At 41.4% G+C, this 72,089-nt stretch overlaps 1 pseudogene; it reads left to right on the forward strand.

Annotated features, from left to right (window-relative positions):
• Nucleotides 1–31,613: 31,613 nt before the first annotated feature.
• LOC133825421 (regulatory-associated protein of TOR 1-like) lies at nt 31,614–58,358 on the forward strand (annotated as a pseudogene).
• Nucleotides 58,359–72,089: the final 13,731 nt, after the last annotated feature.

A 72,089-nucleotide genomic window follows, 5' to 3' on the forward strand; every position in this document is an offset into this window, starting at 1 on the left:
GCTGCGGACTTGCTCGCCCAGGTGGGGACTACCTTGTCCACCCTTCAGCTCAAGCGTTATGCCACATTGGCTAACAGGTATGCACTCTTTATCTCCCAAGCCATCTGTCATCAAGCCACTGCGGTAATTCATACGTCTGTCTTGGTTTCTTTTCTTTATCACCATTATTTTTTATGTTATTTCTAATTTTGCTTTGTTCCAGGATGCGTTGTTGGCTCACAGGAATGCAGAGTTGGTGGCCAAGATGGTGGTGAAGCTGGAAACGACCCAAATAGAGCTGGAGGGGGTTGTCAATTAGTGGGAGACTACCAGGGAGGCCTTCGCCAAGGAGGCCGCCCGGGTTCAAACAGAACATGAGGAGGATCTATCCAAGAAGGATGTCGAGCACATGAAATTGGTGGAGACCGTGGAGGCTGAGCTATCTCATGCTCGTGACTCGGAGGTTTCTATCAAGGCACTCTTGGAGGTAGCCGATGTCCAACTTTGCCAAAAGTGGGAAAAGGTTGCATCTCTCAGGACGCAGATCCAAGCTTTGGAGGCCATGACCCAATTGGAAATGAAGCGAAGCGAGGAGGCTCGCAAGGAGAAGGAGCATGCTGATAAATTGCGGGAGGCCACTTTTGACGAGTCTGTTTACATGGCCTGGCTTCAAGATAAAAATATGAATCTTCTCCTCTACCCGGATCCAGCGGTGAAGAGGGCCGAATTTGAAGCTAAGGAAAGAAAGGACGCAACGCTTCTTGTTGGGGATCAGCAAGGTGAGATTGCTCCAGACGTCCCTGATCAAAATGAAGCCCAGGCCTGAGCCTTTGTATTTTACTTTAGGATTCTATAGCGACCCAAATTTGTTAATAAGGCTTAGGGCCTTGATTAGCGTGTCTGGAGGGCAATAATTGTTATATTATATTAATATGTGAATTTAATGAATATGTGATTAGAAGTGCATGTTTAGGTGATTAAATATGCATGTGGGCTCCATTTGGCTGTTAGGGGCATATTTGCGATTTTAGCTCGTTGGGGGCATAAATGTTATATTTTAAGTGTATTGTGAGTGATACCACGTGTGGGTGGTGATATAATTGCGGTGCACGATCCGAGACGGTCCTAGGGAGCTGTTTAGCTAGAAAGTCACAACGGGGTCAAATACCCGGCTCGGGAGGAGCTTAGGGGTATTTTGGGTATGTTATAAAGTGTTTTGGGAATTATTGAGTAGCGGTTAGTGATAGTAATAGTTTAGACATGTTGGGATTAAAACGAGGATTTTTAGGCATACCCAAGGATTTAGCAGGATGTGTTAAATGGCTAAATCGCCCTTGGGGGCATATGAGGACTTAGGATAACTTAAGGGGAAATTGGGTCATTTTGGCAGCTGGTTATAACTAGTTAAGGGCTGGGAAATACTAGAACATTTTAACAAAGGCAGAGGAAAGGAAAAGAACAGAATCTCTCAGCTCTCCCTCTCTCACATTCAGTTCCCTCTTTCCCTCTCCTTGACAGTTGAGAGCTTGTTGAGTCTTGAGGATTTTGTACTAGAGAATTGAAGGATTTTGGTTGCTGTGGTTAGGGGAGTTAGCTTAAGGGTGTGTTAAGCTCAGAGGTAAGGAATTCATCCCTGTTTTCTTTAGGTTTCCAAGCTTGTTTTTGAGAGTTTGAGAATGGAAGTTGAAAGCTGGATTTGTTGCTTGTTGTTGTGAGAATTCAGCTTGGGAATCAAAGGGGTTTATTTTAGAGTTGGAATTGGAGGAAGCTCAAGGTTGAATTCTTGTTTGAGGTAAGAATTCCATGTATTTCTGAGGTTATGCTCTGTAATGGTTTAAGTTTTATGAAGTTTTAAACTAATTTGTGAATCATGGGTTTGAATGTGTGTTTGGGCTTGTTATTGATGTTTTTCGAGTTGCCATATGGTCTATTTGGGGTTTTGGAATGAATTTAGGACTTAGGTATCTCTTGGTATTGATTTGGAAGTGTTTTGGCTCGGGAAAATGTTGGGGAAAAACCCAGTTTTCTGGGTTTGCGTATGGGAACTGCAACCCTGTTCTTCTGTGCTGCGGCGCTAGGATGCATCAGGAGAAGGGCACCATTCTGGGCGCCGTGGCCCCTATAGGGTGGTGCCGCAGCGCTAGGCCAAATTCTGGGCAGGGGAAAAAAATGTGATTTTGGGGTTTTGGCTCAGGGGGCTCGGGGGATGCTTCCGCTACCTTGTGGGGGGAAACGGGAGGTCCCGAGAGCACGGGATTGGTTCCGGGAGATGATTATAAATTGGTTAGTAATGATAGTGCTATGTATGTGTTGTGACTAGGTTTTCAGCGAGGCTCGGGTTGGAGGACCGTGCTCGAGGTTTCAGTGCTTTAGAAGCTCGGGACACAGGTAAGAAAACCGCTGTACCCATGGAGCAGGGCGAGGCCCCATAATTGTGTTGCAGGGCACAGCCCTATATGTTTATATGCAAGGCATAGCCCATTGATTATGTTGCTACATGTTTATGTGTTTGAGTAATTATGATATGTATGCAAATATGTAAATGATCAGCAAGAGCCGGGAACGGTGAAAGCCGAGAACGACAAAGGTCGGGAACGGTAAAGGCCGAGAACGGCAAGGGGCCGAATGCAGCGTTTAGCACGCAGGGTGCGAGTTGCCAGGGTAAGACCCTAAGGGATACCTGGGATATCCTTACGGTGTAGACCGCGTACCTAGGGCTTGGTAAGCGCCTGGGACGGCACGGCCGTATGTGTTTAGCCTGTTGGCGGGTTTGTTTTGTGCTGAGTATTTGATATGCGTATGTTATCTATTTGTGTGGAGTTTTCTTGCTGGGCTTTGGCTCACGAGTTCTCTGTGGTGCAGGTAAGGGCAAGGGGAAGATCGGCCAACCATGAGTACGGAGAGCGTGAGGCGACGCGTACATGTCTGGTTTGCCTGGCTGCCACGGCCAGAGGTATTTTTGGGAGATGCTTGTACTGAATTCTATTTTGTCATTTAGTCAACTTAAAACATATTTTGAGTTGTAAATATTTATAAACAATATTTTTGGGATCCCTAATATAAAACATTTATACTTTTCAATGAATGTTTACATTTTCAAATTATGTGATTTTAATACAATTTAGTTACACTTTTGAGTTAAATGCTTGGTTAGCTAGTTAAGTGCACATTTTAAACTCACTTAGTAACGACTCTAAGGAAGCAGGGCGTTACAACTTGGTATCAGAGCGAGCCGAGGTTTATGGTTCCTGTAGATTGACCGAACATGTACGCTCGTTGTCAGTGACAAGCTTGACTCACGGTTGGTTGGTAATGAGTGACTTATATGTTTAGTATGTGTTTATATGTCTGTTTGCCTGCTTATTTCATATAGAGCATGCTGAATGAGTTAACATATGCATGATGCCAGGGCATGGCCCATTGAGTGTTATATGCTATTGGTATGTTATGTGGATTGTTGTTTGTGGTTGACTGATGTTATTGGGAGGTGGTTTTTGAAGTTGTTATCATTCTTGATGAGCAGCGTCATTGATTACAGGCATATTTGTTGAGATGCCTCGACAATCATTGAGACTCCGCGGCAGTCGGGCCGAGGATGACAACCAGGGCCAGGACCCTCCACCTGCCCCACAGAATTGGCAACAGATGTATGTCGAAATGGAAGCAAGATTGCAACAAACAGAAGAAGAACTCCGACAGTTGAGGCAACAGGCCCCTCCACAGGTCACTGGGTTGCCAGTTCAGCAGGTTGTGGTGCCAGTGCCGATTCAGCCTGTGATGGAGAACAGGTGGGAACCTTTGTATGAAAGGTTTAGGAAGCAGCATCCTCCCACCTTTGAGGGTGGACCAGACCCACTGCTGGTAGAGCAGTGGATTAATATGGTTTCCTCTATCCTGGATTTCATGAGGGTTGAGGGGAACGAGAGGGTAGCTTGTGCCAGCTACATGTTTAGAGAAGATGCCTGCATCTGGTGGGATGCAGTGGTTCAGAGAAGGAATGTGGTAGTTATGACTTGGGAAGAATTCAGGAACATCTTCAATGAGAAGTATTACAGTGTTGCAGTATAAGTTGCGAAGGTTGACGAGTTCATCAACCTAACTCGGAATCGATTGACTGTGATAGAGTATGCCCTGAAATTTGATCGATTGGCGAAGTTTGCGCCGGATTTAATGCCGACAAATGTGGCAAGAAGAGACAGGTTTGTACGGGGATTCAATGTTATGATCGCCCGTGATGTGAAGATCACTTTGGATCCAGAGACTACTACCTATGCTCAGGTTGTGGACAAGGCCCTTACAACTGAGAGGGCCAAGGACCAGATTTGGAGAGAGAGCGCTGTTAGGCGCGATGCTAGGAGGACAGTACCACCTTTTATTGGGTCCAGTCCGGGTAGTGACTCCAGTGAGTAGAAGAGGAAAGCCCCAGATTCCTTTGTTCCTCCCAATTCGGATAGGAGGGCATGAGGTGCTTTTAGTGGCCGTCAGGGCGGAGGTGACAACTGGAGGAGCTTTCCAGTGTGTCCTCGATGCAGATGATGACACCAGGGTGAGTGCAGGATTAGGGCCTATTTTGTCTTTGGGAGTGCTAATCATTTGAAGAAGGACTGCCCATAAGCCAGGAAGGAGGAGCCGAAGCAGGGTGACAGTCTCACTCCTGCTAGAGTGTTTACTTTGACTCAGACTGAGGCGGAGGCTAGCCCCTCAGTTGTGATAGGTCAGATTTCTAGTGATGGTTCTTTGTATACTGCATTGATTGATTCGGGAGCTACCCATTCATTTGTGTCTGCTAGAGTGATAGATCAGCTGTGTAGACCTAGTGCTTTGTATGCTAAGGGTTTTCAGACTTTGTTGCCAATTGGGGAACTGGTAGTCTCTAGGAGATGGATTAGAGCTTTACCAGTAGAGATAGACGGTAGGGAATTGTCTGTTGATATGATTGAGCTTGTGATGGATGACTTTGATATGATCCTAGGGATGGATTGGTTATCGAAGTATGGGGCGAAGATTGATTGCAAGCGTAGGATGGTGACTTTTGAACCAGAAGGGGAGGTACCCTTTGTATTTGTGGGAACAGCTAGTGGACCGCGAGTACCTATGATTTCAGCACTGAAGGCTAGAGACCTGATGCAGGAAGGTTGCATAGGATTCCTAGAGAATGTTGTGGATACCTCCAGGGTTGTGTCGATTGGACCGGGGGAGACCAGATTGCTATGTGAGTTTCTAGATTTGTTTCCAGCGGATCTGCCAGGGTTGCTGCCGCAGCGGGAAATTATTTTGTTATAGAATTGGTGCCAGGGGCCGAGCCAGTATCTAGGACACCTTATAGAATGGCTCCAGCCGAGCTGAAGGAGTTGAAGATTCAGTTACAGGAGTTACTGGATTTGGGGTTTATCAGACCGAGTTTTTCGCCATGGGTGCTCCAGTGTTGTTAGTCAAGAAGAAGGATGGATCCCTTAGGATGTGTATTGACTACAGGGAACTGAATAAGTTGACTATCAAAAACAAGTATCCACTGCCTAGGATCGACGATTTATTTGACCAGTTACAGGGAAGTATAGTGTTTTCTAGGATTGATCTTCAGTCAGGTTATCATATGTTAAGGATCAAAGAAGAGGACATACCAAAGACCGCTTTCCGCACGAGGTATGGACACTATGAATTCCTGGTCATGTCCTTTGGATTAACCAATGCCCCAGCAACTTTTATGGATATGATGAATAGGGTTTTCAAGGACTATTTGGACAAGTTTGTGATTGTCTTCATCGACGACATTCTGGTATATTCTCAGTCAGAGGCAGAGCATGAACATCATCTATGTCTAGTATTGCAGCGGTTAAAGGAGCATAGGTTATATGCTAAGTTCAGAAAGTGCAAGTTCTAGTTATCGCAAGTTATGTTTCTGGGCCATATTGTCAGTAAGGAGGGGATTCTAGTTGATCCAAATAAGAATGAGGCAGTGAGAGATTGGCCTAGACCGAGCAACGTTCCGGAAGTTAGAAGTTTTCTGGGATTGGCAGGATATTATCGGCGGTTTGTTGAGGGGTTCTCCAGGATAGCTACACCGTTGACATAATTGAAGAAGAAGAAGAAGACAAAGTATGTTTGGATGGACAGATGTGAGAATAGTTTTACAGAGTTGAAGCGGCGACTGATCACCGAGCCAGTGTTGAGTTTGCCGACAGATAATGAGAAATTTGTGGTTTACTGTGATGCTTCCAGACAGGGTTTAGGGTGTGTGCTGATGCAAACTGGTAAGGTGATAGCCTATGCATTGAGACAGTTAAAGGAGTATGAGCAGAGATATCCCACGCATGAGCTGGAGTTGGCAGCGGTGGTATTCGCACTTAAGATTTGGAGACATTATTTATATGGTGAGAAGTGCGAGATATACACCGACCATAAAAGTTTGAAGTACTTCTTTACTCAAAATGATATGAACATGCGCTAGAGACGGTGGCTAGAGTTGGTTAAGGATTATGATTGTGATATCCTATACCATCCTGGGAAGGCTGATGCATTGAGTCGCAAAGGCCCAGGACAGTTGTTCAGTTCGAGACAGATATCTGATAAGCTAGCTGAGGAGATGACAAGAGTGGGTATAGAATTGGTGGTTGGTTGTTTAGCCAACATCACTCTTCAGTCCACGATTCTTGAGAGGATCAAGGAGGCACATGGGAAAGATTCATAGTTGAGAGGTCATTGGGAGAACCTCTTAGTCGGGGCAGCTAAGGACTTTTCTATCTCAAAGATGGGATTACTGAAGTACAAGGTTCGGATCTGTGTTCCGATGGATTCTGATATCTGGCGGGAGATCTTGGATGAATTGCATACAACTCCCTATTCCTTACATCCAAGTACGACGAAGATGTACCAAGATATGAGAGCTTTGTATTGGTGGTCGGGCATGAAGAGGGATGTGGTGGATTATGTGGCCATGTGATTAACGTGTTAGCAGGTTAAGGCTGAACATCAGAGGCCAGCTGGGTTGCTGCAGCCTCTTGGAATTCCAGAGTGGAAGTGGGAGGATATTTCCATGGACTTCGTGGTTGGCTTACGGAAAATTGTGGGACAGCATGACTTGGTGTGGGTGATTGTGGATAGGTATACCAAGTCCACCCACTTTTTACCAGTTAGGACGACTTATACTGTGGAGTAGTATGCCGAGTTATATGTGAAGGAAATTTTTCGAATTCATGGGGCTCTGAGGTTGATAGTATCTGACAGAGACCCCACCTTCACCTCCAAGTTTTGGGAAAGTCTACAGAAGGCTATGGGCATGCAGTTACGGTTTAGTATCGTTTATCATCCCCATACAGATGGACAGTCTGAGAGGACGATTCAGATACTGGAGGACATGCTACGAGTTTGTGTGCTAGATTTTGGGGGATCTTGGAGCAAGTATCTCCCTTTGATTGAATTTACGAGAATAACAGTTATCAAGTGACTATCAGAGTGGCTCCATATGAGATGCTTTATGGGAGGAAGTGCAGGTCACCTATCCATTGGGATGAGATGGGAGAGAGGAGTTATTTGGGTCCTGAGATGGTTCAGAGGACCAATGAGGCAATTGAAAAGATTAGAGCTCGAATGCTCACCTCCCAGAGTCGCCAGAAGGGTTACTCAGACCTAAAACGCAGGAGCGTAGAATTTCGGGTCGGTGACCATGTGCTCCTTAGGGCTTCACCTTTGAGAGGAGTGAAACGATTTGGTGTTTGGGGCATGCTGAGCTCTAGGTTTGTGGGCCCCTTCGAGGTTCTGGAGCGGGTTGGGGAGGTAGCTTACAGATTGGCAATGCCTCCAGCCTTATCAGGGGTTCATGATGTATTTCATGTATCCATGCTCTGGAAGTATGTATCAGATTCTTCGCATGTGTTGAGTTATGAGAATTTGGAGCTGGACCAAGATTTGTCATATGAGGAGAAGTCGGTTCAGATTCTTGACTGGAAGGATAAAGTTTTGCGGAGCAAGACCATCGCCTTGGTGAAAATGCTGTGGAGGAACAACAAAGTTGAGGAGGCGACATGGGAACTTGAATCAGATATGCGGGAGCGCTATCCCGAGTTGTTCAGGTAATTTTGAGGACGAAATTTCTGTAAGGAGGGGATAGTTGTAGCGATCCAAATTTGCTAATAAGGCTTAGGGTCTTGATTAGCGTGCCTGAAGGGCAATAATTATTATATTGTATTAATATGTGAATTTAATGAATATGTGATTAGAGGTGCATGTTTAGGTGATTAAATATGCCTGTGGGCCCCATTTGGCTGTTAGGGGCATATTTGCGATTTTAGCCCGTTGGGGGTATAAATGTTATATTTTATGTGTATTGTGATTGATACCACGTGTGGGTGGTGATATAATCGCGGTGCACGATCCGAGACGGTCCTAGGGAGCTGTTTAGCTAGAAAGTCACAACGGGGTCAAATACCCAGCTCGAGAGGAGCTTAGGGGTATTTTGGATATATTATAAAGTGTTTTGGGAATTATTGAGTGGCGGTTAGTGATAGTAATAGTTTAGACATGTCGGGATTAAAACATGGATTTTTAGGCATACCCGAGGATTTAGCGGGATGTGTTAAATGACTAAATCACAATTGGTGGCATATGAGGACTTAGGTTAACTTAAGGGGCAATTGGGTCATTTTGGCAGCTAGTTATAACTAGTTAAGGGCTGGGAAATACTAGAACATTTTAGCAAAGGCAGAGGAAAGGAAAAGAATAGAATCTCTCAGCTCCCCCTCTTTCACATTCGGTTTCCTCTTTCCCTCTCCTTGACAGTTGAGAGCTTGTTGAGTCTTGAGGATTTTGGACTAGAGAATTGAAGGATTTTGATTGCTGTGGCTAGGGGACAAGGGTTTGTTAAGCTCAAAGGTAAGGAATTCATCCCTATTTTCTTTAAGTTTCTAAGCTTGTTTTTGAGAGTTTGAGAATGGAAGTTGAAAGTTGGATTTGTGGCTTGTTGTTGTGAGAAATCAGCTTGGGAATCAAAGGGGTTTAGCTTGCCGTTGGAATTGGAGGAAGCTCAAGGTTGAATTCTTGTTTGAGGTAAGAATTCCATGCATTTATGAGGTTATGCTCTGTAATGGTTTAAGTTTTATTAAGTTTTAAACCAATTTGTGAATCATGGGTTTGAATGTGTGTTTGGGCTTGTTATTGATGTTTTTCAAGTTGCCATATGGTCTATTTGGGGTTTTGGAATGAATTTGGGACTTAAGTATGTCTTGGTATTGATTTGGAAGTGTTTTAGCTCGGTAAAATGTTGGGGAAAAACCCAGTTTTCTGGGTTCGCGTATGGGCACCGCGGCCCTGTTCTTCTGTGCCGCGGGGCTAGGATGCATCAGAAGAAGGGCACCATTCTAGGCCCCTATAGGGTGCTGCTGTGGCACTAGGCCAAATTATGGGCACGGGAAAAATGTGATTTTGGGGTTTTGGCTCAGAGGGCTCAGGCGATGCTTCCGCTACCTTGTGGGGGGAAACGGGATGTCCCGAGAGCACAGGATTGGTTCCGGGAGATGATTATAAATTGGTTAGTAATGAGAGTGCTATGTATGTGTTGTGACTAGGTTTTTAGCGAGGCTCGGGTTGGAGGACCGTGCTTGAGGTTTCAGTGCTCTAGAAGCTCGGGACACAGGTAAGAAAACCACTGTACCCATTGAGCAGGGCGAAGCCCCATAATTGTGTTGCAGGGCACGACCCTATATGTTTATATGCAGGGCATAGCCCATTGATTATGTTGCTACATGTTTATGTGTTTGAGTAATTATGCTATGTATGCAAATATGTAAATGATTGGCAAGAGCCGGGAATGGTGAAGGTCGAGAACGGCAAGGGCCGGGAACGGCGAAGGCCGGGAACGGCGAAGGCCGAGAACGGCAAGGGATCGGATGCAGTGTTTAGCACGCGGGGTGCGAGTTGCCAGGGTAAGACCCTAAGGGATACCTAGGATATCCTTACATTGTAGACCGCGTACCCAGGGCCTGGTAAGCGCCTACGATGGCACGGCCGTATGTGTTTAGCCTGTTGGTGGGTTTGTTTTGTGCTGAGTATTTGATATGCGTATATTATCTATTTGTGTGGAGTTTTCTTACTGGGCTTCGGCTCACGGGTGCTTTGTGGTGCAGGTAAGGGCAAGGGGAAGATCGGCCAACCATGAGTACGGAGAGCGTGAGGCGACGCGTACATGTCTGGTCTGCTTGGCTGCCACGGCCAGGGGTATTTTTGGGAGATGCTTGTACTGAATTCTATTTTGTCGTTTAATCGACTTAAAACTTATTTTGAGTTGTAAATATTATAAACAGTATTTTCGGGATCCCCAATGTAAAACATTTATACTTTTCAATGAATGTTTACATTTTCAAATTATTCAATTTTAATGCAGTTTAGTTACACTTTTGAGTTGAATGCTTGGTTAGCTAGTAAAGTGCACATTTTAAACTCACTTAGTAACGGATCTAAGGAAGTAGGGCGTTACAGATTCCCTCTCTTCTTACCTTTATCTTTGTAAGCATACATATTTTTCTTAAATGGCGTGAATGCGTCTGAGACAATTTCTTATATCTCTATCCTGTTGTTATATTGGTTTTTGTCATTACACAATGATTCCTGCTTTTAATTTATTTATTTTTTTCTCAAAAATTCACTAAGTGTTTTACCATTTTACATGAATTAGGGCTAAATGTGGAGTCCTGGTTGCTATGGCCAGGACCATTAAGGGAAATATTGTAGAAGGTAACTACTTTGTCCTGAGACCAAAGTTTAGGTTTCGACGACCTGGACCGTCTTGGACTTTACCGAATATAACTTAATTGATTTATCCTGAATCTATGGTTAAGGTTCCAACGAATTGGATCGTTATGGAATTCTCAAATATGACTTAGTTCGTTAACTTATTCCAGACCCAAGGTTTAGGTTCCAACAACTTGGATCGCTAAGAAGCTATCAACTGTCGTCTGATTGATCTGTCCTGACTATGATGTTCTGGTTTCAACGGCCTAGACCATTAAAAATATTATTTAGGAAGAATTTAGTTGATTTACTTATCTCGAACCTGAGGTTCAGGTTCCAATGGCCTGGACCGTTTACAAGACCAAATTTAATCAATCTAATCTTGCGATTTAAGTTCCAACGGTTCTAGACTGTTATTGGGAAAACATGAATATGGATTGGACTGTCCTGATTGTAGAAGGTAACTACTGTCCTACTACTTTGTCCTGAGACCAAAGTTTAGGTTTTGACGGCCTAGACCGTCTTGGACTTTACCAAATATAACTTAATTGATTTATCTTGACTCTATGGTTCAGGTTCCAACGACCTGGACCGTTATGAAATTCTCATATATGACTTAGATAATTAACTTGTTCCGGACCCATGGTTCAGGCTCCAACGTCCTGGATTGTTAAGGAGTTATCAACTGTCGTCTGATTGATCTTTTCTGACTCTGATGTTCAAGTTTCAACGGCCTAGACCATTAAAAATGTGATTTAGGTAGAATTTAGCTAAATAACTTATCTCGAACCTAAGGTTCAGGTTCCAACGACCTGGACCGTTTACAAGATCAAATTTAATCAATATAATCCTATGATTCAAGTTCCAACGGTTCTGGACCGTTATTAGGAAAACATGAATAGGGATTGGATTGTCCCGAACCATGTTACGTTTGGACCAATCTTTTGGGAGTTATGTTTTGAACCCCCCTTGACAATATGGATCCGAGTTAGGACTGGGCTTTCATCCTTGCATCCTTTTTTAGGAGTTGGGTTTTGAACCTTCCAGACAATATGGGTCCAAGCTAGGATTGGGATTTGAGCCTTGCGTCCCTTTTTTGGTTGAACCCCCCAGACCACACGAATTCAGGTTAGGATTGGGCTTTGAGCCTTGCATCCTTTTTTGTTGGGAGATGGGTTTTGAACCCTCAGTCTATACGAGTCCAGATTAGGACTAAGATCTAAGCTTTGCATCCTTTTTTGTTTTTAATCTTGGACTTGTACAGATGGTCTTACCCCCCAAGTGACTAAAGAGTGTAGTCTTAGTTCACTTGTTCATGTAAAAATTAAAGATGGACGTGAACCTTTTCTTTTCTTACAACATTTCTTATGGTGTTTTTTCCACACCATTTTTATTAAAAAAGAAATGGCCCCGGGGCATACATTACTTGAAATAAAAAATTTTAGAAAGAGTAGAATTAGATCCTCCTAACTACTTATAGTACTGGCGGAGGTGTTCTGTGTTCCAGGTTCTTGGGACCAATGTTCCATCTAGCTGCTTTAAGCGACATGTTCTCGGACATACTTTGTTTTGGATCTCACATGGTCCTTCCTAGTTAGGTCCTATAACCCCCACTCCAGGATATTGAGATGTAGGGAAGACTCTTCATAGTACTAGATCACCAGTTTTGAACCCTCGCCTCTTAACTTTTTAGTTGAAGTGTCTTGCGTTCTTTCCCTGATACATCTTCAGCTGCACTTGTGATTCTTCCCAGATCTCTTTGATGATATCCAGGGATTCTTGCAGTAAGGCGTGGTTCTGGGTAGGATCATACGTATCTCGTATGTGTGATGAGACCACTGCTTCTACTGGGATGACTATTTCGCATCTGTACACCATTGAATAGGGAGTATGTCTGGTAGATGTTCTTTCTGTGGTCCGATACACCCATAGAACTCAGGGCAACTCTTTTGGCCCCTTGCTCTTGCAGGCTTGTAGCTTTTTCTTTAATGTCCCCTTCAAAATCTTGTTCACGACCTCTGTTTGCCCATTTGCTTGAGGCCTTGCAACTGCGGAGAAGCTTTTGATGATGCCATGTCTTTCATAGAAGTTGGTGAAATGGACGCTACCAAATCACTTCCCATTATCAAACATGATTTTGTGAGGGAGGCCATATCGACATACAATGTTGTTGATGATGAAGTCCAGGGCCTTTTTGGAGGTGTTGGTGCTCATTGGTTCTGCCTTGACCCACTTGGTGTAATAGTCGATGGCTACGATGGCGTATTTTACTCCCCCCTTCCCATTTGGGAGGGATCCTACGAAATCAATTCCCCAAACTGCAAAAGGCCAAAGACTGGTCATCAGGGTTATCTCCATTGGAGGGGCTTGCGGGATCTTCGGGTACCTTTGGCATTGTTCACACTTGCGAACGTAATCTACACAATCCTTCTTCATTGTTGGTCAGAAATATCCTTGCTTGAGAATCTTCTTGGACAAGCTAAGTCCGGCTGTGTAATCTCCGCAAAAGCCTTCGTGCACTTCATGCATGATTGCACTCATTTTGGTCCCAGATACGCATCTGGGATAGGGCATGGATAACCCCTGCAAATGAGTCAGTTTTCCATCATAGTGTATCTGGGAGCCTGGTACTGAAGCTTTTGGATGGCGACCCTGTCCGTGGGTAATTCCCCAGCGGTTAGATACTGGAGGAAAAAGCCCATCCAGGATGTAGTGTAATCAATGGTGTTGACGATTGCAGGAGCTTGAATACTAGGCTCGGGTAGATAGTTGATGGGGACTACCCCAGAGAGTTATGCTTCAACATCTGTGGCCAACTTTGACAGCGTGTTTAAAAACACGTTTTGTTCCCTGGAGATCTGACAGATGAGGTATCTTTTGAAAGATTGGAGTAACTCCCAGATTCATGCCACATAGGCGGCCATCTTTTCTTCTTTTGTTTGGTATTATCCCAAAATCTGACTAACCACCAGCTGGGAGTCACTGTGGAGTTCAATGTTCTCTGCCCCTACCTCCCGGGCTAAGTGTATTCCAGCTAACATGGCCTCGTGCTCAACCTCGTTGTTCGACGCATCGAACTGAAGCGTAGGGTGCTTTGCAGTTGGTGACCTTGAGGGGATATTAGGATGATCTCGACCCTGGCCCCATTCTTGTTGGATGCACGATCTATAAAGATCTTCCAAAAAGGCAGTACAGGGTCGACAGGTTCTTCGTCCTCGGTTATCCTGATGCATTCTAGGATGAAGCCTGTTGACCCACGATTTGGCCAACTGACACGGAGTCAGAATATGCTTGATATGAATGAAAGTAATGAGAAGAACGTAATGACAAAAGTAAATAAGACACAATATTTTATAGTGGTTCGACCTCAGGATCTGGTAATGACCTACGTCCACTTAGGTTGATATTGATATAAAAATCAGATGAGTGATCAAAGAACTAGGGTTCAATGAGTTTCACTAATCTCTGAAGAACAATACAATATTACTAGGAGAATTACTATAGTCTCAAATGATTCAAAAGCCAAAAAGTCCCTTCCTTGAGCTATCTCTTGCTATTTATAGGCTCAAGGGGGATTACAAACGATTGTTACAGATATTCTTTCCTGAATAATCGGACACTCAGGAGATTGTGTGAGATAAATTCGGGATTCACAAAGATCTTCCCATTAATGTTGCCTTGTATGCGGAACTATCGACCAGACTGGTCGCAGGTAAGACAGGTTCGCACTGCTTCTAATGTGTCTTCTGGTTGATACTCTAGCAGAACATTTCCAGGTGTCAGCCACGTGTCCAGGAATCACTTGCCACATCACCAATGCTAATTTTTTGGATAAAAAAGCCGGCAAGGGACTATCCCTTGATGGAGATCCTGGAGACATAAGAAATATCGAACTGCCTCAACTCCATGGCCCACTTCAAAAGTCTTCCTGATAACTCAAATTTTTGTAATACTTGTCGTAGGGGATGGTTCAGTAGTACTTTGATGGCATGGGCTTGAAAGTAAGGTCTTAACTTCCTGGAAGCAGTAAGTAAGAAAATTTTCCATTTTTCGATCAAAGGGTATCTGGACTCCGCGCCCAACAACCTTTTGCTTACGTAATAGACCAGGAATTGGACATTTCCTTCTTCTCGCACTAATGCGGCATGATGGTGTGTTTTGACATTGCCAAATATAGGTACAGTGGTTCCCCATCCACTGGTTTTGACAAGATTAGCGCTTGGGCCAGATGTTCCTTCAACTTTTGGAAGGCCTCTTCACATTTGGCTGCCCATTTGAACCTCTGGTTTCCACGAAGTATGTTGAAGAATAGGATGCACTTGTCAGTGTACTTTGACACAAAGCGGCTCAAAGCTGTTATTCTTCCCATCAGGCTTTGAATGTCTTTGTGTTTTCGTGGTGATGGCATGTCGATCAGGCCTTTAATATTCTCCGCGTAGGCTTCTATCCCTCTTGAGCTTACTATGAAGCCCGAAAACTTCCTGGATGCCACATCAAAAGTGCACTTCTTGGGATTTAGCTTCATCCCATACTTCCAGATAATGGAAAATGTTTCTGCTAGGTCGTCCGCGTGTTGGGTCGATGTCTTAGACTTAACCAACATGTCATCTATATAGACCTCCATGTTCTCCCCCAGTTGGTTTCTATTCATTCTCTTGACTAGTCTTTGATAGGTGGCCCCAACATTCTTGAGCCTGTTGAGTCTAGTTTTTGTCATGTTTAGGTGATGTTTTTAGTAGTCTTTTATTTCATTTTTCTTTCATTTAGTGCGGGTTTATGCTTTGTTTGTTTGTCTTTGTGAATATCAGGAAGAATTGAGCACTTGAAAAAAATGTCAACGAAAGGGAAGAAATAACCAAGTTTTTCTACATATTTTGAGAAACAATGGATCTCAACATAATTTGGAAGTGTTGGTGAATTTTTGAGATTAAAAACTTGAAAAATTGAGAAATCCCTTAAGAGCCACGACATGAGCAAAGTGGAGCCGCGGCTAGGTGGTGAAACAGAACCACTGTATTGAAGGAGATCCTCGGGCCGCGGCATGGCTAGAGAAGGCCGCGGCATAGATGGGCATCAACCCAGAATTCTTTGACACGGGCCGCGGCATGGCTGACTAATGCCACGGCATGGAAAGAGCATTTTGCCCAGAAATTTTGACACGGGCCGCGGCATGGTGCATGTAGAGCCGTGACCCGCCTCTTTTAAAAATTCAATCCTAGGTTTTTATAAGGTGAAAAAAGAGAAGAGAAAGACGTACGGACTGGGAGAGGAGTTCTGGTTTTGAAGGCTGAAGGCTTAGAGTATTTTTACATGTTTTTCTTCTTCTTCCTGATGTTATCTTTAATTTCTGTTGTGATTAGCATTATGATTATGAACTAATTTTCTGTTTAGGATGTTTAATTGAATCGCTTGAACCCCTATTATGAACTAATGCAATTTCAATTTTCTTCTTATTCAATTCCATATAACATGTTCTTATAGACTGATTATTGATTGGCCATCTATAGTAAGACATACATGTATTTAAGTCAAAATCTGAGAAGTGAGATTTAAATCTGCTGTGGTTATATTGGACATAATTCTAATTTAGAACGAAAGTATCTGAGTTAATTGTGTAACTGTTTATTAAGTTGTCAAGATTAATGCTACCTTTGTGGTTCAATTTACCATAGAAAAATAGGGAATTGTCACTTAGGTTGAGTTTATAATTCATAGTATGATTATAGGCTGCTGTTTCAACTTGTTAATTGACTTAGGTGAAAAGAAGAAGAACTCTTACTTTGCATTAGGAAATAGTAGGGAGGATAGTTGATGAGATTAAATATCCTAATTGTTTCTTCAGTGGTTAATTATCAAAGATTTTACTATTAGTTGTTATTCCATTTAATTTTCAATTATTGTTTCTGCACTTTATAGTTTCTATTGCTGTGTTTACAAAAATCAACAAATTTTAATTGATCAAATAGAAAGAGAAATTAATTGACTGGTAATTGATAAATCAGTCCTTGAGGATGATACTTGGTTTTTACCATTTTATTACAATTTGCGACTGTGTGCACTTGCATAGCAAAAATATCGCAACAGAGCCCGAAAGGCACGATGATGTAGCAGTATGCACTCTTTTCCATTTGGAAGCTGGTGTGTTCTTGGTCTGCTACATTCATCGAGATCTGGTTTTAGCCAGAGTAAGCATCCATGAAGCTTAACAACTCATACCCAGATGTAACATCCACCATCTGGTCAATTCGAGGCAGAGGGAAGCAATCATTTGGGCATGCCTTGTTGAGGTCCGTGAAGTCAATGCAAGTCCTCCATGTTCTGTTTGGCTTTGGCACCAACACTGGATTTGCTAGCCAAACGGGATACAAGGCCTCCCGGATGAAGTTGATTGAGGACAACTTCTTGACTTCTAGCTTGAGGGCCTCTGTCCTTTTCGCACCTAGGGGCCTTCACTTCTGGAGGATGAGATTCACATTCTTGTCAATTTTCAGGGCAAGACATATGATGTTGCAGTCAATCCTGGTCATATTCGAGCGGGACTAGGCTAGAACGTCCTGATTTTCTTTTACGTGGGAAATTATGGCAGCCCTAACTTTCGAGTTCAAGTTCCTCCCTACCCAGATCACTTTGGTTGGGTCGATGTCACTGATGCACACCTCCTTAACTTCTTCCATAGGCTCTAATGCCCTATCTGCCTCTATTTGCAGATCCAATTCATCATCCTCCCAGACCACCCTCTGTGCTAGTTGTGGTGGTGGGATTGGATTAGTGTTTTCCTCTTCGAGAGGCTCTTCACGGACCATGAAGATTGGTCAGGCAGAAACTTGATAACATTTATGGGCGCTCTTCTGATCTCCCCGTACAGTTCCCACTCCATCGTTATCACACAAGAACTTCATGCATAGATAGCAGATGGAGGTTATGGCACTGAAGCCAACTAGAGAAGGGCCCCCAAAGATCACGTTGTCCAAAGATCATGTTGTACGCAGTGGGGCAATCCACCACCTTGAAGGTGCAGTACTTGAACGGGCCCTAAACCTCATTTCCTAGCGTCACGGGGAGCTGATTCTTGCCCATCGGGAGCAAAGAATCCCCATCGAAGTTGTAAATATGTGTAGGGTAGGAGGCTAGGTCTGCCTCCGTTGGGCCAATCGCAGTGAAGGTTGGCTTGAATAGGACATTGGCAAAGTTCTCGTCATCCACCAACACTCGGGATACTCGTTTGTTGGCGATTTTGGCATCAATGACCAAGGGGTCGTGATGCAGGAAGTGAACGTTCCAGGCGTCTTCCTCCGTGAAAGTTATGGGTACGTTCATCAGCTTTGGACGCTGGGCCAGAGTTTGGACCAATATGCACACCTCCTGTTCGTGATCGAGCTCACTGAGGTATCTTTTCTGAGCATTTCAGGACGGTCCTCCTAGGTGCAGGCCTCCTAATATGGTGGCCACATGGCCATCTACCCGAGGAGGCACGGTTCTGGGAGGATACGACATTCCGGGCCCAGGAGCCATAAGGCCTCCAGGTGATTGCGCTATTGGGGCCCCCTGAGGGGCCTGTGCTCCAATCCAGGAGCGTACTCTCCTTGAGGAATTTGGTACAACACTTGTGCGACTGGGGCCAAAGGTTGTCCAGGAGCTGCGGGCAGTCCCGGAACTCCCGTTGGCATCCTAACCCATTGGTGGAGATGTCCAAGTTTGATCAAATTCTCGATATCGTGCTTAAGCTGACGATATTCTTCGGTCATGTGGCCCACGTCCTTGTGGTAGGCACACCTTTTCCTAGTGTCCCTCGAATTATTTCCCCCATTAAACATGGGGCCTGGTTTTAGGTAATGGACTACATTCACCATTGCAAGCTAGATGTTTTCCCGGGTGTCCACCAAGTTTGTATACTTTGTGTATTGGGGCTCGTACCCACTCTTTCCTTTCTTCATGGGCTCAGATCTCATCTGACTTTTGCCCGATCTCTTTCTCCGAGAGGGGTTTATGCTCGCCTCAGCTGCTTCAACATGGGACGGTTGGGCACCGCTGGGAGTGGCACTATACCAAGTTGGTGCCACTCCGTACTCGGAGAATGGGGCAGATGGAGCCGGAGCATATCTTGAATAAGTGGTCCCATAGACAGTTGGGATCATGAATGGCATCCCAAGGGTTCCAGCGGATCCGAACACCGCTGGAGGTGCGAGATAGAGATTCCCCGAATACTATGCTCCGTATTCTGGAAAGGTTTATGCTGTCGACTGGGGTGATGGCTGCCACCCAAAGACTTGGATTGGAGCCTTCTCCCAGTTGATGAAACCTTGTTCCCTCCTTATAAATTCTTCAAGAGTCATTGCCTTGCTGCATTGCATGTTGTCCCAGAGAGGGAATCCAACTCTGATTCCAAACTAGAGAGCTACTAGGCGATGTCCATCATCCACCTTAGTCTTTGATGCTTCCGTGAACCGTTGGATGTAATCCCTAAGGGTCTCTGTAGGATGTTGTTTAATGTTGGACAATGCACTGAATTCCATGTACAGCTTTATGGTGGCCACGAATTGTTTACGGAAAGCTGATTGCAATCTGAACCAAGACTGGATTGATCCCGTCCTGAGTTTTTTCCACCACTCTTCTGCGAGTCTAGCCAAAGTGATTGAGAAACACAGGAATTTTTCTTTGTCATAGGCGTGAGCTACAGTCAGCAGGCGATTGTAGCAGGACAAATGATCTTTGGGGTTAGTGTTCCCGGTATAGGTGGGTAAGTCCGGCATCTTGAATCCTTTAAGAAAAGTACAGGATGTGCTTGGCGCATGGCTCCTTTTCCTCATCTTCGAAATCAGAACCTCCGCTTTCTTATTTCCGAAGCAAGTGACCTGTGGCCTTTTTGAGAGTGGCCAGTTGTTCCATGAACTGCCTGGCCATTTTATCGTCCAGGGGGACTTTTTCGTTCCTCTTGTTGTTGAGGTTATTCCTCAAGTCACCTCCTCGAGGGCAGATCTTTTCTTTTTGGGCCTGTTCTCTCCGTGGTCCTTGTTCATGGATGTGCTGGGATAAAAGTGCCTTCCCTGCTCATCCTATTTGGGGACATTCTAGGGCTTTGTACCCTACGGGCACTTCCCCTAGGGAATTGCCCTGGGTCGTCCCTGGTTTTTGGAGCGAGAGGAGCTCTCTTTTGGGGGTTTGCTTTTTAGACGGGATCGGTCATCTTGGCTTTCCCTTTGTCTTGAGTAGGATTTGATGGACTGGCTCTGGGATGTGGGGATTGTCCCGGAGGAGGAGTAGGGGCAGCCTTGTTGAGCACGCCAAACCTTATAGGTGGGACAGGTAGCTGCGTTCCTTGGGGAAGAACGACTGAAGGATTGGATATTCATGCTTGGGCAGCAATAAAAGCTAGAAGAGACAAGAGGGACTCTTGCTTTTGGCGGGTGGCCTCCTGTTGTTCAACCATCCTGGCTTCTTGATCCAGCACTTGTTTTTTAAGACAGACAACCTTTAGATCCTCCTATTTAGGATCCACATCCTTCTCGTCAGGCTCAACAGGGTTCTCGGCCTCGTGATATGCATACTCCCATACATCTTCCTCATACTCACTCCCTTCCCCAAAGTTCTGGGAGTCGTCTGGCAGGGGCCCATGATAAAGCATGTCCTCTGGTTGGTCTTGGGGAAGTGATTGATTGGACAATTGTTCTCCATTGTCTTATTGTTTCTGGTGAGCAGGATCAAACATGGTATGCCTGGTTTTCACCATTTTCGCAGATGATCAAGGTTGATTCAAGCTTTCTTCAGCTCTCAATGAAAGCACCAAAATGTTTATCGAGTTTTTCAGAAACTATAAATATATTATAAAACAAGAGCTAGAAAAAAAGGATAAGAGATGAACAATCACAATTTTTACGTGGTTGGGGCGTTAATGAGCCTTAGTCCATGAGTCACTAGTATTAGGCTTTAAGATTTTTGACAATGGAGGTTTTCTGTAAGTTCAATAACGTTTTGCTTAGAAGAGAAATTCAGGGATCCTTGCTACAGTGCACAACTGACCTTATTTATAGGCAATCAAGTAGCTTGGGCCGGACTAATCCAAGCCCAATAATGATGTAATTACAATTTTCTTGCTAACTGAGCCACAATACAAAGAATGTAACATACTTAGATGTTGTTAATCTGGGCCCATTGGGCCAGCTTAGGCATGGTCGAGCCTTACAACTGCCCTTTGTACGTTAGCACAGACTGAACCGTGTGGGCTACTAAGGAGATCCTAGAGACAGAATTTGTTGGAGTAGTGGCAGTATTGTTTCCTAGGAAAAGTGTACATTCTGTGCGTACCCCATTCTTTGGTTAGTTAGGGAGACCAACCTGCAGATTTCTCAGGGACACATTAGCATCAGGGAAGACTACGTTTGTACTATCTGACTTTATGGTCTGGGTTCATTTACCAATATCCGGGATCGTTTACATAAGTCCTTGTTTGTTTACCATGACTCAGGTTCATTTATCAAGGAAGATATCTTGATGACGACGTCTTCTCCTGGATTCCACTTGATGGGATCCGTCTCCTGGAGTGAATTTTCCACCATTACAATTTCATCACGAAGGATGTCGATTGAGAGTGGTCAGGGAGATGATGCGAGCCTGCACCTTAGTTCTGGCCCCCTCTCTATGCTTCCGCTACTTGCTCGTCATCAGACTTAGTATGGTCTGGGCCATCAAGGTTTCCTTATTCATTGTTCACTAGGCCCAGGTTGGGCCCGGACCTCTTTTGAGGGCCCATGGACCCGTTCGGCCTTGCCACGTGTCATAGGTGGAAAATATGTATAAAACTTAGGTTAGGATGATGATAGTTAGGTTAATTTATTAAAATTATGTATTTACTAACAATTAATTAATTAAAGTGGTGTAAATAGAAAAAAATAGGTGCTATATTATTTTTATTTTGTTAAAATGTCATTTTACCCTTAACTTTTGGAGACTTATGTGAGCCAAAAAGTAATGGTTGGGGATCTAATTGCTACAAAAAAAATGGAGGGCCTAAGTCATACACTTAATAAAGTTTGGGGAACGCAAATACTATTTGCCCAATATTATTTGAAGTAAACGCAATAAAAGTCAATAATACTAAATTATACGTCTGTTGACGCAGTTTTTCGCCCACAGTGAATTAAGAAAAGGATTCTCAAGAATTCTCGAAAGGAAGTCCCCAAGAAAACTCGTCTTTTTTACGTGGTTCAGTGGTTAAAATCCACCTAGTCCACGAGTCTATGTTATTACCATTTTTCTCTCTGAATTTTGACAGAGTTTTGTATTACAGAAACAAAAATCCCTTCTCCCTCTATCTAAGATCTCAATATTTATAGAGAAAATCCCTTGACAGGTCTTGGGGTCATCACGTGACTTAACACCTATTTTTATCTGAATTACACTTATTATAAATATTCCAATTTATCTTAAGGTATGGCCTGATCAGGAAATAAAACTGTTCCTAGATCCTTAGGGACATGCAGACATGCCCTGCTTGACCATGCACAATTATATTACGTGTCTGGATTTTCAGGGATCTGCAGACATGCCATGTTTGGCCACGCACGATTATATAACGTGTCTGAGTTTTTAGGGATCCAAGCACACGCCAGGTCTTTAGCGTACCCCGAGCTGAGTACACCATGAGCTCGTGCCATTGATGATATGCCTTATACATATTATAAGCTCGTGCCATCACCTTGGGGACCGTGCTGTCTTCGCGGAGAATACACGGATTCATTGTCCATTTTTTCGCCCTTTACTTTCCAATTGTACACGAGCTGAATAAAGGATTCGTGATAAAATTAGGATGCACATTTGCCTCCCAAGTCCCTGCTCGTGTTTTATGATGTCATCTTCTGACCTACACAGTAGGGACTTTTAGACTTCCATTGCAATTACCCATGTTTTCCCACTACTCGAGTACTGGACACATGGAACATTACAATTGGCATCTATTGGGGTTACGACGACTGCATTAATTGTATTGTCAACTTTTTAATGTCGTTTCGTCTTTCAAACCGTAACCCTCAGATTTTGCACTGGCCAAATCAGGTGGCTCACGTTGATTTATGCCATTCACGTATAAAAGGTATAGACAATTCCTACAGTTCATCACCTTTTATTCGAATATTTTCTATCTTCCATCTTCTGCATCTTCAAACCTCCTTCTTTCTCAGAGAAAAGAAAACCCCAAAACTCTTTGTTGCGAGATCTTCTCAACATCAAGTCATACAACTACTTAGGAGTGAGCACTCCCATTCTTGTGGAATACACTTCTCTCACCGACGTCCACACTGTAAGTTTTATGGTTTCACCTAAACTCCCTTTTTTTATCGACTTCTGAGTACTATTTGCCATGTCCACTTATGCTTCTCCGTAGTCACTATTAGGGTGTTTCCTTGATCTTTTTGGCATATAGGCTCCAACCTTAGGCTTATAGAGAAGGTTTAGAACCCCTCCCACAATAATGATATCACAAAACTGGGAATTTTCTGGGTAGATTTAGGTAGTTCATGGTAAGTTTTTTAGGAAATACCCATTTGAGATGTAGAAGATGAAAGGTTAGGGTTCAAAAATTAGATTGCTTAGGGAACATGCTCCTTGGGTGGTCTTTTCTCTAAATCGCCTCCCAAGGTCAGTAGCGACCGGATACTCTGACACACGGATCCCGAAATATCAGGGGTTTGTTGGGAAACAGAGGTGTGTAGCATAGGGTAGCACGTGTGATCACGCAACGGGCTGAGACCAACTCAACTCATATGTCGTGGATACCCTTCTTCCCCACTCATTTGTGTCATAATCTTTATAAAATATTAGGTCGCCTACTAAGTGATTCATCCTTCTTGTTCGTTGGGCGATCTAAGGGCGCCCAAGAAAAGTGCAACAAAGAAGAACGTACCAAAGAAAGACGCTTTTGGTCCGTCTGGCCAGCAAATTAGCAAGGGGAAGGAGATCGCCTTTGAGTCTCCCCTTCCCCACTTCGGCCCCGTGGTGGAGAGGGAGATCGTGGTGGATCCCAATGCTTTCTACGAGGCAGAAACGATCGTCTCCAAGATCATGACCCAAGGAAGGGTCAATAAGAAAATGTTGTCCCACAACATCAAGGTCGGGTTCGGGAGCCTCATCGTCCAACCATCATATGAAGGGGAAAGGAGTTGCATGCCTCCCAAGGATGACTTCGTGGCCTGGAGCGACGAGCACTTGAAGGCGTGAGCCTTCCTTCCACTTGAAGGCGGGGGCCTTCCTTCCTCTCGCCCACTTCCTCAACTATGTGAAGTTGGTGCCGTTCAAGCTCTCCCCGAACTCATACCGACTGTTGGCAGGGTTGAAGTATCTTTTTATAAAGCACGAGTGGGAGGTCCCTACTCCGGTAGGCATCCTTTATTTTTTCAGCCTCAAGGCCAGCCCAGAGCAACGAGGGTGAGGTGATAGGTTCTATTACTTGACTTGATTCTCGAACTCGCCCTCGGTCATCGAGCTCCCCAGCCACCCTAACGACTATAAAGATCAATTCTTTATGTCAAATGGGTTCCGCAAATGCGAACATCGATACTTCAACTATCCTCGTAAGTCTTCTTTCCTTTCTTAGCTCGTGAAGTCATCCTCTTTGTATCTGGACCTACTCCTCGTGTATATACGAATTGAGTATTATTTTTGTCCAGCCATATTCGCGAGGACGGACAAATCTGTGACCCTCGGGGGTCAATACAATACGCTGTCTAGGCTTCTGCCTAGTGAGAAGGACTATTGCTAGCTCATGACCGACGACACGATGCTGACATGTAAGTTAATTGCTAAAGGTTAGACTCTAACCTTGAGAAGAACATGGGCTACTCTACCAGTGGCCCGTGAACTCCTGCCTACCCATGAAGGGGACGCTGAGGCCGTTGAAGGCGAGTATCAAGAAGAAGATGAAGTGCCTATCGTGCAGAAGAGGCAGGCTCCTGAGGCTGCTCGGGACCTTGAGTTATAGCGAGATTCATCGGGGGCAGCAGCCGGCCCCTTCGGCCAAGGTAACCCATACCCCTATAGGAATTAGATAGGGCTACCGCTAACCTTAGGTTAGTTAGGTTTAATCCAACCCAGCTCGTCCATCGGCATCCTAACGATCCAGACTGTAATATAACCCTGCTCCAGTGCTTGGACCACTTAGTGTTACGCCATGACATGGGCCATCCTAAGGGTATCATTGTCATAGATAATACCTTTCCTTTAGGTCGGTCTTTTCTGAAGAGTATGGGACCAATCTTAGGTCGTGGCCCTCGCTGCTCCAGGGTACCCTTGCCCTTGGACTTAGGCGGTACGTAGAGGAATCCAGCCCCGAAATAGAACCTGAGCATGAACCTCCCAGGATTCAGGAAATTGTAGACTTAGGTTTCCCATCTCCCCAAGTAGTCCTGAGGCCCGAGGTCGTGATAATAGACTCCTCCCCCAGCCCGGATGGTAAGACTTTTTATTATATTGTATATATATTTTTAAAATTTCTGACTTTATCCATGTTCTAACTCCTTTCTTATTCTTTCTAAACGAAGAAATGGAGTGATCTGGGGCTCCCGATCTCCGCACCACTTTCCAGAGTGGGAAGTCTAGCTCAGGTCCTGTCGTAAAATGGCCCCGATATACGAAGAAAACGCCTCCTGCGGCAGGAACCACAACCAAGTCCCCTGCTAAGGGGAAAGGTATGAGCTCAAAAGCTTTGGCCTCCACCGTGATGAAGAAAAGGATTCCCCCTCCTCCTTCTCCTCCTCGGTTTTCACCTGCTCGGGATCAAGTCATACAAGCCGATCCCCTAGCTCCTGCTGCCACCGTTCATATTCCTGTGGATCCCCACAACCTGGAGAAAATCCCCGACACCTTCAGGGGGACCCTTTATGAGACTGCGAACCACATGGTGGAGCATGTCTACAAGGCTAACCTTGGAGTCAGCTCTGGGGATGACCCTCACTATAAGATCTTTTCCTTTAAGTTAGTGAAAATTTTCCTTTTTAATTTTCCCCCCAGTATGTTCCTAACTATCCCTTTTGTACTTTGCAGGCGGCCCTGGCTCAGCATTGCAGCATAGCCCGAGCTCGAGCTAGGAATGATGAGCCTTAGACCGAGCTCCAGACCATAAAGACCGTCCTGATCGCAGCTCAAGAGGGCGAGCAGGCTGCCAAAGCTACCCTTGCAATCGTGCAAAAAGGCGAGCATGATGCCAAGGCCTCCCTGACATTGTCCCAAGAAAGTGAGCAGGCCATGAAGGCCGCCTTGGCCACTCTTCAGGTTGAGGTTGCTGAGGCCAAGGCAAAGCTGCAAGAGGCCGAGTCTGTGGTTATGGAGGAGAAGGCGGCCTCCCTGTCCTCCATGGAAGATATGTTGTACCATTGCTGGGCATTCAACCAGGATGGCAACTTTTCTTTCATGGCTCCAGAGCTGTGGGATCCCTATCTTGAGAAATTCAAGGCTCAGATCCTACAAGAGCCATTGGAGATGGGGGAAGCCTCTGTTGTGGGGGAGCAGGAGGTTGAGGAGGTCACCTCCTCGGAGCATCCTGGAGGAGTCTGATGCGGAGCTCCATTCTGTTGTTTTTTTATGTGTTTGTAAACGATTGCCTTCGGGCCAATTCGTTGTTTTTTTAAGACAATTTTATTTTTAATTCGTATATCTTATTTTACTCTTTTTCTTAATCCTCTCATGTTTATGCCTTCTTATATTTGCACATTTGAGATTTTAGGACTCGACTACTAGATTGGGGTAGATATTTTGAATTTGGCTACATTTGAACCTGATGTGTTTATTTATATCATACCTATTAAGTGTCAGACCTCGGACCCAGTTATATCCGAGATTTTAAATATTTCAAACTCAGATCATGTTAGGTTTACTGATATCTCGATCTTCTAGGAAAGCCATCGAATTTTCAATTTTGCTAACTTCTAAGTTTTGGACTTGGTTGCATCCAGAGTTTTAAATCATTTAAACTTAGTTCGTGCTAGGTTTATTGACACCTCGTGTTTTCTTAAAAGAAAAACATCGGTTAATCAATTTTACTAACTTCTAAGTTTAGGACCTGGTTGTATCCAGGATAGTTTTGTTCCTGGTTATATCCAGGATTTTAAGTGTTTCAAACTCATCCTTAATTCGCATATTCATTCTAATTTTAATCTATCTTGGGTTATATGCCCCCAAGTAACCAGAATGTGAACTTTCTCAGTTACTTAGACAAACGTTATCACATGAGTTGATATATAAATAATCTTGTGAAGGGAAAAGCTTAAAACTACACGAAAAACAAGAAATACATGACGATCCCTTCATTTCTTAGTTAGATGGCTTTTATAACTAAGCCTTACATAGATGGATGGTATTACTATTGATAATACTTCTTTAGGTGCATGGCATTCTAGGTCCGTGGGACTGTTTCCCCACTAAGTCGAGCCAATTTGAAAGTTCCTTCATGCATGACTTCCACAATCTGATAGGCCCCTTCCCAGTTCAGACCTAAAGCGCCGTCTTTAGGGTCCTTGTTCACCAAAAAGACCCTTCGGAGAACCAGGTCGCCCAAACCAAATCTACGTCTTCTGACCTTGGAATTAAAATAACGAGTGATTTTTGGTTGGTAATGTGCGAGCTGTAGTTGTGAATCCTCTCGTTTCTCATCAATCAGGTCGAGAGACACATTAAGCAACTCCTCATTATGCTCCTGGCTAAATGTCTGTAGCCTGTGCGTGGCTACTTTTGTCTCGACGGGAAGGACGACCTTACTCCCGAAAGTCAGGGAGAAATGGGTGTGTCTCGTGGAGGTCCGGTACGCCCATAGTACCTGCGGAAGCTGCTCAGGCCAGACTCCCTTGGCCTCCTCTAACCTTTTCTTACGACTCGCTTTGAGGGTCTTATTCATAGCCTTGACCTACCCATGTTCCTGTGGGCACGAAACCGAAGAGAAACTATTAATTATGTCATGCTTTTCATAGAACTCAGTGAAGAGATCACTGTCGAAATGAGTTCCATTATCTGACACGATCTTCTTGGGATGCCCAAACCAGCACACAATACTCTTAACTACAAAGTCGAGGACTCTCTTTGAGGGGATGGTTGCTAGAGGCTCGGCCTCTACCCACTTCGTGAAATAATCAATGGCCCCCACCGCATAATGAACTCCTCCCTTTCTCGTAGGTAAACCTCCTATTAAATCAATCCCCCATACTGCAAATGGCCACGAGGATGAGATCATCGTTAGCTCGACTGGCGAAGCTCGTGCGACCGTGGCGAAGCGTTGGCATTTATCGCACTTCTGGACATGGGAGATGGAATATTTTGTTAAAGTGGGCCAAAAATAACCCTGCCTTAATATTTTTAAGGCTAGGTTTTGCCCCTCAGCATGATCCCCACAGAAGCCTTCATGCACCTCTTGTAGAATGGTTTTAGCCTCCTCCGGTATAACACACCATAGAAGAGGCAAGGAATGGCCACGTCGGTACAATATTCCATCCACTATTACATATCTTGGAGCTTGATAGAGTATCCTTCTCGCATCTTTTCTCTCTTCAGGTAGCTTCCCTATTGTAAGATACTCCATCATGGGGGTCATCCAGGTCGGCCTAGTGTCAATCATCTCGACCTCCATTGCGTTTCCTGTCACGCTTGGACTTTCCAAGAATTCCACTGATACTACATTCAAAGTCTCAGCTTCCTTGGAGGTGGCGAGCCTCGACAAAGCGTCTGCGTTAACGTTCTACTCGCGATGGATCTGTTCGACGGTGCCACATTCAAATTCGGATAACTCTTTCTTCACCTGGGCTAGGTAAGCTGCCATCTTGGTCCCTCACACTTGGTATTCCCCTAACACTTGATTGACCACGAGCTGGGAATCACTATAACATTGGACGACCCTTGCCTTCAATTCCTTTGCCACTCTAAGCCTGGCTAACAAAGCCTTGTATTTGACTTCATTGTTTGATGCTTCAAATCCAAATCATAGCATGATATGGAATCGATGCCCCTCGGAGAGATCAGTATGATCCCAACTCAAGACCCGTTCTCGTTAGAGGAGCCATCCACGAATATTCTCCACAACTCCTGCACTGGTTCTTTCAAGAGCATCTCTTGAAATCCGGTGCATTCAGCCATGAAATCAGCAAGGGTTTGGCTTTTGATCGAGGTCCGTGGTACGTATAGTATCTCAAACTGGCTGAGTTTGACTGCCCATTTTAAGAGACATCTCGATGCTTCAAGTTTTTGCAATACCTGCCTTAGAGATTGGTCGGTCATGACGTGGACTGAATGAGACTGGAAGTACAACCTAAGCTTCCTGGAGGCCAATATCAGGCAGAACGCCATCTTTTCCATCAGAGGATACCGTGATTCAGCTCCGAGAAGTTTTTTGCTTATATAATACACCAGTTTTTGAACCCGGTCTTCTTCCCAAACCAACACGGTGCTGGCTGCATTTTTTGTCACAGCCAAATAAAGGAATAGGGGCTCCCCTGCCACTGGCTTAGACAAAACTGGGGGCTCAGCCAAATGTGTGTTTAGATCAAGAAATGCCTGCTCACACTCCTCAGTCCATTCAAATTTGTTATTTCCTCGGAGCAAGTTATAGAATGGCAAGCATTTGTCAGTGGATTTTGAAATGAATCGATTTAGGGCTGCCACCTTTCCGGTCAGGCTCTGGACTTCTTTACGCGATCTGGGTGAAGGCATTTCCAATAACGACCTGATTTTATCTGGATTTGCCTTTATTCTCCTTGAATAGACTATGAATTCCAGAAACTTTCCCGAAGCCACTCCGAAAGTACACTTTTGGGGATTCAGCCTCATAATGTATTTCCTCAGGATCTCGAAACATTCATTTAGGTCAGATACATGGTCGTCGACAGTCTTGGATTTGACTAGCATGTCGTCGACATACACTTCCATATTTTTTCCAATATGGCTAGCGAACATTCTGTTAACTAACCGATACACATCCATGAAGGACATAAGCTCGTGCCCCGTGGTGGCATCTACCAACTGATCAATTCTCGGCAATGGAAAGCAATCCTTAGGACAAGCTTTGTTCAGGTCGGAGAAATCGATGCAGGTCTGCCACTTTCCGTTTGGCTTTGGGACCAGGATAGGATTCACGACCAAGATCGGATATTTTGCTTCATGAATGAACCCGCACTTTAATAACTGAGCTACTTCTTCCTCCAACGCCTCAGCTCGGACTGTTCCCAGACGCCTCTATTTTTGGGACTTGGCGGGCACGCTTTTATCCAAATTTAGGGTGGGCATGATCACGCTTAGGTTGATCTCCACCATTTCCTCATGAGACCAGGAAAATACATCTAGATTCTCCTGCAAGAATTTTAGAAGCTCCTTTTTTCTACCATCATCGAGATTTTTCCCAATCTTAACGATTCTCAAGGCATCCTTGGGATCTATATTTACCTCCTCGAGCTTTGACTTGTCCTCGCCTATCTAGGGGTCGATATCATCACTTGGGGTGATGTCTCTATCCTCTTTGTGAGGTTCTTCCGTCCCGGGAGCAGCCTCCATCTCCTGGGACTCCTCGCCTCCGTCGCTTACTGTCATTGTCTGCTGCCTGAGTTGTGATTTTCCCTTAGTGGAAATGCTATAGCATTCCCTGGCAGCGAGATGATCACCCCTAGCATTGCATGTTCCCACAGAGGAGGGGAATTTAATTTCTAGGTGATGGATAAAGGTTATGGCTTCAAATGCCATCAACGTAGGTCGGCCTAAGATCACATTATAGGCCGCTGAACAATCGATGATCACGAATTCCAGGAGCTTGGAGACAGTTCGTGGACCTTCCCCCAGTGTTACAACTAACTCAATTGTCCCAATGGCCGCTGACCCCTCACCAGAGAATCCATACAGAATCATGGAAGTTGCCTTCAGGTCTGTTACAGAAAGCCCCATTTTATCTAAGGTGGACCTAAAGCGTAGATTCACAGAACTCCCGTTATCTACTAGTGTCCTCCTAACTCTCCAGTTGGCGAGCTGGACCGTTATGACCAGAGGGTCGTTAAGCGGGAACTGGACATGACTGGCATCTTCCTCTGTAAAAGTGATTGGTTGCTTCTCCAATCGCTGATGCTTTAATGATCGCGACCTCGGAATGAATTCCATTCCGTTGTGGGATTTTAGCTCATTGATATACCTCTTCTGGGAACCTCTGCTCGTGCCTACCAGATGAGGACCTCCAAAAATGGTTGCTATATCTCCTCCCGTTATCGGAGGATGGTTGTCTTGATTCACCTAAGCTCCATTTCGATCCATTGGAGCCACCGGAGCTGATGGAATGTTTTGTCCACCGGGTTGTCTGGAAGCCACTCGATTTTGGGCGTACTGAGCCAAGGGTCCTGCCCTGATGAGAGTCTCGATCTCATCCTTTAGTTGTCTGCAATCATCAGTATTATGACCGATATCATTGTGGAATCGACAGAATTTTGAGGGATCTCTTTTTGCCCTTTGATTATTTAACGACTCTGGTTTCTTCCACGGAAGGCGACCAGAATTTGACAAGAAGATGCGCTCTCTAGTATCTGTGAGGTCGGTATATGTTGCATAGACCGCTTTAAACTTCTCCATAGATTTGTTTTTCTTTAACCTGCTCTGGTCGCCCTCACCATTTCCCTTTCTTTTATTACCCCTTGGTTATTTTGGGCAACGATTTGAGCTGTAGCACCAGCCACATTTGTTGCCACTCCAACGGGTTGAATAGGGGCTTAATTGGTTCCTGCAACAGAAGCTCGCGCCTCTTCTAGGTTAATCCACCTTTGAGTTCGGTTCAGGAACAACTCATAGTGTTAACTCCCTTTCTCTGTAGTTCCTGCCATAGGTCGCCTCCCACAAGGATTCCCGTCCTCATTGCCATGAGCTTAGAACTCTCGTCGGCGTCTCTAGTTCGCGCGGTAACGTTGGCAAACCTACTCAGGTATGCTTTCAAAGGTTCCCCGGGCTGCTGCTTTACATTTGCAAGCACTACACCAAATACCCCTTTTCATAACATAAGAATATAATACTACTGAAAAAGTATTATGATATACTTATATGTGGTAAAAGAAAAAAATGGCGGTAATTTATTTTGGGTGCCCGCCTATAACTTGTAAAAGTTATATTTTTTCCCAGCTAATTCTTTTTTAATTACATTGTTCGAACTACCCTGTTTTCTTCTTCGGCTACGGTGTCTCCGAAGTCAATCCCCGTTTTCTTCTTCGGCTCGCATATACTCTCTCTCTCTTCTTTTTTTCCTTTCTTTCTTTCTCTGGTTTCCTCTTCTTTGACAAAATCCTATTTTGCTTAGTTTTTTTCCTTCTATTTTGTTTGTGCCGCCACTATTATTTTATTATTATTTTCATTTTATTTATTTTTTTATGCGACTCAAATCTTCTTCCTCCCAACCTAGGATTTTCAAAGAAGTCCGTTGGGATTTCTAGGGTTTCTCGAGCTGGATTCTCTCTCCTTCATTAGATGAATCTCCATGCACCGCTGGTTCAGCGACTTCATTGACTAGTTCTCTGAATCATTCTTGTATTCCATTTCTTTTTTCTTCTTGAATCTTTCCGACGTTCTGGTGTTCATTGGTTGAATTGTTTTTAGTTATGGTTTCTCGATTAGGGAAGGGTTGATTGATCTCTTCTTGAGCTATTGGTTCTGTTTATTGAGGCCTTTTTCGATTTGAATGGCATTAGGGGATTTGATAGCCTCCAGGTTTTCGCAATCTTCGGTGGCGATTGTTTCGAATCATTTGGAAGAAGAGTACATTTCGAGCCATGATGATGTTGATTTAAGTTCGCAGAGAATGGATCCGGAGACTGCTAGTAGTAGTTATGGAAATGGCACAACTGCCACTACCACGAGTATGGCTTATTTTCCTCAAACAATAGTTTTGTGTGAATTTTGGCATGAGGCTTTTGAGGCTTGTCTTCCCATCGGTCCATCAGATAGTGGTTTAGTCTCGAAATGGCGACCTAAAGATCGAGTAAACTCTTATCTTTTCAACTAATCTCATTTCTTTCTCTTAATTGTTTGTTCAAATGGGGTTCCGTGATGTACCTTCATCAATTTGAAATTCAGTTGATATATAACATTGGTTGTGCCAAATTGTGAGTAGAATAACTACTAGTTTTTCAAGCATACAGATTCATATACTATATGGTTTAGTAATTGCCCAAGTTTGGATATAAAATCATTTCATATATACGTTGGAGCCTGAAGATATGATGGAAGTTTTTTATTTGTTTTTACGTTCAATGTTGCTATATGTCTGCATAAATCCACTGACACAGAGGACAATTAGAAAGATAGGTCCAAAGCCTCAAAGCACCAAGGTTGGTTGAAATTTTGGGTTTAATGAGATGAAGCTGACAGGTAAGTAATCTACATGCATAAAGATGGTGATCATCATTTTAAAAAGCTAAGTGGATGGAAGGTCATAAGATATTTAGTTGTCATTGGATTGGACTGTCTTTGCTCCCTTCCCCAGTCTTGCAACACATTCGGGTTTTACGAAAAAGATTTTGTACGGATACAGATATGTATAGGATGATATTGTTACAAGTAACTGTGTAATCATCTGAAATGTTTGTTTATGTGTTAGCTGTGAATATGTGCTAGATATTTTATCGACTGGAGGCATAGTCAGTTAATCTATCTATTGGAAATGTTTACTTTTAAGTGGAAGTTAATTTTATTGAGTGAGTTTAGTTTATGATATCATTGTCATTTTAACTTATTTTCTTATTTTATTTATTGCCCGACAAAAATTTGGTATCTTTCTACCTTTCAATTTAAACTTAGGTATTTATTAAAAAAAAATAAAGTAAAAGAAGTTAAACTTAGGTATAACATAATTCCATATAATGTAATAATTTGCTTCCAATTAATGTTAAAGTTCCATATAATTTATCACTTAAATGCCCGCCTTACTCTCTCTTTCCTTGGGTTTTGTTATGCTGCATTTATTTTCTCGTTGTCTGCTTAATTTAACTTCTGTTTATTTTCCCTATGCAGATGAAAATGGGATATGTTGCTCTTGTTTTATGTTTAAACATTAGTGTAGATCCTCCAGATGTGATAAAGATATCCCCTTGTGCTAGAATGGAGTGTTGGACAGGTGCTTTATTACAAAGCTAAATTCATTGTAGTGCGCATGTGTATGTGTTGGCATATGTGTCTTCCTATATTGTTTTTTGTTTTTTATTATTTTTCATGGGTAGCTTGGCACATATTGTTTGTGATATGTTTTATCACAAGTTGGACTCTTATTATGATCACAAGTTAAGATTGTAAATTCTCTTATGTTTAAGATATTCACTTTGGCAAGTGATGACCAATATATGATTTTTTGTCAATTTTATTTGTACGAGTGCATTGAATTTTTTGTAATCCTTTGCTTGCAGATCCTTTTTCAATGGCACTGCAGAAAGCTCTTGAAACAATTGGGAAAAATTTGAGTGCTCAGTATGAAAGGTGGCAACCAAGGGTGAGGATATTATTGGCTTGTACAGAGTTCATATAATATTGTCTTAGATTTAATTTTATTTACCTTTGAAGATCCTTGAGCAGGCACGATATAAGGTCCAGCCTGATGCTACTGTGGATGAAGTGAAGAAACTTTGTAATACATGTCGCCGATATGCCAAGTCTGAGAAGGTCCTATTTCATTATAATGGCCATAATGTGCCTAAGCCGACTTCTAGTGGTGAAATTTGGGTTTTCAATAAGGTCTTCTATTTCTTTGAAACTCTTTTATGTTGTTTAATTTAAGGTCAATAACTAGAGTCTTGCTTGGTTTCTCACCAATGTTATTGGTACTGCACAGTTATACACAGTATATCCCTTTGCCAATCAGTGACCTTGATTCCTGGTTTAAGACACCCTCCATATATATTTTTGATTACTCTGTGGCTGGGAATATTGTGAATGCTTTTATTGAGGTAAAGATTTAACTCAAAACGTATAATCAATTGATATATATATGGATAATTAAGGTGCTAGGTGACATGAATTCATTATCTTTAATTAAGATATTTATATATAAATATTTTTGTATATATAGTGACTTGATTTGATGGTTTGGCAGCTTCATGATTAGGTTGCTTCTAGCTCCTCTGGATCCACAAGGGATTGCATTCTACTTGGAGCTTGTGAAGCACATGAGACTCTTCCACAAAGTGCTGAATTTCCTGCAGATGTGTTTACGTCTTGTCTCACAACACCTATTAAGATGGCTTTGAGATGGTGAGCTTCTTTCCTTGTTCGTCTGTTAGGATTGCCTATCGCGTTTATGCATCTTTATTTGAGATCATGCAGTTTTCTGGTTTTGCCTTGTGGTATTTATTCAATATTTGCTGCTTCCTAGTTATTTTTAGTTTGTCAACTGAAAGTCTTTTAGCTGTGCTGTTTGTTTAAAGCTGTAGGAGGTTAGAAATGGCAGTACTTTCTGATTAGCATGAGTAGTGATACTGTAGTGTACTGTGCATGATTAGCATGCTATGAGACTGTATTATATTTTATGCACTTGTACAAATGTATATATTTCCATGTTTAAGGCATACATTCATTATAATGTCGTCTGTGGATTCTGCTTACATTATATAACCATATTTTGACCATGTCAATCCTTTATGCTTTCTTCAAGCGTTTGGATTTGTGCTTATCTCATGATTAGTTTTTATTTCTTCTTTCAAATTTGTGATCAGTTTCTGATGGGTGCATTGTGTAACTATCAGATTTTGCTTGGTTTTATTTTCTGATGGAATTTACAGTTGCTGATAGATTTTTGGGACCAAGGACTAGTTCTTTCGTTAATCTTTGAAGATGCTTCATTTTCCATCTTTATATTCGTTGATAATGCATAACAAAGTTTACATGTTTAATAAACGTGTGATAGTACACACACACACATGCATCACATAGTTTAGACTAGTGATCATCATTTTAAACAGTTTTTTCATTTATCCTTGTTCACTTCATGAAGACCTTAAAATAATAATACAAACAGATAAGTATTTATCTTAGTTTTCCATTTTATTCTTTTAAAGTTTTCAATGTATCATTTAAGAAAAGACTGTAAGTTTGTTGTTGTAAGCTTATGAACCGCAGATCATCTTGGGTTGGAATTTGGTATTTTATCACATTAGTTATACTGATCTGCTACTATCATGGTCTACCATCTCTATACGATGATCAGATGCGTCCTTATTGCTTGATTAAGTTTATGGTGCATGGATTAATTAGAGCTCATCAACAAGCTAGGTGAAGTTGGTTTATTATAATTTTATCTTCGGCTTTTGATAATTCTCACATATTTATACTCTGTACAAAAAATACTTTTTAGGACTAGCATTGCGAGTCCTAAAATAGTTTTTAGGACTCGTGGGGTGCGAGTCCTCTATTTGAGAGCCTTAAAAGCGAGTCCTAAAAGAATGTTTCTAGGACTCACAACGCGAGTCCTAAAAACTCCTGTTGAGTGTCTTTAAGTAAGTTTTTAGGACTTGCAAAAGATCCCGTTGAGTGTCTTTAAATTAAGATTTTAGGACTCGCTTTGCATGCCCTTAAAAGTAATTTTTAAAAAAAAAAATACAGCTACAATTTTCATTTTGATTTTTAAAAAAATATATCCCTTTGAGAGTCTAGAATGTATTATATATGTTAGATTTCTGAAATTTTAGTTTTTAAAAAATTAATATATATTTATTTTAAATTAAAAATTATGATTTAAATGAAAAGTCCAAATTTTAATACAAATCAAAGTTCATAACAAACCACAACACACAACATGCATTCAAAACTTGACAAATTAGATTAGCAAGAACATGAACGATATTAATATTATAGTATCAGAGTAATAGACAAACAACAACATGAAGACACAGATTTCATACATACCATAAACAAATTATAATTTGTTTATCTCCAAAAACTATAAACTAAACAGGTGGATTATGAAGCAGGGTTGTCTTAGCAACTAAAAGTAAAAGGTAAAACTTCAATATCTTTCAATAAATAATCAAGTAGACTAAAACTTCTACCCCTTACATGTGAGAATATTGCACTGTCAAATAAAACAAATAATTAAAATCAGAATGCCACAATAACATGAACCTTAAACTACAACCCCGAGCCAAGATTGCCAAAGAAACATTTTTTTCTTTTCACTCTCTCCTTCGTCTTCTCCATGCGTACTCCCTCTTTGTCAATCAACAAACCTGCGAAAAGAAAAAAAAAAGAATGAAACTGAACAGTTTTAATGATTGTCATTTTCTTAACAAATATCAATGCATATTGCAGTAAGTATATACCAATTTAGTTAATCTATTGTCACCATTATCACCTCAAACAAGTGGTTTGAATCTACCATCCTAGGCATTGGCATATACTCAAAACAAAAATATCACAATATCCTTTCAAATATATAATAGCCCTTGCCCATCGCAATTGCAAACTCAGTCACTCTACCTCACATAGCAAACCCTAGTCAAACCATTGCAAATAATTTAATACCAGAAATGAACTCAAACAAACATATAAACTTTATACAAACCATTCAAGTTTTGATGGTCTCCACTCATACTAATTATTAATAGTGTATTATATTCTTCAAAACAGTGACACCTAGTTTCTAATTGCATATTGATTTATATTAGGCTAATGCTACCAAATGCATGTACTCCCAATCAAGTTATCAAAAAAAATTGTTATATATATTAAGGATATATGTGTGTATATGATCCAACGCAACGAGCAAGAGGTATATATATATATATAACACAGATGTGCATGGCATGCATATGTATCCAAATTAATGACATATCCTTTTATGGACTATATTAGAGATCAGTATGATATTAATGCACTTCTGCAAATATAACATATTTTTTCATAAACCAATGCCTGAGAACACAACTTCTACCATTCAAACCTTCCCATAAAGAGAAATAAAAAAAATATAAATTAATCAAAGTAAAATAATAGAACAATTGGAGAGAAACCTGAAGCTCATATATCAGTTTCTACAACATTGGACCCCACACAAATGATGGTGGTTACATAGTCTATTTTATATTCAAGTAATGTTTATATAAATGTCTGCCAAATAGAGAGGTAACATTTCGATTGACTATATAAAACATGCTTAAAGGTGTCTCAAACCTTTAGATTTTGGAGCCTAATATTAAGATTATAGGATAAAACTTGGGACTTTCATCAAACATGTGCTATGCAAGAAAATTGTAGAACATGTTCTCATATCCCCAAATTTACTAGCCTAGCCATCTGTCACATTCAACACCAACATGTCAAACAAATCAAACAGCACACAGGTTTTCATCCATATATCACCGCAGCACACAAAATTCTCAGATACTACTTCACTAAGCCATGCAAGTTCTCAATCTTCCGTTATCACCGCAGCACACAGAATTCTCAGAACCTACTTCACCACGGATGAATATCTAAGATATTCAAACTCCACTAAAGTAATACAATTATCATTCAAAATTGTAAAATATTGAAAATTAAAAAAAAATTAAATACAACATACCTCTTGCAATTAGCTACCGATCCAATGCTTTAAAGACCAATGCACATGCTAGAAAGCTTGTTAAATAGACCGATCATTGTTTTCTTAATTAATAGAAGGAAAAATTCATTTGGAAATAAATAAAACGACAAGTCGATCTATATATATGAACTAAGCAGTTATACTATGGCCAGTCTCAGTCTCAAAGCAATATAAATTGGAATACAACAAATATGGCAACACAAAAAAAATCCTAAATCTAATATCAATATCATTACGAGTCTATTTAGTATTTAGATCGTCATGATCTTGGACTGAGCATTGGCCCATTTGGCCAAGTTTTCGATCAAAATTCACTAAGGTTTAGTCTATTTCACAAATTTTCCTTACCTCTATGTGGCATCTTCATAAAATTAATGCTTGAAATATTACAACGTGGAATATATTGTACTAAAAAGTAATACAAGTACGAATGGGAACCACAAAAAGTGTTGTTCTCAAATAAATGCTAGTCCAAAATAATGAAACTTTGAGTCCAATATAACTATGAATTATCAACCAATATGCTAATAATGTCAAACTTTTGTATAACACTTTATACTATTGAACCTAAACGTGATCACAAGAACCAAAAGTGATGCTCAATGTTATAAATCACATCAAAAAAGACATTAGACTAGGGACAAGAAGAAAACTAACATATATAAAAGAAGAAGTACAAAATGTTACGCTATATGTGTATGCCAACACACAATAAGTACATTCATACAAGTATATGTTATAATCAAACCAATCAAACAAACACAATTCAATTATAGGATAATCATAGACAAGTCTGAATCCACCACCCTAAGTAGAAGATAATTAATCAAGAAAATTAATAGATGTAACTACAATATGAATTCTAAAACTATCAAAACATGAAAGAATACAACTATGAAGAAAAACACAATAGAATTAAAAACATGTAATAACAAATCACAACCACACACTAGCCTAAATAGATTAGAACAACTTATCACTTATGTATAATATAAATAAGCTGGAGGAAAAATCCAATATCCTGAAGTCCAATTAATAGAAAAGACAAGTTAAATTAAACTAGCAACAACCTTCGTGACAAAGCATCAAATAGCTCTCTTCTAATAATAACTCAAACTGTTACACTTTTCTTTCTGGAAAAATATTTTAATTACAAACTAAATAGCCATTATCTAAGGTCAACTGTCATGATATCCAAAGAATAGAAAAAAGAGCAGTATTATTACTAACCAAAAGTTCCAAAGGATGACCTTTCCTCGTGATCCTTATTGCACGCTTCAAATTCAACATAATATCAGCTGCAATTATCCATATCATGCCTTAAAAAGTATCTTAAATGAATTTTTTAAAATTACTCTGATATTTCACAAAGTAACCCCACAAATAATAAGTAATTCTAATCACATATTCAAATGAATATTAAAAGCATATATAACAATCGATCGCAATAAATAAAGAAAGAAACATAATTTTGAGATTACATTGTAAAGTAGTAGTCATCGACTCCTATGCATATTCCCCTTAATGAATATAATATTTCCATATAATCCCACTTCCACCCAACTATGAGCTATATTTGCATGTTATATCACTATGTAGTATTTCATACATGTCCTTATGCCGTGATGTAAGTTTCTGTAGCTGACCCTCTATGGTACTATGATATACATTTTTAAATAACAAAAATTTTAAAAGCAAAATAAATGTAATTAGAAGTAAATTATGTATTTAAACATGGATGATAACTACATCTGCATCTCATTCATTTGTTGAATGGTCAAAAGAACCACCTGGATGTTGAATCATTATTTAAAAACTTTGCTTGTTCCCATGTTTATATTGATTACCCTCTATATTCGAACTCTTTTTAGATAGGTATTGATTCAAGTCATTTCAAGTTAATATATAAAGGGGATCTAACTTGGTGACATCTCACGGGGGACAAGAACTTCATTTATCAATAAAGAGATGGGTAGCATAAAGAGAAAATATACACTGCAAAGATACACCACAATCAAAGTCATGTGCTTCACTTCAAGACTCATCAATTACTTCTCATAATAAACCATTGATTATAAAAGCATATAAACTAGTGAGACTCCAAAAAAGACACTATCTACAATAACTTGTGATTATATATTCATATAGCACCGTTTATGGAAACGTTAAATTACCCCTATCATTTTCTTAATTATTTCGAAATGACGAAACTAATCACAAGAAATGAACCAAACAATCCTTATAGCACTGTTGATCCTGATTTTGGTCAACTGACACGGAGTAAAAAATGCTTGATGTGGACAGATATGTTAGAATGAATATAATGACGAAAACAGTAAATCACGCAAGGATTTATAGTGGTTCGGCCCCAGAAACTGGTAATAGCCTACGTCCACTTGAGCTATTATTGATATAGGATTCAAAGGAGTGATAAAAGAACTAGGGTTCAATGAGTTTCACCAACCTCTGAAGAACAAAACAACACATCGAATGTGATAGCTCTAATTCACTCGTAAATCTCTAATCTTCAGTAATTAGAAAGCCAAAAGTCCCTTCCTTGAGCCATTTTTCTCTATTTATAGGCTCAAGGAAGATTACATTAATTTGTTACAGATATTCTTTCCTAAATAATTGGATACTCAGGAAATCATGGGAGACAATTTCAGATATGATCATAACTGCATAAGATTTTCTCCAAATATAACGAGTATACGACCAAGATGGTCGTATATAACGATTGAGCGTCGCGCCATAGAAATCTTTCTGGTCGATGGTAGAACAAGCCTTCTGCCAGATGTTAGCCACGTGTACGAAACGTCTGCCATGTCATCCATGCCTATTTTTTGGATAACATTTGCCCCCCAAGTTTGTTTAATGCGACCAGCAATAAAGAAACTTTAGGCAAACAACAGTTCATATGCCCCACGAAATCTGTCAGAGTCTTCATGCGTTTTTGAAAACCGTGACATAATTATGTCTAATCAAGCCTTTTCGGTTATCAAGAAACCAATTTGACGGCTTATAGACTCCCCCACGTTTTGAAAATGGAAAAGTCATGATTGCCACTTTTTGCTATACTTCAGCCTCTATAAGTAACCTTTTTATCTTTCTTATAATCCTTTACTTCACCATTTGTATCAAGAACTTTGCTCCAGAGCCTAGAATTTCGAAACAATTCAGACGTCTTGCCGAAGATCTTTCCGACTCGAAATTTTTTATTTTTCTGAATCTCCAACCTTTGCCCAGGTAACCTCTCGGTCTTTCAAACTTTTCGTGATGCCATGCATGTAGTTACTGTACTCTGTGATTTCCTGCATTCTTGAGTAGAAATTTATGAGGATTCTGTGTAAACAATCTGATGCTTAGTAAGAAAGTGTATTTCTGCTTTATATAAGTTAGAAGCTAGTTCGATAGTAAGGATCATAGGTTTAGGGCGTAAGATCGACGTAAAAATTTGATCTTTAAGCTAGTTGAAAAAACTGGGTTTTTTCCCGCCCTTTTGGAATTGAAAAAGTTTCTTTTCAGAAATTTTTTTATTTCCTTTTTGATCCGTTTTTCAAATTGCTAGCACCAAACTTAGTGTATGGGTAGGATGTTGCTGGTCAATAAACGCGAGCAATGTTATCCCAATCTCCCACGTAACTCCCCAGGCTATGTGTCTTATCTCCTCCTTTGTCTGTTTGTAGTTCATATGCAAGACCCTTGGGGAGGAGAAAGACCCATTGAAGATGACCTCCTAGCTCAGCTACTTGAAGGCAAAGAATACCCCTCTACTCTGATACCAGATATCCCTTTCTTTCGCCTTAGCCCAAACACTTCCCCAGTTCCAACCCAAAGAATGGCTCGAACAAAAACTAAAGCTCAAAAAAGGAAAATCCCTAACTCCTCATGCCAGCCTACTGCTGATGCCCCATCGACCAGTGGTCGAGGCGAAAATGTTCCTGACGCCAATATACAAAGGCATGCCCGTCCTCGACACGCTGCTCAGCCGGATGTCGAGTGGCATGTTGTTCCCCTAAGTAGAGTGACGACCAGGATGATCGCCAACTACTTAAATAAGTATAAACTGACAGGGGTGACCCTGGTTAAACCTTCCCTCGACCAGAGGGCCAACCTGCCAGGCGGGGCCTACAGCGCCTGGTCGCGGTTTCATATTGAGGCAGGTGCCACTTTGCCTCTTCACTCATTCTTTCAGGGGGTGGCAAATTACTTTGGAGTTGCCCCCTTCCAAATCACCCCAAATGGATATAGAATGCTGGCCGCACTCTATATCCTTTACAAACTCAACAAATGGCCAGAGCCCACTCCCCACGAGGTCAACTTTCTTTTTGACCTTAAGTCCAACCCTAACCAAGAAGGCACGGTGTTCTTCCACTTTTGTCATCAAGAAACCGGGCGCACTTTCTTGTCCGACACTACTCACATCTCCAATGTGGGGAGGTATCACCAGGAATACTTCCTTACTCCCGACTTAGCCGCAGACAACTTGGCCTTCACCCGAGGAGGTAAAAATTCTTACGTCACTAGCTTCTTCGCTTAGTGTTTTTCTGCCACAATGTCTTGGCATTTCATTGTGTTCCAGGCCCATGGTTACATCCAATCCCAACACCAGGGATGGAGTCAAGGGCGGCACTCTTAGCCCGCATGTCGAATGCTGATAAGAGTGTCAAAAATTTAGTTACTGAGGCTAACCTTAGGTTGGCCGGCCTCTGGAATCCCCAACCAGCGACGAGCGAACCTTCGACGGATAATGCCCAAGCTGAAGTGGAACTCGAGCAGCAACCCCAAGCGTCTCCTCCATGGAGGAGACCAACTGGGGTTACGATCAGGGAACCTACCGTCCCTCACCGCACAGAGAAACCCTACTGAACTTTCTAACGACTCGTTGGATGAAAACGATATAATAATCTCGCTTTTAAATCATTTGCCAATTCCCTCTCATCTATTTGATGGGGATGGAAATTTTAAGAATCCTCCCTCTTTAAATTCAGATTTCTTCGAGGCAGTAGATAGTTCAGTAAATAATGTTACGACCAGTAGTTGTAGCGCGGGTACTTTACTTGTAATTCTTTTACTTTCATTCTTTTATCCTGCATGACCATTTGGTCTTACTGCTTGCGTTGCTTCCTTTTGTGCAGATATGGACTCTGAAGATGTTTTTGAGCACTACCAGGTTGTCGCTGCCTTTTCTGTCCCGAAGAAGGATAGCAAGAGGGCTCGAGGGGAAAGCAGCAAGACTCCCTCGAAGAAGGCTTGAACAGATGATGTTCCAGTCACTGCCCCCTCAAAGGAGAATTCACCACCTCTGCTCTCCCCCAAGCAGACGACTCCCACTCCTGCTGATCCACAGCCCTCTTCCAAGGTTCCTGACAAGGAGGCATTGAACACCTCGCCCGAAGGCTCCCTGCCCAGCTTCGTGGTCAGCTCAGCCAGGGAGAGGATATATAAGCTCTCCAAGCACAGACGCAGCCAGGCAGCCATTACTGAAACTGCCTCCATGGAGGCTGATCTGGTCGTCAATAGAGGGCTGAATGAGATAGTTAGCGTAAGTTATCTCCTATTAATTTATCATTTATTTCTGATTTCTTGTTCTTACTTTATCTTATTCTCTGTCTTCAGGGGCTGCTAACTTTAACTGCTGGCTGGCGCTGTGTTGGGGCGTTGGTCTCTCAGGGAAAGAACTTTGACTCCAGGCTTGCTGAGACTAAGCAAGAACTTGAGGCTGACAACAACAAGCTGCTCGAGGAGAATAAGGAGCTGTTCAAACAGAAAGAAAAACTGTGCGAGGACAAAGCTACTCTCACCAAGGAGCTTCTGGACGCCCAAGATGCCCTCAAGAAAGCCAACGAATCCCGGGAAAAATTCAGGGAAAGTGTCAGGCTCAACACTCAAGCATGTGTTTAGCTTGAGCTTGATCTGATCGCCAGCAAGCAGGAGACGGGGGAGCTTGAAACACGAGTGCAGGAGCTCGAGGAGGCCGGGGCCAAGAATTTAAAGAAGTACAAGGAGGCCACTCACCTCTGCTTCTATGAATTCTGGAAGCATAACCGGGAGGCTAACTTCGACTACCTGTCCGAACGTTTGAAAAAGACTCTGATGGCGCAGTGCCCCATCCGGCCGGAAGAAGAAGAAAAGGCCAAAGTGCCTGCCTCTCCAGAGATCTCCCTAGCAGGGGGGATTGATGGTGCTGATGCTGAAGCTGGTCCTTCCGCTGACCAAGGAACTCCTCCCAACCCTCCGGCTCCTTAAGAATTTTTCTCTTTTTATTTCATTTTCATGGCCCACGGATCGTATTGTAAAGACAATTTGTTTTTGTTGCTGCAAGGGCAGCTTTTTACTTTTAATTAAACAATTACATCCGAGCAGTACTGCTCGCGATGTAAAAGAATGCCTTTTGATATTATAATATTTTTTTCTATTATAACATCTGTTCGCATGACCAAACTTAGCATAGTACTTTGGCTTGATTTAACAAAATATAAATTTTAAAAAATACTCTAAGTACCGTAGCATGCTTTCACTTATTTTGTTCATGTGTTTACATACCTCTTGCTATGCTTTTCTATCGATGTACCTTATATTCCCCCCAAGTGATCGAGGAGCTTTAGGTCCTTGGTCACTTGCCTTGACCATGACCTGTGCGAACATTACTGCTCGGTAGGAAATGTAACACTTATAATATAGCAAAACAACACATGTAATGAACAAATACTTGTAAATTTTTTTTTACAAAGGTTGGCAAGAATGACTGGCTACGCACAGTCCCTTATAATTCTCGTATTAAAAATGGACTAAACATGTCTTTACGAGTGATCTTAAAAAGATCTTACACTTATAAGCGATTAGCCATACAACATGGCTAACCCTTTTTCAAAACTTGTAAAAAGTAAAAATTAATACAAGCCAATCCTTTAAAAAGGACTGTTTATTGGTAATACTTGCGCAGGTGTTCTCCATTCAAATAGCATGGAACGCGATCTCCATTTAAGCGTGCAAGCTTGTAGGTGCCTGGATGAAGGACTTCTTCAATCTGGTAAGGTCCTTCCTAGTTTGGTCCGAGTACTCCAACAGTTGGGTCGCGGGTGTTTAAGAAAACTCGTCGAAGTACTAGATCTCTGACGTTGAACTTTCTTTCTTTCACCTTTGAGTTAAAATACCGGGCGACCTTTTGCTGGTACGCAGCAACTCAGAGTTGGGATTTTTCTTGTTTCTCTTCAAGTGAGTCTAAGGATTCCATCATCAGTTGGCTATTCTTGTCCTGGTCGTATGTGATTCTTCGATGTGAGGACTGATCTAACTCGACAGGAAACATATCTTCATACCCGTATGCTAAGGAAAACGGGGTATGACCTGTCGCTGTTCGATGAGAAGTTCTATACGACCAGAGTACTTCAGGCAGCCATTCTGGCCATGCTCCTTTAGCATCTTCAAGTCTTTTCTTCAGGGTATCTTTGAGTGTTTTGTTCACTGCTTCGACTTGCCCATTTGCTTGTGGATGTGCGACTGAAGAAAAGCTTTTGACGATTCCATGTCTTTCGCAGAAGTCAGTGAATAGGTCACTGTCAAACTGGGTGCCGTTGTCTGAGACAATTTTTCAAGGTAAACCATACCGGCAAACAATGTTCTTGATGACAAAGTCAAAAACTTTCTTGGTCGTTATGGTAGCGAGCGGCTCAGCTTCGGCCCATTTGGTGAAGTAGTCAACTGCTACGACTGCATATTTTACTCCACCTTTTCCTGCTGGCAGGGATCCAATCAAGTCTATACCCCATACTGTGAAAGGCCAAGGACTCTACATATGCTTTAATTCGTTGGGAGCTGTGTGTGGGATCTTCGAAAATCTTTGACACTTATCGCATTTTCGCACAAACTCCATTGAATCTTCGTTCATAGTTGGCCAGAAATAACCCTGCCTCAGAATCTTTTTTGACAAGCTCTGCCCCCCAGCGTGGTCCCCATAAAAGCCTTCATGTACCTCCCTCATGAGTTCTTTAGCCTTTTCCGGTGTAATGCATCTGAGCAGTGGCATGGAGTATCCTCTTCGGTAAAGGACACCATCGACCAGTATATACCTAGTAGCCTATCTTTGAAGAGTTCTGGCTTTGTTTCTATCTGCTGGTAGTACACCATTTGTGAGATACTCCAAGTATGGTGCCATACATGTATCCTCCATCCGGATTTCCATACTGGTTTCGTCTGCTCGTATGCTCGGCTCGCATAATCTCTCCACTGGCACTATATTCAAAGTGTCAGCGTCTTTCCCACTTGCAAGTTTGGCTAAAGTATCTACAGTTGAGTTCTGATCTCGGGGAATTTGCTAGAGGGTATACTTCTCGAATTGCGCCAACAAATCTCTAGTTTTGTTTAAGTAAGCCACCATTTTGAGGCCCCATGCTTGATACTCCCCTAAGACCTGATTCACTACCAGCTGTGAATCACTGTAGATATCAAGCACTTTTATACTCATGTCTTTGGCTAACCTTAGTCTTGCGAGGAGTGCTTCATATTCGGCCTCATTGTTTGATGCGGTGAAATCAAACCTAATAGCGCAGTGAAATCGATGCCCTTCTGGCATTATCAATATCACTCCTGCTCCTGCGTGAGATTCGTTGGATGATCCGTCCGTGAATAACTTCCACGAAGGAGCTTTGACTTGGGGCTCAGGCACGCTAGGCTTTTCGCACTGCTCGTTGTCTGGGAGCTCAGTAAACTCGGCAATAAGATCAGTCAAGACTTGTCCTTTTACTACTGCTCGCGATGAATATGTGATATCGAACTACCCGAGTTCGACTGCCCATTTTAATAAGCATCCAGCCGCCTCCGGCTTTTGCAAAACTTGCCGAAGGGGCTGGTCAGTTAAGACTGTGATGGGATGGGCTTGGAAGTAAAGACGTAACTTCCTTGAGGCCAAGATTAAGCAATAGGCTAATCTATTGATGGGAGGATACCTCAACTCTGCCCCGATTAGCCTCTTGCTCACATAGTAAACCGCCTTTTGTACGCCTTCTTCCTCTCGTACTAGCACCGCATTGGCAGCAAATTCGGTGATCACCAAGTAAATGAATAAAGTTTCTCAGTCCATGGGTTTTGATAAAACAGGAGGCTGTGCCATGTGGGCCTTTAAGGCCTGGAAAGCCTGCTCGCAGTCTCCTGTCCATTCGAATTTCTTTTTGCCTCTAAGTAGATTGAAGAAAGGGACGCATTCATCCGTCGACTTGGAAATGAATCTACTTAGTGCAGCAATTCTTCCAGTTAAACTTTGCACATCCTTGATTTTTGTTGGCGATTTCATGTCAATCAAGGCTTTTATCTTGTCGGGGTTGGCCTCGGTTCCTCTTGAATTGACAATAAACCCCAAAAATTTCCCTGATCCTACTCCGAAGGAACATTTAAGAGGATTTAACTTCATCTGATATTTGTTTAGAACATTGAAACACTCTTGCAAATCCTTCACATGTCCTTCTGATTTTTTCGACTTTACCAGCATGTCATCCACGTACACCTCCATGTTTACTCCGATCAACTCCTTAAATATGTGGTTGACCAATCGCTGGTAAGTCGCACCCGCGTTTTTCAGTCCGAAGGGCATTACTTTATAACAGTATAACCCCGTATCAGTCCGAAAGCTAGTGTGATCCTCGTCTGGGGGATGCATACTGATCTGATTGTATCCTGAGTATGCATCCATGAAGGAGAGGATCTCATGTCCTGCAGTTGCATCGACCAGCTGGTTGATCCTTGGGAGTGGGAAGCAATCCTTTGGGCAGGCTTTATTGAGGTCTGTGAAATCCACACAGGTTCGCCATTTCCCATTAGGCTTGGGAACCAGTACTGGATTAGAGACCCACGATGGATAAAACGCCACCTTGATGAACCCATTCTCGTTCAGTCTCTCGACTTCCTCTTTTAAGGCTTTCAATTTATCCTTATCGAGCAGCCTTCTTTTCTGTTGCACGGGTGGAAAACTCTTGTCAACGTTCAGGACATGGCTGATAACTGCAGGATCTATCCCAGCCATGTCTTTGTGTGACCAGGCAAAGACTTCTTGGTTCTTTCGCAAAAACTCCACCAGTGCATGCTTTGTGGTTGCTTCTAAGTTTTTCCCGACCTTCACAACTCTGGTCGGGTCTTTCTTGTCAAGATGGACCTCTTCCAGGTCCTCGACGGGTCCAACATCTTCTTCAAAATCCCCAAAGAGATGATCTAAGTACCTATCCTCACTTTGGGCAACACCCTATTTGGTGACTCCATCACTGGATTGGGCTTGTGTGTCAATAGCCATTTGCAACCTATCTGGGGGAGTGCTCTTCGACGTTCCTTTCTTCGCCTTTGTAACTGAGGCGTTGTAGCACTCCCTTGCTTCTCTCTGATTTCCCAACACGCGTCCTACCCCTGCGTCTGTTGGGAATTTCATGGAAAAGTGCCATACTGAGGTGACGGCCTGAAGATCAACCATTATGGGCCTTTCAATGACAGCATTGTACGCCGAAGGACAATCGACTACTATAAAAGTAGCGAGTAATGTCCTGGTAGCAGGCACTATACCTGCTGTGACTGGAAGTCTGATTGACCTTGCTGGGGTGAGTCCCTCGCTTGAGAAGCCGTAAATTTTTTGGTTGCAGGGCTCCAAGTCCTTGACGGACAACTTCATGCGTTCCAGCGAAGATTTGTACAGGATGTTTTCTGAACTTCCTGTATCAACTAGTACTCTTTTCACCATCATGTTGGCGATTTGAGCGTCCATGACCAGCGGATCGGAATGTGGGAACCGGACATGCTGGGCGTCGCTATCAGAGAAGATTATCTCACCATCCTCTGACCGAGCCTTCTTTGATGCCCTGTCCTCCACAGTCATCATCTCGATGTCCTAGTCATGACGTAGGGTCCAAGCATATCGTTCCCTCGCCTTTCCACTGCTTCCCGCGAGGTGCGGACCTCCGCAGATGGTGAGTAAAGTGCCAGCTACGGGGTCAGGCTGCAAAGGTAGCGAGCGTTGGAGTGCGGGCGCATGGTCGTTGCCACCTAGAGCCTCTCGTTGGGAATTTCCCGAGGCCCGTACATATCTTCTCAAGTGTCCTTGTCTAATAAGGAACTCGATTTCATCCTTCAGCTGGTTGCATTCATTTGTATCATGTCCGTAGTCGTTATGATAACGATAGATATTGGTAGTGTCTTTCTTCGAAATATCTTTTTGAATGGGAGCGGGTTTTTTATAAGGCACACTAGAACTCGTGGCCTGATAAACCTCTCCCCGAGACTCAATAAGGGCAGTGTAGTTAGTGAACCGTGGTTCATAACGATTGCCCTTGGATCGTTTATTGTCAGAGGTGGAAGGCTCATTATGCGGCCGTTTCCCCCTATTCTTGCCATTGCCATTGTCGTTCCCGTTGCCTTTGCCGTTGCTGTTGGGTTTCGACCCATTGGCGGCTTTGGCGGGCTCGACAGTCCCCTTATCCTTGCCTGGGGTTTTCCCTTCTCTGGCGATGGCATCTTCGAGCATGATGTAACGATCAGCTCGATCCAAAAATTCTTGAGTTGACTCCATGCTTTCTGAGGCTACTCCACAAAGGCGTGCGGCGCCTAACTCCCGCAGTCAGGGCCATCATCTTGCCCTCGTCACCCACTATTTTGGCTCCAGCCGCTGCTCGCATGAAGCGCTGGACGTAATCCTTCAGTGGCTCTCCCTCTTCCTGGCGTATCTCGACCAGCTGATTCTCCTCAGTTGGGTGCACACAACCCGCAAAGAATTGTCCGTAAAATTCTTTTACGAACATCTCCCAAGAAACAATACTTGCAGGAGGGAATTTGAAAAACCACTCCTGTGCAGCGTCAGAAAGTGTTGCAGGAAAGATCTTGCATTGAGCGTCTTCGGACACTTTCTAAATGTCCATTTGTATCTCAAACTCGCTGACATGAGATATCGGATCACCATACCCGTCAAAGTTTGGAAGCGTAGGCATCTTAAACTTGCTAGGAGTTTCTGTCATAGCTATCCTTTGAACGAAAGGACTGCCTCTTCTCCTATCGTACTCGATGTGAGAAGTCCGTCCTCCGACTAGTTGTTGTACTGCTTGGTTCAGGGCGTCTATTTGGGCTTGCACGACTTCGGGGATCGTCGGGGCCTCTGATGCTAGGGGAACGTACTCGTCATGCCGTTCTCGGCGATCGTTGAGTACGTCTCTTAAATCCTCATCTCTTCCTCCCTGCTCGCTTGCACCAAGCCGGTTGAAGACGTTGTTTTGTCTGGACTGCCCCCAGCATCGCGTCTCTCAGGTTGGTCTTCCCTAGGTGGTGGGCTTCTGCCCCCACCTCTTTCTCCATTTCTTCGACCGGCATTTCGTCTGCCTGAGTCAGCCTCATTATAACAATGGCCATCTCTGAACCTTGACTGGCCATGGTGGGATTGACTGTTCCCTCGGTTGCCTCCTCGGGCTGGAACGTCCCGAGCGTTAGAGGGTGGCCTGCATTGGTCGGTGGGTCCCCGTGCATTGTCATGCCGTGGGGGGCCCCGGACCGCAGAGCCTGTCTCTGAGTTCCTTCTGTTACTAGAAGGACGCTGCCCTTTGCTCGGTGGGTTCGGTTCTTCACCCCTATGGCGTCTAGGACTGTGGGGCTGCTGCCCGACCCTATTTTGCCTTGACTGCGGGGGATTGTCGCGACCAGCCTGGGATGGAGGCTGCGCTTCAGGATCCCTCAGCGGGACATCTTCCTAAGGCATCAGTGGCTGCTCGGGCCTTTGGGGGCTCGAGGGCTGGATCGGCGGGCTAGGATTAGGATCCCTTTGGGGTGGCCCATTTGTAGGTTGATCAGGCGGTGAGGCAGGTACAGCCTGATTCCTAGCCAACTGTAAGGATGCTTCGAGGGCTGCCATGGCCTCCCTCTGGCGACAATCCATCTCCGCCTTTCTTTCACTTAATTCCTGGCACTGTCACTCAATTTCTTGTTGCTGCCACGCCATAACCTCAGCAGAACTTTCTTGGCTGGCCCTCAGACTGGCCAGTTCATCCTACAATACCCCCAGGGTATTCCTCAGTGTCTCGGAATCCAGTTCTTCCTCATCGAATTCCAAATGTGGCTCATCTTCAGTCACGTTTGGAGGAGGCGGCGGTTGAGATGGTGTAACACTAGCTGCCTGTCCAGTCTTCTTTGTTGTTTTCGCCATTGATACTTGAACAATATTATATCAAGCTCTCAATGAAAGCACCAGAATGTTGACTCTAATTTTGGTCAATTGACACGGAGTCAAAAATGGTTGATGTGGACAGATATGTTAGAATGAATATAATGATGAAAACAGTAAAGCACACAAGGATTTATAGTGGTTCGGCCCCAGAAACTGGTAATAACCTACGTCCACTTGAGCTATTATTGATATAGGATTCATAGGAGTGATCAAAGAACTAGGGTTCAATGAGTTTCACCAACCTCTGAAGAACAAAACAGTATATCGAATGTGATAGCTCTAATTCACTCGTAAATCTCTAATCTTCAGTAATTAGAAAGCCAAAAGTCCCTTCCTTGAGCCATTTTTCTCTATTTATAGGCTCAAGGAAGATTACATTAATTTGTTACAGATATTCTTTCCTAAATAATCGGATACTCAGGAAATCATGGGAGACAATTTCGGATATGATCATAACTGCATAAGATTTTCTCCAAATATAACGAGTATACGACCAAGCTGGTCGTATATAACGATTGAGCATCGCGCCATAGAAATCTTTCTGGTCGATGGTCGAACAAGCCTTCTGCCAGATGTCAGCCACGTGTACGAAACGTCTGCCATGTCATCCATGCCTATTTTTTGGATAACAAGCATAACTTCAAAATAAAATCAGTGAAGACAATAAAGACTTTAGAATATGCACACACATATATAAACATCAATTTGGGGAAGTTCAACCAAAAGGGAGTTGATTGAAAAAGGTCCTTAATATTTCATCTCACTCTACCTCCAAAACCATCTACGATCAACAATAATAAAGACAAACGAAAATGCCTAGTAGAAGAACCATTAAAACACCAGCAGAAAAAACAAAATCAAAAATCAAAAATCAAAAACCATAAATAGAGACCTTACCATAATGGGAGCAAAGAGAGTGTTTCGAACGTAATGGGAAGGCTGCCAAAATACAAAAGTGACTATCCAAAGTTAGACAAAAGTGACCAGACGCCGCTGGAACTGGAGAAGACGTCGCAACTGAAGGGAGAAAACGTCATCGGAGGTGGAGCAGGTGCCCATCCGTCGTTGCTTCTTTGTGTGCTGAAATGAGTTCATTCTTGGAGTCCCAAATGTGTCGAGAGCTTGGCATGAAATGAAACCCTTTTCATTAATAACCTAATTTTTATTTAATAATGCAAGAAAACCTAATTTTATATATAAATTAATCTTAATTTATAGAAAAATGAAATTATGATAATCTTAATAAATAATCTTAGTTTATAGAAAAATGAAATTATGATAATCTTAATAAATAATATTAATACTTAATATACATTATGATAAAATTATTATAAAAACATATAAATATAAAAGTTAAAAGTCACCATTCCAAATTTTTCAGCCCAGGTGTTTTTGCGAGTCCTAAAAAAGTATTAAGGACTCCCAAAGCAAGTCCTTAAAATTGTTAAGTAAAACACTCATTTTTAGCCCAGATTTTTTTAGGACTCGCATATTTTTTTTTTAACACTCATTGAGAGTCCTAAATTGTGTTTTTTCAAGACTCTCAATGAGTGTCCTAAAAACTCCATAAATATTTTTAAGGACTTGCATTTATGTGCGTGCCCTAAAAAAGTGTCCCATAAAGGGTATTTTGTAGAAGTTGGGTTGCTGATGATTTTGTTCTTCTCTTCCATTTGACCTTAATTTGTTCAAATGATGAATGTTATATAGTTTCGAGCACATTATCACTCTTTTGGTAATGTTCTTTGGAAGGAGGAAAGATGAAAATACCTCATCAATTTTTGAACATTCACACTTTTTCTCATTGTCATTCCCAATTTTATTATTGAGTGTAACATCCTTGTAGTTTGACTCATTACAAATCGATGGAGTTATGTCTGTTGTATAAAAAAAAGATATGACCACCTGATCTTTTTAGTGAAGTGATTCCTGCTTACATTCTTTGTGCCTATAAACAGATTACCCTAGTTTCCAGAGGTTGCTGGGTTGGTATTAACGGATGATTTGAACATTTGAGCTGTAAGTTCGTGTGTAGATGTTTTCTGATGTGTTTATTTCAATGTTTAGCATTCACTGCTATCTTTATTTTTATAACAGGACCTGCACTTAGCTGTAATATCTGGGTCTTTTCCTATCGGTTTATATGTATGGATTATATATTTGATCTGACCAACTGGCTTATTAGCTCTTTTAGTTTTTGAGAATTTTGTTATTCTGCTGATTTTAATGGAGGCTGAAATTTCAGTTATGATAGTACTGCCAGATTTTTCTTTCATCTCTTAATGTTGCCGATCTTGCTTCCTCATTTTGAGACTTGTAAACTTACTATTCAGTGGTTTTTAATGCAATTTATCTTGTGTTATTTAACTTTCTTTCTGTTCCCAAAATCGTATTTGGATTCCCATTGATTGAATGGTAGCAGTTTCATGATGCATCCTGTTTCTCAGGTTTTGCAGAAGCTCATTACTACATGAATCTCTTGATGAGTCGCTAATTGATAAAATCCCTGGCCGCCAAAATGACCGTAAAACTCTTTTGGGGGAATTAAATTGGATTTTCACTGCAGTGCCTGATACCATTGCATGGAACGTTCTGCCACATGGTAATTTTTTCTTTCCTGTGGTTTGATGCTCTATGGTCTAACTTCTTTGAATTGAAGTACCCTTAAGATTCTTTTGGTGCTATATGTTTCTCATACCTTTGTATTCTACTGCAGAGCTTTTCTAGAGGTTGTTCAGGCAAGATTTGTTAGTCGCTAGTCTTTTTAGAAATTTTTTACTTGCTGAGCGAATTATGCGTTCTGCCAATTGTTCTCCGATCTCTGATCCATTGTTGCTGCCTATCCATCAGCATCACATGTGGTAGTACTAAAGGAAACACTAAAGAAGTTAATACTTACTGTTTTATTAGTCCAAAAGTCACTCTGTAACTATTGCACATTGCAGGGATGCATGGGACATGGTTACTGAGATATGCCTTTCTCAGCTTCTGTCATTGGTTGAAGATCCTACTGCAAAGTTCCAGGTGCATCTGTAGTGTTTTATTATTGGGTTTCTTTAGTTATCTGTCTTTAGATATGTAATGTTTTCTATCTCATAAGCTTAATACCGGAGTGCAGCCTTGACAACTCTTGCTCACATTACGTTTTTTTTTTTTTGTTCAGCCAAGTCCCTTTTTTATGGAACAGCTGACAACTTTTGAGGTTTGGCTTGACCATGGGTCAGAACACAAGAAACCGCTAGAACAGTTACTGATTGTTCTCCAGGTTAGGTGGTTCATTTGTCTATTATCATTTTTTGAGGCGTGATAAACTTTTCCAAGGTGTTGTTTTGTATTAGAATAAGTATTCACAATCAGTCTTGTATTTTATGGTTTAGTATTGTTACCACCAATGGTCATTTCTGATTCATGTAGCTGTTTTTTATTAATTGTGTTGCTAATGATAGTGAAGAAATAATAGCTAAAAGAGAGGAAAGGGAAAAGTTTGCCTTGGAGCACATAGCAAAATGCCAACATTCTTGTGGGTTATTATTTTATTGTTTGATGTTCTATAATTTAATATTTTTCTTGAATATATAGTGATTTATCTGGGGTTTTACTGTTTTTGTTTTGTTGTTTTCTATGTTGTTGGTCAGCTGTGAGCAAGCCTAATACTCAAATTGCTCGGTGGGATACAAGATTTGAGACGGGTACAAAGACAATCTTGATGCAACCATTCTTGCCTATTGTAATTGCTGCAGATGAGAATGAGCGAATCGGATATGCTGATCTAGCAAATTTAATTCATTTTTAATGTATTTTACGACAAAAGATGGTCATGTTTTCTGTAACTTATAGAAGCTGTGTGCTGTGGTGGTTGCTGAATGGTTTTTTATCACTTAGTATAAGTGGATAACCATAAGAAAAATTGTGTTTTGAAGTAATGTTTGCATCAAGTGGTCTATTTATTCAAGTCCTTCAATATTCCACTAAAAATAGCTTATTATTTCTGGTTTCTCAATTTTTAAAATGTCCAGTCTTTTTTTGGGTTTAAAAGGTTGGCCTGTTTATGTAAATGTAATTCAGTGTATGTTTTTTTTTTGGCTGCTCTGTCTGTAATGTGCTTGTGTTTTTGTATCTCTCTGTTTTTTTTCATTGTGATGAATGTCTTATTTTTTGTTTTTATGGAAATTGTATTATGACAATTTGCACATTTTTTTATTCATCTTTTCCTATTTTTTTTTTTTGGGATGTGGTATAAGTCCTCGTACTTGACTACTGTTTTATTAATAGTTTGTTTTACCCTAATTTAAGTTTACACATCAAGTAACATTTCGTCTTTGGTTATCTTTTAGGGTATGGAACTATGACGAGGCTACACTTCTCAACAGCTTTGATAATCATGATTTTCCAGATAAAGGAATTTCTAAGCTCTCCCTTGTGAATGAGCTAGATGACAGCTTACTTCTCGCAGCGTCATGTAAGATACTAGACTGCCGCCTAGTTTTCTCATACTTTTTGGGCACGCAACTATTATCAGTTCAGCTCCCTGGAGTTTAACTTTCTGTCCATGCATGATCCAGATGATGGAAACATTCGCATTTGGAAAGATTATGCATCGAAGGATGAGCATAAACTTGTTACAACTTTCTCTTCAATTCAGGGTTATAAACTGGGCATTCGAAGCTTGAATGCTGTTGTGGATTGGCAACAACAATCTGGATATCTGGTAATTTGATTCTTAATGAAATGTAATCTTAAGGCTGACACTCATAATGTTTATAGTCAGTAATGGGCATTTAACTAATTTATTTGATGTCTTGTTTCTAGTATGCTTCTGGTGAGGTTCCTCGCATCATGATTTGGGATCTGGATAAGGAGCAACTTTTTAAGTCTGTTCTTTCATCACCAGACTGCAACATATCAGCATTGGTCAGTTATACTTTTGTTGTGTTCTTGTGTACAGCTATAATGATTGCATTAATTTTGTTACTTGCTTATTATTTTAAACTTAAAATATGTAGAAAAGGTAGTGAGTTGAGAGTTTATGAAGGACATTCCCTTGTGTTATTTTTTTTTTTTGAAGTTCATTTAATTTTGTATATATATCTAAATATAAATAATACTTCCTTTAGATGAGGTGTGGGTTTTGAATATAAATACCACCTAAATTTTTCGTTGTTGGCAGCTGATCCTTGAGATTTTTCTTTTACAATAAAATCTTTTCAGTTTTAAAAACAGTAGCAATCAAGTCCTTAATATTAATTTTTTAAACAAAAATCATAGTTTATAAGGTTAAAATTGGTATTTCCCTGTATTAATTACACCCTCAAAAAATTTCTAGCTATTAGTGTATAGTAAAATAAAAAGAAAATTCATTTAAAAACTATGATTTTTAAAAAAAAAAAATCACAATGAGGTCTTAAATTGCCACACTTTATTAAACTCAAGAATTTTATTGCAATTTTATTTTTTAGGTATTAGATTGTCAAACAACAAAACTTGGTGTGTATTTATGCTAATAAATTTTTTTGTAAAAAAAAACAAAATTTAAGAGAATTTTTTATGCACAATTTATTTAGATGAAGGTTAACTATTGCAATATCATTTGGTGTTGGATGGATTTGGTATCAAGCCTGTTCTTATATTTTATTCTCAAGTACATCGAGTCAATGGGTTGCTTGATACATATTTTCTAGACATTACCTGTAAGAAAAGTTGGAGCTGCTTCTTATTTCAATTAATATCACACCAAACCTGAACTCACTTATTTTTTATTATATATATGAGCTATTTTTGCAGCTCCTGGAACTGTGCTAGTTGGGATGAGGTTTGCCAAGTTTTTTGTTGTTGATATTGATCTTTTGTTGGTATTCACTTAGCTTTGGGTGGGAGTGGTTTTTTGTTTCTTTATTCAAAAGTAATTTGATAGATTTCCAATTGTCCAAATGAGCTCTAAAATTTATAACAGGTTGCTTTCTGTTTTTAATGTGCTGCTCTTTATATTTTGAGTTACATTTGTGGTTTCTTTGGTATGTCTTTATTTTTGTCTTTTGTGGTTGTGTGACTTTTCTCCGATTGGCTGGTATGTCAGGATTACTGGATTTGCTAAATGGGAGTTCTTAGTTTTATATTTTTTTATATTTTGTGTTAGTATGTACTTGAAATTATTTCACTTGTTTATTTGTCTTCTCTGTGTTCTCTTTGTAGTCTGCCTCTCAAGTTCATTGCTCACCAATTCGCTGCTGGTTTTGTTGATAGTTCTGTCAGACTCTGATGTGCGAACACCTGAATCGTAAGCCACCAATTAATCCTTAAATATTTTGATACAAGATGTGAATCAGCTAGTTCCATTATGTGAATGATCTTCCTTCTTTGATGTACATATGAGTGATTTTTTCTTTGGTATTCTGTTCAAAAAAAAAAAAAGAAAAAGAAAAAGAAAAAAATGTGATTGTTTTGGCTGGAAGGAGCTTTTGTCCTTTACTCATCTACCATTTATAATAGGCTGTTCTGCGCAGTACAGCCACACAATCAGAGGGTAGAAAGAGTTGTGGGGATTGGCTTTCAACCAGGACTGGATCCAGCTAAGGTAAATAGAGAATATTATGATAATAGTTTTCAGTTTCCAAAATGGTCATTACTCATGGTTAAAAGTAACCCTTCTAGTTCTAGCAATAACATACTATCCCATATGCAACATTCTTCTTCTTTCTAGAGTGTAGGTAAAATGGATGGGAGGTCTATCTGTGGTTTTTCCATCAGTTTGTGTGTGAACCATTGAATTTCATTTAGAAGTTGGTTGCTCCTTCTATAGTTAAGGTTTAAGTTGGATTGAGGCTCTAAACAAGTTGGTGTGGTCTGTGTAAAGAAAGACAACGCATGTTTATTTATGGTGATTTTATGCTGTCTATTTTTTAGAAATTGTTGGCAGAATTTAGGTAGGCATGGTCGCTGCCAAGAAATTCCTTTGATTTTGTGGCTCAAACTTTTATTTTAAACATGCTTTAGCAAAACTCTTTGAAGAGAAAGATATATATTCATATGATATTTACTCAGCTTTTTTTTGCTCAATTTTCATAGACTAATCTATATTATCAATAAGGTATCAAGTTTGAGAAAACGACTCAACAAGTGTGAGCAAGGAGCATTGGCAAGGAGCATTGCAAAGTTAATTAACTTGATTATTAATTGCAAAAGGTACGAAAATATGTTCTCTTAACTTTTTTATTAATATCATACAAATGTTAGAGGAGTTTGAATATTTTAAATATTCATTTGTAGAGAAGTAGGTTTTGAGATTAAAATTGTGTGTTGCGGTGATAATGGAAGGTTGAAAACTTGTGTGTCTTAGAGAAGTAGGTTCTGGAAAATTTGTTTGTGTGTTGCGGTGATAACGGAAAATTAACCAATATGCAATCCAAGATTATGATAGCATTATTGACTATTTTAGATGAATGATATGATATTTCATGACCTCATTAGATTTTCTTTTAGGTTTTATTTACCAGATTCAACAAGTCAAGTGCAAAAGAAAATCTGATTTGGAAGGCTTTGCTGTGCTGACATTTGGAAGATCATGAATTCCTACCTTTACTTTTGAATATGCAACTGTTTAAGACAATTTTGTTGACTATTGTGAGAATTTTTTTTTTTATGTTAATTAGGTAGTGTTGAATATCTTAAGACTTTTTTTATTATTTTTTAGATAATCTTGAATGTATTTTGACACAATTATTTTGTTATATGTGTTATGAACCATATAATTGGTACTCAAAAATATATTTGTACAATGTTAAGGGTGTTTTTAGTATATTAAATGAAGCGGGTTTGAATTAAAGAAATAAAAAATAATTATAATGTGCAGGTTTATATAATAATAATTCAAGCTTATCCAAATATTAGAATAATACAAAAAATGTGTTATTGTATCTTTTACAATAACACTGGTTTATAAGCATAAAATTATGTTATGCAAACTATTTTCTATAATGCAGAAAGTGTGTTATTATAAAGTGTATCATAACACTACTTTATAAGTACAAAAAAGTGTTATATAATCTACTTATAAATAGCATAATGAAATACTTATCTAACTATTAAAATAACACAACAAAAGTGTTATCGTAAGCTATACCATAACACATGTTTATAACTATGGAAAAGTGTTATGCAAAGTGCTCCGACCTACTATAACACCGCTTTTCTTAACATATCAAAAAGTGTTATGGTATATATTTGATAATACTTTTTTGGTCTTATTGAAAGTATTTTTTCTTGTAGTGAAGGGAGTTGGCCTTAATCTGAGCTGCCTGAGAAGCCCTAAAAGCTCTCTTGAAATCAACAGAAAAATTCTTCCACGAGCTGATAGAGTGTTTTTTGTACTATTTGAACCATTGCCTAGCCGCCCCGATCAAAGTCGAGGGGAATATTAGGTACCTCAGCTCGGGCCCGATGTTATGGGCCATCATTAGGGTCTTGAACATCCCCAAGTGGTCAGACAGATCTCCATCTCCATCAAATTTTGATAAATGAGGCATCCTGAAACTCGGCGGGTATGTAGTTGCCACAATGTTTGGGGCGAAAAGCTCAAGCTCATCCCCTAAATCATATTCATCTTTTTCCTTTTCTGGTAAGAGTCTTTTCATCAGCCCCTCCATCTGGGCTAACCTTTGGAGGGTTTGGTCTTTGATTCCTTGGTTATTCTGGGGTTGTTCAACAGCTTCCGTCCTACCGTATGTGTTCGACGGGCTGTTTTCCCTCCAAGGTCGAGCTTGGTTTGGTGGGACATTGCCGTTATCACGTACTTTTGAAGGACCCCCCTCTTGACGAGTGTAAATGGCTCCTTTGTTTTGGATTGAATTTCTCCTTTGTGAGTTTAGGCGATCTCGTAGATCGGGTTGTGGATCGAGCCGAGGGCTCTGAGATGAACTCATGCATTTTCTCAGGTCCGCAATTGATCTGCCACTTCGATGGCTCCCAGTCCAATAACTCCCATTAGCGAAACTCAGTGCTCGTGGTTGTGGCTAAGGATCTGGATCATTGACGCGCGTTCGTGGGCATAAGTAGGGGTAGCAGGAAGAGGATTTCTCCTGCTGTCCCCATAAGCAGGAACATTTCGCGCGGAATGAGGTGGTGTTGGATGTCTTATGGGTGATGGGGGATGCCTGACTGGCGAGGTAATTCTTGTCCCATCAGGACAAACCAAATTAGCCTGCGGTTATTCTGCTCCAACATTTCTAACTCTCTGCGTCTGATGATCTGATCGTGACACAGGAGGGTTGGCAGGATCATGCTGTCTTTTCGAGCTTGCCCCGGACCTTCCCCGCGGGTTGCCATGGGTGTTTCCAGGCGCATACGACGGTGGTAGTGAACTTGGGGTCGAGGTCCTAACCGACCAGTTGCCTTGTCAATGACCCCTGGGAGGGCCATTAGGCTGAGCATTTTGGTGATCTTGTGCCATGGGTGTAGAACTTGGGATGGCAGTTCTGCCTAACCAACTTGGTTTGGATTGGTCATTCATGCAGGACTTATGAGACCCACTTTACCTCTTTCTGACATTAACGTCGGTTGCAAGAGGGGGTAGCTTAGCCAAAACCTCCTCAATTTGTTTGTTTGCTTTGGCCAAACGGCTTCTTAACTGCATGTTTTCCAGTTCTACCGCAGTCAAATAATCTGGGTTCAGAATCGGCGGCAATGACGCCGAACTCCCAGTGTCGCCGTGGCCCATCAGTTGCTTTCCCGATCATTGCTGGATTTTAGGGCTATGCTCAGTGGAAATAGCGGCATGGTGAGCCTCCTGCCCACCAAGCTGTTCCATCTCATTGTCGTGCCTCGATCGAGTGACCACCCTGATGAACTTTGATTGGGACTTTGACGAAAGCACTAATCTGTAGCTCTCAACGAAAGCACCAAACTGTTGACACGGTTTTTCGCCCACAGTGAATTAAGAAAAAAACTGAGATAAATTAGTGCTTAATGATAAACTGTAATAAGAAAAGGATTCTCAAGAATTCTCGAAAGGAATTCCCCAAGAACACTCGTCTTTTATACGTGGTATAATGGTTAAAATCCACCTAGTCCACGAGTCTATGTTATTACCATTTTTCTCTCTGAATTTTGACAGAGTTTTTGTATTACAGAAACAAAAATCCCCCTCCCTCTATCCAAGATCTCAGTATTTATAAAGAAAATCCCTGGATAGGTCTTGGGGTCATCACGTGACTTAACACCTATTTTTATCTGAATTACATTTATTATAAATATTCCAATTTATCTTAAGGTATGGTCTGATAAGGAAATAAAACTGATCCTAGATCCTCAGGGACATGCGGACATGCTTTGCTTGACTATGCACGATTATATTACGTGTCCGGGTTTTCAGGGATCCGCGGACATGCCATGTCTGGCCACGTACGGTTATATAACATGTCTGGGTTTTTAGGGATCCAAGGACACACCAGGTTTTTAGCGTGCCCCCAGCTGAGTACACCATGAGCTCATGCCATTGATGCTATGCCTTATACATATTATAAGTTTGTGCCTATCACTTTATACACCCCAGCTCGTGCCATCACCTTGGGGACCGTGCTGTCTTCGTGGATAATACATGGATTCATTGGCCATTTTTTTTCGTGCCTTTACTTGCCAGTTGTACACGAGCTGAATAAAGGACTCGTGCTAAAATTAGGATGCACAACGTCTTACACATATATTCATTGAATAAATTTTTGATCAAAATTAATTTTAATAACACAATTAAACTTTTTTTTTATCTACTTGAAGTTGTTTTTATATCTTAATTTTTTTTATAAAATTTTGAACAAAATTAGTTTTAATAACACAATTATACTTTTTTTTTTTATTTGTTGTTTTTATATCATAATTTTTTTTTAACAAAATTTTATTCAATAAACAAAATATTACAACATATTATTTACTTTTTACAATAAAATTTGTTATTTAAAGTGTTTTAACATAGAATATTTGGTAAAAAAAATTGTTAAAATAAAATCCAATTTACTCTTATTTGACAATAAAATTTAACTTCATGAAATAATATATTTATTTTTAAAAAATTGAGCTTTATTTATATAAAACATGTTTTTCTTTACAATTTTATAAAATATTTGAAAATATAAAAACATTAATTAAATAAACATACATTACGATTGCTTTATTAAAGTTTATATTTGACCATAATAATAAACTTAACGTAGTATTTTATACTATTTAATCAAATATAACATTTTTTTTAAAATGTACTAATTTAGGGTGCATTTGAAACCTGCATTAAAGATGGTAGTGACTACCATCGTATAAGCCTAGGAGTAGAGAAATTGCTTTTATATGTACATACACATATACACATATATAGGAAATTTTACAAAGCATCCCCTATTTTTGGATGTAGCTGTAACATCCTCCTAATCCAGGACCGCTACACTGTGTAATTTAAATAGTGCTTAACTCGCTAAAGGAGTCATTTGGACTTAAAACGTGTAATTGAAACTAACACCATGTTTAGGTACTAAAAATTTCGGTCAAAGTTTAAAACATCGGATCCCAACAGAGTTTAAAGCTGTTACAGACTCAAAATGAATACAAAAGTTGACCTAAGCGGCAAAATCAGGGTCCAACCCTAGTTCCATCTGATACCCTCGGCCATGGCGATCGAGCAGGCCGCATATGTACACCCTACCCCTGAAGCTCTTCAACTCATGAGTGGTCTAGCTTTTCTTTCCTTTACCTGCACGATTTAGCACCTGTGAGTTGAGACTCAGCAAGAAAATATAATCATGCTCATAAGTAGTAAATCATCAGATAAAAGAATCATAATTAGCCTTCCTAGCAGTAATAACCCTACTCGTGCATGCAATCAATCAAGATAAGTGACTATATAGCCACACCAGTGACCATTGCCCAATTCCTTGTATAACCAACCTTAGAGCTGGCCAAGTGTACCTAGAGCTTATTATTTTTGGCAGCCATAGGGTCGTTCAAGCATATATCTCGCTTCTAGGTTAGTTTAACCACATCGGCCAAAGTTCAGCATGCTAAAGCTGCCCTCGACTCATAAGCCCAGCCGTTAAACCTCGACTGATAAACTAAGCCTTTTAAACCCTCGACTAATAAGCCGAGTCTTTTGAACCTTTGACTTATATGCTGAGCCTTTTAAACCCTCAACTTACAAGCCGAGCCTTTTAATCCCTCGACTTCTAAGCTGAGCCTTTTGAACCCTTGACTTATAAGCTTAGCTTTTTAAATCCTCGACTTATAAGTCGAGCCTTTTAACTAGACATACTCTGGACTGATAAGTTGAGCTTTTAATCATATACCATAGATAGATCCTCAACTTATAAGCCAAGCTTTTAATCAGATAGATCACAGGGCATGCGTCGCAGGCGCGACCCGCCTAGCACCATGGCACCAAGGTGGTTCGAGGTTCCTCCTTGCCTCTCTGAGTTCATGAAGGTCGTAGTGCGCCAAGAACATCGACGTGGCGCAACCTAAGAACCCTGAAAACCAGTGATTTTAAGAATCACAAACCTATCAAAAGTTGTCCCAAAATGTAACGCCCTACTACCTTAGAGCCGTTACTAAGTGAGTTTAAAACAGAAATTATGCAACTAACTGACTCTTCGAGGTTTCTAAAACCAAAAGTGTGACTAAACTAGAGGTTGAGGCTGTAATCTTTGAAAATGCTTAGTTTCATTGAAAACATTAAGTGTCAAACATCTGGGATCCCAAAATAAGGTTTACAAAATATTTACAACTCAAAAATAGATTTACACTTGATTAACTATCAAAAGAATAGGTTAATACAGCCACATTCAAACGCCCCCAACCAAAGCAGTCGGGCAGGCCGAACATGTACACGCCGCCCCCATGCTCTCCATACTCATGGCCGGTTGACTGACTCTTTGCTTTTACCTGCCACACAGAGCACCTGTGAGCCGAAGCCCAGCAAGAAAACTCATACAGTATATAACATATGCATAAAAATATAGCTGACATATAATCCACTGATAAATAGGAAAACCATCAGACTGAACAAACACGGCCATGCCGCCTCAGAGGCCTTACCAAAGCCTGGGGTCTCGATCCTTACCGTAAGGATAACTCATGTATCCATTGGGTCCCACCCTGGCTATAAGCACTCCATGTGCTAAGTGTTACTTCCGGCCCCAAGGTCGTACTCAACCTTCGCCGCTCTCGGCCTTAGCCGTTCATTTCATTATAATCACACATATAGTACATTTCGAAATAATCATTCAAACATATAATAATTCATCTAAGGTTATACATTCCCACGTAATACAATCTAGGGCCATGCCCTGCAATAACACTGTGGGCCCATGCCCTGTTCTCGGGTACTACGGTTTTCTTACCTTTCAATTCGGTAGCTTTGATCATCTGACTCCTCGAGCATGATCCCACTCGAGCCCTAGCGCTCACCTAAACAAAATCCATAAGTCAAAGTCATTACCAAACCTCAAGTCCAAAACCTAGCCTCAGGACCAATCCCGAGCCCCCGGGAAGTCCTAGATCCACAAAACAAGGTGGTGGAATCGAGCCCCGAACCCTAGGTCAAAATCCCTCAAAAATAGCCCAAAAACCCCTTTCTGTGAACAGTGCAGCGCTACAGCGCTCTAAAGAGGGCGCTATAGCGCTACAAGCAGAACCACACATCCCCAGAAACAGGGCCTAGCGCTACAGCGCCCAAAGACTAGCGCTGTAGCGCTAGTTGCAGACTGGCAACACCCAAAATCGTTTTCTGCGATTTCTTTCAACCATTTCAACCCCAAACTTGTCCAAATCTTTCCCAAACCCAAAAACAAACTTATCAACACCTCACACTCATCCCAAGAATCCCAAGAACTCATAACCCAAGCTCAAGCAACCCAAAACTCAAGATCTACCATAATGAACCCTAAACCCAGAAATTCAATCAAACATCAAAGTTAAAGACTTAGAAATCATACCGTGGATGGAAATTTGACCTTGAGTTAAACCCTTGACCTCCTTAGCTTGCTCCTTCTCAACCTTGGCCTGAATTCCCCTAAAATCCCCATCAATTCAGCTTAGTTACACAGCTCAAACCAGTCAAACCCTAAAACTAAAACTTCTAAAAACTTACCTCAATGTTTGATGTGTTCTTACTAATCCCTTGCCAATCTTCAAGTCTAGCTTAGGATCCTTGATGCTCAGCCTATCCTATCTCACCACTGAGCTTAACTCCAAGAAAAATGAAGGGAAATGGTGGGAGAACCACAAACCGATCCTTTGAAGAAAACCCACACTGTTTTTCTCTCTTTTCATTTTCTTCCTTCTTTCTTTCTTTTCTACAGCCTTATAACTCTTTTCTACCAATTCCACTAAGTATAAAGCTTCATTTAACTTATCTCTAAAAAGCCTAAAGACCAAAATGCCCTTCCTATTAATTCTAAAGCTTTTTGTCCATGTAGGTCCATTTTAGTCATTTTACCCAATTCCCACTAATTCCTCGAGTGTCTCTAATAATTTCCCGCTTGCTACCCAATACCCGATTAATCACCAAATATACATTCCTCAGCATCAAGATTAACCTCAATATATTTTCCAAATTCCCATTTAAACTCCCCAGGCTTGACCCAAGCCGGGTATAAATTCCCGCTTTGACTTTTCCGCTAACCCGCTCATTCTAGGATCGTCTCGAGTCACAGATCACAGATATCAACACAGTCATGCCCAAAATGGCCAAATTACAATTATGCTCTTTCTAAGACAATCAGATCTACATGCATACTAATACACATAGTCATGCATCTCAAATAGTCAAATAGTCATATAACATGCATTAAATCATAATCATGTATTTAACTCATTAAAGCCACACACAAAATCCCATTATGCCCTCCAGGCACACTAATCAAGGCCCTTAAGCCTTATTAGCGAATTCGGGTCGTTACACAAAACATAATTTTAACCAATTTTGACCATAATAATGGTCTCAGCATCTCAGAACCATCAAAATCATCCTTAAAACTCAATCAACACTCCCTTAAGCTTAGATTCTCAATAAAACTTCAAAAACTATAAAAACCAAAAAGTAAAACTCAGATATTTGAATTACCTCCAATAGAATTTGAATCCAGCTATGTTCCCTAAGCTCAAAAGCTTCCAATCCCACCAACACTTGCCTCACAACTCAAGGATGAAGAGTTCTCTAAAAATTCAAACACTTAGAGAAAGAGAGAGAGAGAGTGTGAGAGAAAACGAGAGAGAGAGAGAGAGAGGGTGTTTTTTTTTTTAATTTAAGCTGATAAGCTTTGGGTAATGAAGACACACCCATGTCCAAAGGACCATAATGCCCTCACTCTCTTCAAATCTTCTCAAAGCCCCTCATAGGCAAAAACGTCATTTGACTCTCTAATCTTGCATTGCTCAAAATTTCCAAATAAATTTGCTAAACCTGGAATATCACTACTTTTCTCAAAATATGACTCATATTCCAATGAGTCCTGGTAGTTCACAGAATTATCGAAATACCCCTTAGCTCACCCCGAGCCAGGTAAAAATCCCCTGTTGTGTCTAAACCGCTTTCTTGCTCTAAAGGACCGACTCCTGCCGAATATCTCAAATATATCCACATAATAATGTAGTCTCAATCATATAATACCATATAATCACAGATATACCATCAACGAGTCAAATAAGAAATATGCCCCTTTAAATAAAAGCAGGCTTGTTTCACACATTTAATACACTTAACACATGCATAATCATTCATATAATAATATAACTCATGCAATTGACATAATCACATAAATATTCTATTAGTTCACATATAAACACATAATATTTCAATAATTCCCTCCTGGCCCCCTAATCAAGCCACTAAGCCTTATTTGGAATTTTTGGATGTTACAACTATCTCCTCCTTATAGAAATTTCGCCCTCAAAATTTACCTAAACAACTCGGGATACTAATTTCCAGGCCGCTTCCTCGACCTTGGCGTTCCTCCATAATACCTTTTAAAAAGGAATGATTTTATTCCTTAATACTTTTTCCTTTCTATCCAAGATCTGAACTTTTCGCTCCTCATAGGACAAATCTGTCTGTTGCTCCACATCCTCATAACTCAACACATGAGTTACATCTAATACATATTTCTGAAGCATCGAAATATGGAATACATTATGAATCCCTAACAGTGATGGGGGTAAAGCCAATCTATAGGATACCTGACCAATCCTCTCTAGGATCTCAAAAGGTCCCATGAACCAATGGCTCAGCTTGCTTTTCTTCCTAAACTGCTTCACCCCTCTGAAAGGTGAAACACGGAGGAAAACGTAGTCCCCAGCTTGGAACTCTATGTCTCTATGCTTGGGATCAGCATAGCTCTTCTATCCACTCTGAGAAGCGAGCATCCAAGCTCTAATCTTCTAAATAGTCTCATTGGTCCTCTAAACTGCTTCAGGACCCAGATATTTCCTCTCACCCATTTCATCACAATGGATGGGTGATATGAATTTCCCACCATACAAAATCTCATAAGGAGCAAATCCAATAGTCGAATGGTAGTTGTTATTCTAGGAAAACTCAATCAATGACAAATACTTAATCTAGGACCCTTCAAAGTTTAGCACACATGCTCGTAGCATGTCCTCTTAGATTGTCCATCTGTCTGAGGATGATAGGTGGTACTAAACTTCAGTTGTGTACCCATAGCCCTCTGCAGACTTCCCCAAAACTTGGAAGTAAAGATGGGGTCCTAATCTAACATAATGGACCTAGGAGTCCCATGTAGGAGTACTATCTTTTTCACATAGAGATTAGTGTACTGATCCACTGTGAAGTTCGTCCTCACTGGTAAGAAGTGGGCTGATTTGGTATACTGATTCACAATCACCAAAGCTAAATCATACTTACCCACGGTCTTGGGTAATCCCACTACGAAGTCCATAGTAATGTCCTCCCATTTCCACTCAGGAATACCCAAAGGCTGTAATAGCCTTGTTGGTCTCTGGTGTTCACCTTTCACTCGCTGACATGTTAGGCACTTAGCCACATATTCAATTACATCTTTCTTCATCTCAGGCCACCAATATAGCGATTTCAAATCCTGATTCATCTTCATGGTGCCTTAATGGAGCAAATACATTGTGGTATGAGATTCATCCAGAATTTCTCATCTGATAGTAGAGTACATCGGAACACAAATCTGGCTCATGTATCTTAGTAAACCCGTCTCTAAAACGGTGTAGTACCGAGCCACTCCCGCTAGGACATCCTCTTTGTGCCTCAACAATTAAGGGTCGTTCTTCTGTCCTTCCTTAATTCTCTCCAGAATATTAGACTGCAAGGTGATGTTAGTTAAATGTCTCACCGCAAAATATATATATACTCTAGTCATCTCTATTGCCGACTCCTTTGATATTTGTTTCAAACTAAACAGTTGTCACAGACTTCTCCGACTCAAGGAATCTGCCACCATGTTGGCTTTCCCTGGGTTGTAAAGAATCTCACAATCATAATATTTCACCGACTCCAGCCAACGCCTCTGTCTCATATTCAAGTCTCTCTGGGTAAAGAAATACTTCAAGCTCTTGTGGTCATTGTATATCTCACACTTCTCCCCATAAAGGTAGTGTTGCCATACCTTTAATGCAAAGACCACTGTTGTAACACCCTGGATAACCAAGACCGTTACACTGTGTATTTGAAATAGTACAAGACTTGCTAATCAAGTCGTTTGAACAAAACTATGATCCTAAGGTCAACCATCAGGTTAGGGTTAAAATATTTTGATCATAAATGATTAATTTTCATTAAAATGAATTTTTGATACATGGGATCCAAAAAATAGAGTATAAGTGGTAATTTACAATCCCCAAAAGTTAATACAACCAAAAGCCATTCTTACGGCAGAATACAAAATTTAGAGCTCTGTCCCTGTAACTATCCCTCGGCTGCGGCGGTCGAGCAGATGACTATGTATACTTTTCCCCAGAGCTCTCCAACTCATGGTTGGTTCATTTTCCCTTTGCCTATACCTGCACCACGTAGCACCCGTGAGCCAATGTCCAGCAAGAAAGACATAAACAGTAAGCACATATAGCAACAGTATTATTCAATGAATCTTAACTCAATTAGTTTACTTATATAACAGAGTACGAGCATTAAACTAACCAACTGTAAACATATAATTTCAAGTTCATATCTTAGCTAGTTACACAATTGTTCAGAGTTGGCACGCTTAGGCCGGACCCTCTTTTATCTAGCTGACCCCGGCTCACTTAGGCCGAGTTGTGTTTAGTACGCTTATCATCATCCTCGGCACCCTTAGGTCGTTTATTCTCATATAACATAACAATTTTACAATCACACAGTACACGTATTCAACTAATGGGAACCTCAGTCCCGTTCACAACCAGAAAGGTGCAATTTTCTTACCTCGAATCCAGAGCGGAGTTTAAGAACGATTCTGAGCACGGTCCTTAGTCCTGAGCCTTAGTGATAAACTTAGTCATAGTTTCAGTGGGTCTCCATCAATTCATAATCCAAATAAATATTTAGGAAACAAAAAACAGCCTCCAAGACTTTGAATTCTACAAAACAAAGTAGTATAATTCGTTCCGAATCCTTAGTTTTGAACCCCTAAGCCTAAAAACTATCCTAGGTGGGCCGCAACGTGGCCCTCTGGGTCGCGGCACGCCTCAAGTCAGAGGCACAACCACCTGCCTTTGGGGGGAGGCGACCCGCGACTTGCCCCCTAGGGTCACAACGCGTCCTCCAGCCAGCAAGCCATTCTAGGGCCTTTTTGGGCACGCGGGCCACGATGCCCATGAACTGGGTCGCGGCGTGTGGCGTGCTGCCCCTTTGGCACACCCACATGGGGCCATTTTGTAAGTGAGCATGCCTTGGTGCTTGATCATTAGTCATGTCTTGCACCAAGCAACCTCATGGGATAGGGTAGTGGCAGTTTTGTAATTATGCATATGTCTCCTAGACAAAAATCATATATGTTACTGGGAAGACCTTATTTCCTTAGAAGGCTCCTTAGGGGGAGGTGACCTGGTGACTTAGGGAAGCACCATGGCCATTAGCAAATAGGGGCCAAAGCTGTCTACTCCCTTGCCCTATCAAGGCTATATATTAATAAAATTATATTTATCCATACTTGCCCCTGTGTTTCCTTGTTGCCTATGTATTACTTGTTTGTTATCTTCGTTGGGCCATTGCGTGCCACTTTCCTTGTTGTGTGCTTTGTGTTGTGTGGACGTTCCTAGGAATGACTTGCTTTGTGCTTACTCATACTTTGTTATTGCCCGTTGCATGTCCGAGATGTGTATATGGCTAACCATTGAGTTTGTTTGCCTACAGGTGTGTGTTGTAGGCTGACTTGCTAGCTTGAATAGTCTACAAGTGCCGCACGTTCCGTCTACTTAGAGTACCCAAATAGCCAGCCCGTGACAGTTCGTATTATAGCCAAGTTAGAAAGAGCTTGGAAAAACACACTAATGGTGATCAACACTCAGAGGATCGAAGTTGTTGAGAAGCGTGTGGGGGAATTAGATGGCCTGGACGAAAGGGTCAGGGATCTTTCCTCTGCAAGTCATAACTCTGGATCATCAGATGCAAGCAATCGCATAGCTACGCTGGAGAAGGAAAACGATGTTCTCCTATCCAGAATAATCGCATTGGAGCAAAGAAACACTCCAACAAGTACTTCTGTTTCCCCTAGGTTGGAAGAGAGCATTGCGGTAGTGGGGCGCATGCTGAAGGAACAATAAGTTTCCATAAATGACACTATGGAAGACTGCAGGGAGGCAGTTGGCGTGCTTAGAGAAGAAATGGCTGAGCTAACTACCAAGGTAAACCTAACCATACGAGTGGTTGGGAATGCCTCTGCAACAGGGTCGATAGGTATGGAATATGGCCGAGTTAAAGTGCCCGAGCCGAGGCCCTATAACGGGGCTAGAGACGCGAAGGACTTGGAAAATTTCCTCTTTGACATGGAACATTATTTAGAGTCGTGCCGGCCGATTCGGAAGAAGGAAAGGTCGCCATGGCTACCATGTACTTGTCTGGGGATGCCAAGGTGTGGTGGAGGACCAAGTATGATGACATAGAGAATGGTAGGTGCACCATCACATCTTGGGTAGACCTGAAGAGAGAACTTAAGACGCAATTTTTGCCAGAAAATGTCGCCTACATGGCTTGACGTCAGTTTAGAGAGCTTAAACAAGTCGGGACAGTCCGACAATATGTGAAGAAGTTTTTGGGACTAATGCTCGATATAAAGGACATGTCCGAAGTAGACAGAATCTTCTGCTTCCTCGAGGGATTGAAACCGTGGGCCAAGCAAGAACCTCAAAGACAGCGTATGTCTGACTTTGCCACCGCTTAGGCTGCTGCTGAACGATTAACAGACTACACTCCAGAGAGCAGCCTGCCGAAAAGGGCTATCTCTCCAACCAGCTCAAGTAGCGCTGGGAGTAAGAAGTCTGGGAAGTCATGGCAGGGCAAGAGTGGGGGAGAGAAGAGGACAGCTGAGTCCAATTCTTCCAGCGGTACAGATGCTACTACAGGGAGGAAGCTGCTAGCTTGTTGGCTCTGCAAAGGCCCACATAAGTCGGTAGTTTTCCCTTACAGGGGCAATTTGAATGCCCTCATTGGCCAGGAAAAAC

Source organism: Humulus lupulus, chromosome 3, assembly GCF_963169125.1.
Source record: "Humulus lupulus chromosome 3, drHumLupu1.1, whole genome shotgun sequence".
NCBI lineage: Eukaryota > Viridiplantae > Streptophyta > Magnoliopsida > Rosales > Cannabaceae > Humulus > Humulus lupulus.